At 39.7% G+C, this 71,195-nt stretch overlaps 5 protein-coding genes and 1 non-coding gene across 7 annotated transcripts; 5 read left to right on the top strand and 1 right to left on the bottom strand.

Annotated features, from left to right (window-relative positions):
• Window positions 1-4,356: 4,356 nt before the first annotated feature.
• LOC130744386 (uncharacterized) lies at window positions 4,357-5,388 on the top strand. The gene has a single exon (XM_057596580.1). The coding sequence runs from the start codon at window positions 4,357-4,359 to the stop codon at window positions 5,386-5,388; it is 1,032 nt and encodes a 343-aa protein (XP_057452563.1).
• A 20,725-nt stretch (window positions 5,389-26,113) lies between these two features.
• Window positions 26,114-29,808, top strand: LOC130744515 (thylakoid lumenal 17.4 kDa protein, chloroplastic). 2 transcript variants are annotated; one of them, XM_057596698.1, is made up of 4 exons: window positions 26,114-26,272; window positions 26,355-26,482; window positions 28,120-28,366; window positions 29,364-29,808. In XM_057596698.1, exons 1-4 carry the CDS (start codon window positions 26,158-26,160, stop codon window positions 29,585-29,587), a joined length of 714 nt encoding a protein of 237 aa, XP_057452681.1. In that variant the 5' UTR covers window positions 26,114-26,157; the 3' UTR covers window positions 29,588-29,808. The 2 variants fall into 2 exon arrangements, with proteins under 2 accessions (XP_057452681.1, XP_057452676.1); XM_057596693.1 differs by having other exon boundaries at window positions 26,349-26,482.
• A 405-nt stretch (window positions 29,809-30,213) lies between these two features.
• Window positions 30,214-30,284, top strand: TRNAG-CCC (transfer RNA glycine (anticodon CCC)). The gene has a single exon. It is a non-coding gene; the product is annotated as a tRNA-Gly (tRNA).
• A 3,779-nt stretch (window positions 30,285-34,063) lies between these two features.
• On the top strand, window positions 34,064-39,201 carry LOC130744507 (acyl-CoA-binding domain-containing protein 1-like). The gene is made up of 6 exons (XM_057596684.1): window positions 34,064-34,754; window positions 35,238-35,343; window positions 35,515-35,618; window positions 37,526-37,617; window positions 38,497-38,594; window positions 38,844-39,201. The coding sequence occupies exons 1-6, from the start codon at window positions 34,264-34,266 to the stop codon at window positions 39,018-39,020; spliced, it is 1,068 nt and encodes a 355-aa protein (XP_057452667.1). The 5' UTR covers window positions 34,064-34,263; the 3' UTR covers window positions 39,021-39,201.
• Window positions 39,202-41,618: 2,417 nt separating this feature from the next.
• Window positions 41,619-43,102, bottom strand: LOC130744499 (uncharacterized). Its single transcript, XM_057596681.1, has one exon. It carries the CDS (start codon window positions 43,088-43,090, stop codon window positions 41,786-41,788), a length of 1,305 nt encoding a protein of 434 aa, XP_057452664.1. The 5' UTR covers window positions 43,091-43,102; the 3' UTR covers window positions 41,619-41,785.
• Window positions 43,103-46,931: 3,829 nt separating this feature from the next.
• LOC130744485 (importin subunit beta-1-like) lies at window positions 46,932-51,396 on the top strand. Its single transcript, XM_057596667.1, has 3 exons — window positions 46,932-47,087; window positions 47,654-50,077; window positions 50,166-51,396. Exons 2-3 carry the CDS (start codon window positions 47,661-47,663, stop codon window positions 50,362-50,364), a joined length of 2,616 nt encoding a protein of 871 aa, XP_057452650.1. The 5' UTR covers window positions 46,932-47,087; window positions 47,654-47,660; the 3' UTR covers window positions 50,365-51,396.
• Window positions 51,397-71,195: the final 19,799 nt, after the last annotated feature.

The following is a 71,195-nucleotide window of genomic DNA, read 5'->3' as shown; positions in this document are numbered from 1 at the left end:
AAATGACATCTACAAAATCAAATCTTCTGAACTGCTATCTCAGAAGGTCAAGTGTCTCATGTCCGTTAATGATGAGTAATGGGTTTGGCACAGACGCCTAGGGCATGCAAGCCTCAGGAAGATCTCTCAACTAAGCAAGCTAAACCTCGTTAGAGGATTGCCTCGTCTGAAGTTCTCATCAGAGGCCCTGTGTGAAGCTTGTCAGAAGGGAAAATTCGCCAAGAAGCCTTTCAAAGCAAAGAATGTGGTATCTACAACAAGACCCCTTGGGCTACTTCACATTGATCTCTTTGGACCAGTGAAAATTGAATCCATTGGAGGAAATAAGTATGGGTTAGTCATTGTGGATGACTACAGCAGGTGGACATGGGTAAAGTTCTTAAGGCACAAGGATGAAACACACACTATGTTCACCAACTTCATTACCCAAATTCAGAAGGAGTTCCAAACTTCAGTGATTACTCTCAGAAGTGATCATGGTGGAGAATTTGAAAACAAAGCTTTTGAAGAATTGTTCAACTCTCAAGGGATCTCTCACAACTTCTCCTGTCCTCGCACTCCTCAACAAAATGGAGTTGTTGAAAGGAAGAACAGAACTCTTCAGGAGATGGCTCGCACCATGATGCAAGAATCAAGTATGGCCAAGCACTTCTGGGCAGAAGCAGTCAACACTGCATGCTATATCCATAACAGAATCTCCATCAGACCAATTCTGGAGAAGACTCCTTATGAGCTGTGCAAAGGAAGATAACCTGATATCTCTTACTTCCATCCCTTTGGGAGTACTTGCTACATGCTCAACACAAAGGAGCAATTGGGTAAATTCAATTCTAAAGCTTTAAAATGTTATTTTCTTGGTTATTCTGAAAGATCTAAAGGTTTTAGAATTTATAATATTGTCCCTCAAACTGTTGAGGAATCTATCCAAATTAGATTTGATGACAAGCTTGGCTCAGAAAAGTCAAAGCTGTTTGAAAGATTTGCAGATCTCAGCATTGATCATTCGGAAGCATATCAACCAAAGGACAGCTCAGAGGATGCTGCTCCAGAGGCAGAAGCATCAGAAGATGCTCCAACAACTTCTGATCAACTTCAGAAGAAGAAGAGAATAGCTGCCTCTCATCCAGAAGAACTGATTCTTGGCAACAAAGATTCTCCTGTCAGAACTAGGTCCATGCTCAAACCTTCAGAAGAGACTCTTCTGAGTCTGAAGGGACTTGTATCTCTCATTGAGCCCAAATCAGTTGATGAAGCTCTTGAAGATAAAGGCTGGATTCTGGAAATGCAAGAAGAGCTAGATCAGTTCACCAAGAATGATGTCTGGTCTTTAATGCCTAAACCCAAAGGTTTCCATGTCATAGGAACCAAGTGGGTATTCAGAAACAAGCTAAATGAAAAAGGAGAAGTCACGAGAAACAAGGAAAGACTGGTATCTCAAGGCTACAGTCAACAAGAGGGGATTGATTACACTGAGACCTTTGCTCCTGTGGCAAGGCTTGAACCTATAAGGCTACTGATCTCATTCTCAGTGAATCACAACATAATTCTTCATCAGATGGATGTCAAGAGTGCCTTCCTAAATGGCTACATTTCAGAGGAAGTGTATGTCAAGCAACCTCCTGGCTTTGAAAATGACAAGCATCCAAAGCATGTATACAAGCTCAAGAAGTCGCTCTATGGACTGAAACAAGCTCCTAGAGCTTGGTATGAAAGGCTTAGCTCCTTTCTTCTGAAGAATGAGTTTGTAAGGGGTAAAGGTGACAACACTCTTTTCTGCAGAACCTATAAGGATGATATTCTTATAGTTCAGATTTATGTTGATGACATTATATTTGGTTCTGCTAATCCCTCTCTTTGCAAGGAATTCTCTAAGATGATGCAGGCTGAATTTGAGATGAGCATGATGGGAGAGCTCAAGTACTTCCTGTGAATTCAAATTGATCAACGACCAGGAGTCACCTATATCCACCAGAAGAAGTACACCTTGGAACTTCTGAAGAAGTTCAACATGAGTGACTGCAACATCTCTAAGACTCCAATGCATCCAACATGCATTCTTGAGAAAGAGGAAGTTTCCTCTAAGGTTTGTCAGAAGCTCTATCGTGGAATGATAGGCTCTCTTCTTTATTTAACAGCTTCCAGACCTGATATATTTTTTAGTGTGCATCTCTGTGCTAGATTTCAATCAGGTCCTAGAGAGACTCACTTAACAGCTGTTAAGAGGATCCTCAAATATCTGAAGGGAACCACTAACCTTGGCTTGATGTATGGAAAAACATCAGAGTATACACTTTCAGGTTTTTGTGATGCTGACTTTGCTGGAGACAGAGTGGAAAGGAAAAGCACCTCCGGAAGTTGCCATTTCCTTGGAGCAAATCTTGTCACTTGGTCAAGCAAGAGACAGAACACAATTGCTCTATCAACTGCAGAAGCAGAATATGTCTCAGCTGCCACTTGCTGCACACAAACCATATGGATGAAGAATCATCTGGAGGACTATGGTTTGTTTCTGAAGAAGATTCCTATCTTCTGTGACAACACAGCTGCTATCTCCCTCAGCAAAAATCTCATTCTACACTCAAGAGCAAAGCACATAGAGGTAAAGTATCATTATATTCGAGATCATGTTCAGAAGGGCACTCTATCATTAGAGTATGTTGATACTGACCATCAATGGGCAGATATCTTCACTAAGCCCTTAGCAGAAGATCGGTTTTTATTTATTCTTGAAAATCTGAACATGGACTTTTGTCCAGAGTAAGGTATTTTCAGAACCTCTAACCATGGTGCTTCTGAAGTCATCAGATGTTACCTATTCAGAAGGTACTCGATCAGAAGCACTTAACCCACCGGTTAAACTTCTGTGGTAGACAACAATACACGTGTCACTTCTTTTGTGACATAGTTCCTTGTGTCGCGTGGTGTATCTACTATAATGATGATACATACTCTCCTCCACTGTGCTATTTTCTGACTAATTAGTTTACAAACCGTTGATCTTGCTTTTTGCCTTATGCTTCTTAAAATCTCAACGGTTACTATTAAACCCACTATACGCACGATCTCACACACGATCTAATCCACACACTTAATCAAACGGTTTTCAAAACTCTTGTGTGCATTGCATTTCATTCACTCTTCTCCCTCCAATATTTCCTTTCTCTCTGAACCCTAAACCTCGCATTCCTGAGAATCATGGGCAAATCAAGGAAATCGAAGGCAAATGTTGCTGCTTCTTCCAAACTGACTGTCGAAGAGCAAGAGAAGCAAAGATTTGAAGAAGCTCAGCAAATTCTGAACGCGGCCAATGCGATCACCTGCGTCAAGAAGATCGAAGAACTGGTTGTGTGCAATGAGGCAAGAGTGGACCTTGATAATCTGGCTAAACATGGGTTTGACATCAGGGATCAAGTCGATCTGCAAGGTTGGTATGGCTATTTCAATCGACTTTGTGGCCCTATTTATTACAAACTAGTTGTGGAATTCTGGAAGAATGTTGTATGCAACGACTACTACGTTGTTTCTCATGTGTTGGATAGAAAAATTATTATCTTCGAGGAATCCATTGCAAAATTGCTGGGAATGAAGTTCCAACAGGGCAAGAGAATCAAGAATGTGGATGCTAATGTTCCTGGCATGAGGAAATTAGTAAATAAGGTCATTTATGACAACTGGTCTTTGGAGAAGACAAAGTATACCATAAAGGAATTGAAGCCAACAATGAAGATCTGGCAGAAGATTTTCATCTACTGCATTCACCCCAGAACAGGAGGAACTGATTACCTCAATGCAACTCAAAAGGTAATCATGTACTATATCTCTAAGGGTGAGCCTGTATGTCTTCCATTTCTGTTCTTCAACTATTTGAAGGAATGTGTTGAGAAGTCAAGAACTACTGCAATTGAGACCAAGAGGTCTATCTCCTACATTCCTTATGGCAGGCTGCTCTCAGATATTTTCACTCAGAACAAACTGGTCAAGACTCTGTCTGACCTAGGACTTCATGAGGATCTGGCTATGTCCATTGGAGATGCTCTCAATGGGACTAAGTTGAAGAGAATGCAGATCATTGACAAAGTTCAAGTTGAACGTGAAGAAGAATCATCTGAAGAAGTTCGTCAGAAGAACCACCCTGTTGATAACTATCCTCTCTGGTCTAAGAAGGATAATCCAGCCAGCATTCTGGAATATGTGAGAATGCTCAGAAGTGAAGGAGATCCAATCACTCTCGAGGAATTTATCAAAAGACTCCCTGATAGTCCTCCTTAGGTACCAACAAGGAAATCCAAGAGAACAACTAGCAGCAAGCCTTCAGATCCCAAGGGCAAAGGGATTCTGATAGAGGAAACCAAGAAGATGAAAGCTGCATCAAAATCTGTGGTCTTCAAGGAACCAATTCCAGAACCCTCTCCTAAAAGAACTCCAGTGGAGTCACCTCAGAAATCTCAGTCTGATAGCTCTGAGAGCTCTATGGCTTCCTCCATTGGAACTCAAGAAGAAGAAGATGACACCAACAGAGGAGAAGTTGTTCACTCTAACTCTGAAGAAGGTTCACTCAGAAGGAATGTCAAGAGGAAAGCTGTCATGGAAGTAACTTCTGATGAGGAAACTGAAGATGATGATGTTCCTCTGACCAAGAGGCAAAGAGTTCAAGTAATTCAAATCGAGGAGCAAGTTGAGCAGGATGATAGTGAAATTATTGGGAATGTGCTCCAAGTTATAAGGGAATCTCCAGAAGCTGAAGAATCCACTGATTATGATGAAGAACCCATAGGCAAGAGGAAGAAACTGCCTCTGAAGGGTCCACTTCAGAAGAAGGAGCCAAAACCAAAGCAAGCATCTGAGAGTGCTTCAGAGGTACAAAGGGAAAGGAGATCAAAGATAGCTTCAGATCCTGCAAGGACTGCCAGACTCACCAGATCTACCATCCTCAGAAATTCAAGTAAGGAACTTACTGAAAGCCTTAATTTAGATTCTGCTTTAGTAGTTATTCCTAAACAACCTGTACCTATATCTACATCCCTGCCAACCTCAATCCAAACAGTTCCACCTCAAACAGAACCTCACACACAAACCATATCTCAAGCTGAAACACAAGCTCCCCACTTAAACATCCAAACTGCTACCACTTCCATTCCATCCATCCCAATTCAAACCTCTTCCACATCCACCACCACTGAGTCTGTACCTCTCTTTAATTCATTCATTAAGGGTATCGCTCAGAGTGAGGCCACATTGAGGGACTTGGTTCAACAATTCACACCTAAGCCTCCATCCACCTCAAGAACCCTTCTGATAGCTGAATATGGTGAGATTCCTGCTGAGAAAGACGATGGAGATGAGGATGTTCAGATTCTAGAACCTCCCTTCAATGTGCAACCTATCTAGCAGGTAGCCTCTTATTTTGAAGATCTGATTTTCTGAGTTTGAGCATATGGATGAATCAGATCATTCGGGACAAGAGAAGGCTCATGTGAATGAATCTGCACCTTCAGGGCAAATGAGAACCGAGAGTTCTAATGCATCAAGCTCTAACGCAACCAACACTTCTCAGCCAATCATGGATTTGGCACCCTCCTTCAGACCACAAAGTCTTATTCAACTCATTCAGGAGTTCTCTGATGAAGCAACCAGAAGACTGCAATGGCTATATCAGGTAACTGATAATCAATTTGATGCATCTTTGGTTGATGGTATGTGGTCTGCCTTCGGACGATGGTCAGAAAGTAGAGCTTCTGAGATTGAGAAGCAGCTTAGCAGAGAGAAGCGTCTAAGAGTTCATGATGCCTCTGAAAGAGCTTATGAGCAGAGGCAAAGGGTGTTACACAAGGTTTGTGAACCCATGAGAAGAGCAATGGCTGCAAGAACACATGTTGTCTCTGAACGTACTTCAGAAGATGCTGAGATGATTCCAGCAGAGGCTGCAGAGGACAGTACTTAAGAGATCATCATTCATGAGGTTGCAGAGGTTGATGAAGTTCAGATGGAAGTACCTACTCAAGTTGAGGCAGAAGTTCAAGCACCTACAGATGTTCCTATTCAAGCTCCAGAACCAGCTCCACATCCGGAAGTTGCTCTCCTGGCTGCCAGAATTGATAGGATACAAGATGATCAACAGAGGTTGTTTCAGATGATTGAGCATCAAGGCATCATTCAGAATGAACAAAGTCAGCAGATTCAGGAATCTTCAAGCAGAATGGAGAATAAGATGAAGTATCTGATCGAGCATCTACCACCCTCTTCAAAGTCTTGAACCCCTCTCATCTATCCTTCATGCATATTTATTCAGCTTATCTGTCTGTGAACTTATTCTATGTTTGACCATGTTTTATTTTCTTATGTGTTTCTGCTACAACTTATTTAATGCACCGTCCACATCTCTTAGTAACTCACATGCATTTATGTTCGATGAGTTTTATGCATGTTTTTTCTGTTACTTCTCTTCTTTATAATCTATTGCTTTCCTTCTTCTCCATCGCAATTCAATTCATTCCTTTCTCTCCTCTAATCAAAATGTCTTCTGTTGATTTGATTTCTGAACTTAAGGCTCTGGTATTTGACCGGACCTTTCCCTGGAGTGTCAATCTTTCACTCACTCAAATCTCCCAAGCTCTTGGGAAAATTGAGTATCTGCTGGACTGCTGGCTGACATCAAATCAGACCCACTATCTGCATACTCTTCAGGAAGTTCTGAAAGAACTCCTTCGCCTGGCCTCTCGCCGGAAGGATCTTGAAGTTCAATTTGAGAGCATTTGTCTGCTCATTGAGCATGAATAGAGGGAACGAGAAGATCAAGAAGAAGCAGGTGAAGTGCTTCAAGCTGCTGCCTCCACTCCTACCATCAATGAGAGTGAGATTCTGAAGGAAGAACTGGCTGCCCAGTTTGCTTCCATTGATCAGGACATTCGTCCTTTGCACCTTCAGCTTCTTTCAATGAAGGAATCTCGTGCCTTCTTATGTGTCTAGGAATTGTTCTCCTAGTATTTTCTTATCCTCTGTACTCATTTCCATTCATTAATAATAACATGCATTTTATCTAAGTTAATTCTTTGTTGTTATTGTTTCTGTTTTTCACTCTTTTTTGCTTATGACAAAAAGGGGGAGTACATAAAATGGTTTTTGATAAACTTTTAATTTTGTTTATATAATATAAAACCAGTTGAGGAGAATAAGTATCAAATACTTATAACACATAGATATTGCCAAGCGTCCTAAACAAGGAATACATTTTGTTCAATCTTCTGAATAAACATGCCTCTGACGCCTTATCCCAATACATCTGGACAATACTCTATGTTTCCATGTGATCTATGCAAGTTCTGAACCATCAATTTCTGATGAGTATACATTCCTCTATGCGTATCTTCTGATCACCTCACAAGACTCTGAATCTAGACTCTTCATCATCTCATCAAGTCATAGATTCAGGGGGAGTCAGGGGGAGACCCCAGCTCAGAATCAGGTGCTATCCTAGATTCAGAAGGAGCAACATAAACCGTTACACAAGGATAAGTTTAAACTCTGATCTCTTCTCTCTTGTGTATTCAGTTTATTGTTTAAGAATTGTTCATCAAAATACTTGTTTTGTCATCATCAAAAAGGGGGAGATTGTAAGATCAAGATTTGATCAGTGGTTGCATCTCTATATTTTGATGATTACAATTAAGGTATTTGAGGATGAACAATTATGGTACTCTAACGTTTGTCCTTTTGAGTTGTGACAAACAGGTTCTGATTCTGACCCAAGCCGATTCCATCAGAAGAAGAAGACCCAAGGGTAACCAAAAGAGAGTTCTAAAGCTTACCATGTTCGTTTAGAACAGTGGCAAATCCTTCAGAAGTTCTGAAGATAGAAGCTCTCAAGAGGTACTGAAGAACCGGAGTCAAAAATTCTGAAGACCAGATGTTCCAGAAGGAACGGTCCTGAAGTAGAAGACTCAAGTTCTGAAGACCTGCAAGAAGTTGGCTTTGAAGACCCAAGCTTTTCTAGCTCTGGAGTTCAGAAGTTCTGAGGAACATGTCCAGAAGCAGAAGTTGCAAGGTCAGAGGATCTAAGCTTCCGTCTGACTCTGATTAGAAGCTTCACCAACGTCCATTTGAAGCACTCCAGATCATAAGTCAGCTGGTGAAAGGACAGGTCGCTGTCATAGTACACATCGTACTGTCATAGCCTGTCCGCCACCTACCTCGTTCAGCCTAGCAGTCTGATATTACAAGATTGCCACTCCAACGGGCAAAACCCTAGCAACGGCTACATCAAATGCCTTGGAGTATATAAGGGCTGAAGATAGAAGAAAGAAATTAAGAAACTTTGCTGAAATTCTTGAATTCATTCTAACCGATCTCTTAGCAATATTTCTTCACTGTTCTTGAACATCTGAGTTTACCATTAGCTTTTCAAAAGCATTTCTTGTAAACCCAAAACCTTTTACAAACACTTTGTAAAGTTCCTTAAGAGACCAAGTTTGGTCGGATCTTGAGAGGACTGAATCAAGTTTGGTTCAGTGTTTAGCTAGTCTTGAGAGGATCGGTAGATCAGCTTCTTGAGAGTATACTAGTGAGAAAATCAGTGTACTGTTAGTCACTTTGCAGGTTGCAAGTGCAGTTGTAACATTCATTGATTTTAGTGGATTGCCTTCATCAGAAGAAGGAAGAAATCACCTTCACGGGTGGACTGGATTAACTTGAGCTTTTATCTCAAGTGAACCAGGATAAAATACTTGTGTGCTCTACTTCGTTCTTCTTAGCACCTAGTTCTTATCTTTAAGTTTTTCTAAACTTAAAAAGGGGAAACTTTTGTTTAAAAACTCTATTCAAACCCCCCCCCCCCCCTTTCTAGTGTTTTTCGCACCTTCAGTCCATGAGGGAGTTTGTGCAAGTCACATTGGAGGAAGGTCAGGGGCGAGCAAAGTCCTTAGAGCGGATTTCTATTGGCTTACGATAAGGAAGGACTGTGCAGAGTTTGTGAGGAAATGTGAGAAGTGCCAAGTATTTGCAGACCTACCCAGAGCTCCGCCAGAGCAACTGGCCACAATCAGTTCCCCATGGCCCTTCGCCATGTGCGGAGTCGACCTCGTCGGGCCCTTCCCCACCGCTAAGTCGCAAATGAAGTTCATCCTAGTGGCGGTGGACTACTTCACCAAATGGGTGGAAGCTGAGCCTCTGGCGAGCATTACGACGGCTAAAATTATAAGTTTTTACTGGAAAAGAATCGTCTGCCGGTTCGGAGTACCAAGGGCGATCGTCTTGGACAACGGGACACAGTTCGCAAGTAATCAAACCAAGGAGTTCTGCGAAGAGATGGGCATTCAGAGGAGATTTTCTTCGGTGGAACATCCGCAAACAAATGGACAAGCAGAGTCGGCGAACAAAGTCATCCTGCGAGGCTTGAAGCGCCGACTCTCGGAGGCCAAGGGGGCGTGGTTAGATGAACTCCCAATTTTTATTTGGTCTTACAATACAACACAACACTCAACTACAGGGGAAACTCCGTTCAGAATGACTTATGGGGCGGACGTCATGCTCCCTGTAGAGATAGACAACAGTTCGTGGCGAACGGCACCGAAGTTCGAGGGCGAAAATTCCTCAAACATAGCGATAGAGCTGGACTTGTTGTCGGAGACACACAATGAGGCCCGCCTCAGGGAAGCCGCGATGAAGCAGCGAGCTGCGGCCAAGTATGACACAAAGGTAAAACCAAGGGAGATGCAAGAAGGGGATTTGGTGCTCAAAAAGCGAACAGGGGTCACCGAAAACAAGTTAAGCCCAATCTGGGAGGGGCCCTACAGGATCTTGAAAGCTTTGGGAAAATGAGCATATCACCTGGAGAGCTTGGATGGAAAACGGGTGCCACGATCCTGGAACGCAGCAAGCCTGAAGTACTATTACAGTTGACGAGGCGAGAACGAGCTGAATCTGAGGCGAAGGAAGGTAGTGCGCCTCACGTAGGCTGCGGAGTTAAAAGCGAAATGGAGAAACATACTTTTGTACTTATCCCAAGAAGTTATTGGATAAAAGCGCCCAAAAATGGTAAAAACAAAGACACGTTCTTGTTATCCATCTCGGGAGTTTGTTGGCTATCACGCCTGATTGAAAATACAAAAATTGTATCCAGCAATTTCAATCACACTGGATTGCGGCGAGAGCTCGGTGGGAAAAATTCCCTGAAGGTGGCAACCCTAACACGACCTTGATGTCTGGGGATTGCTCCGGAAAAGCCGACGCAGCTCGCCGTCACTCGTCGGTGATGTGTGCGGATAAGCTTCTTATCCCAGTAATCTCCCCGAAATATGGGCGAGCATTTTTTCAACTAGGCTCGAAAGTCTCGGGTAAACCCATATGGCCATTAGGCACCGAGCAATTGTAAGTCCCCGCCTAATAGGGCTGGCGGGGCCACACCTGATCTTACGGGAAATATGTGTGTGAATGAAAGCCTCGGTTCAAAAACCGAGCGACGAGTCCTAGTTGAACCCAGCACACCATCAATGTCGTCAGACGTAATTTAGAAATAAAGAAATGATGAAGGACGCTGTAAGACCCAAGTTTTTAAGCTTATGCTAAGTGAATAAACTTCTTATTCACGATTAGGGTTGATGTATCGTGAAGGGAAACCTGAACTAGAGTTTACCAAATGAAATAAATTTATGAAGGAGAAAGTTCAGGAAAAGTCTGAGGATCGTATGGATGTCGATAAAAGTTATAGCACGAACGTTTTACGCTTAAACCTAGGTCAGAAACCCTAGTATATAGCTAATTTTCACTTTTAGGCACGACGGAAGTTAATTCCAAAAATCTTCAGAGAAATGTTAGAACTTCTCTTTTTCCATATATCACAATCGTTTCGAGGCGAAACTCTAGGATCTACGAACGTCCGATTCCAATCATCGGAAGTTTGCCGAAACCGAATCCCTGGTATCTCAAAACCCTAGAATCACCCGACTTCGGGGACTTTATCTATTCAGAGCTTCAAATGAATATTCTACACGCGTACACCCATTTCTCTTGATGATTTCAATCTTTCTTCCGAAGGAAGTTTTCTATTCCGACATTCGAGGCAAAAAGCAACTTATCGGGTAAAATAGTTTTACACCGACTTTGCACCGACTTTGCATTAGTTGCCAAAAATACAAGGAGACATCTTCTTAGCTTAGGAATTCCTTTGCCAAAACCTATCTAATAATTCACGGAGAATGACGCCGTAAAAATCAGATTCGCGAAACTTTCATTTTCCCGCGAATTTCCAACCTTTATATATAGCAAAGAAAGGAAGAAAAACTCAAATTCTCCTCCATTTCTCTCTTCAAACCCGCGAGCTTCAACAAGGAAGAAGGAAGAAGAGTTTTCTTCATTACTTGCTTGATCGTTGATCCGTTAGTCGCTGCTTCAAGGTTTCGAGGTATAGCCGCTAATCCTTACCTCCGATCGATTTTTCCATAGCTTTTCTGTAGAGTTTTCTGAGTGGATAGTTTATGGGTTTTTGCAAAACTATCCTGAATCTTTCATTTCTGATTCTAAACCTCTTCTATATGTGCCCAAGATCACTTCTGCCGGATTAGATTTTCCGTTATGTCGCCGGAATTCCGCCGGAATCAATTCTAGCCTAAAATACCCATTTATGTAGTTTTTGAGTAAAGTTCCAACCTTTAGGCTGTAAACTATCGCCTTAGCTTAGTGCTAGTAGGATTAGTTGTCATAAACGTCGTTGGTGACGTCCCTGCAAAATTTTATTTTTGGGATTTCAGTTTTGAAAATCCTAAGTTAAAAATCATGACCAAAATACCCCTGCGACAGTTTTTGATCCGATAATTTTTCCGAGTTCAGAATACCCTTAGTTACGGCTTATGAAAGCATAGGAACCATGTTTGATCGAAGAAAAATCGAGCCCCATAATTAGCCAAATTGGCCGAGCCCTATTAAGGGGGAGGAAGAAATTTCCTTTTTCCGAAAACTTGTCTTTCGCGCTAGATTATCGTACCTTAGAGTATAGATTACTTCGAGTAACCTTAGTAAGTATCGATAGCTTAGTTTTCGATAGATTCTTATAGTATTCTGTGATTTTGTTGTAAAGGTGCTTTTGAGGATTTCTCTGAGGAACAACACTTTGAGTGCGAGGAAGCGCTTGACGATCATACTGGAGAACCTTCAGGTGAGGGCTTCTCACTGAATCTCTAGTTAATGCTTAGGGTCGATGTTTCGACATTGTTTACTGTTTATGCACTGGATTGTGTGTGATTGAAAATGTTTTCTGAGGCTTCGGCTGACAATGTAGATGATTCATCTACTGAATGTTTTTGAAGATTGACTTACATGCTATGTGCTATGTGGGTAATCTAGGATGTGTGGTGCATGCTTTATATGCTAAGTGCTAAGTGTTAATGTTGAGATTTCTTGATATATGACATGTTGTTGATTGTGATGATTTAAATATGCTTTACACTGGAAATCTGAGATTCTGAATGGTGAGAATAGCGGGCAGGTCATGCCGATTTTATTTTGAGAGTTTTGAGAAAGTTTGATAGGACGAACGAGGTTCGGGCCTTGATTTTGTTTAGTGGATCGAGACATCCTCTGGAAGCGACTTGGGATTGGTAGATCCTGTAAATGTATACGACTTGCGATAAGACAAAATGGAATCTATTTTATAAAGAAAACTCATAAGACCTTAAATAACCTCTAAATCTTTAAGTAATGATAACAACCTCGAAGGAAGGCATTGGAAGTGAAATCTTAATTTTGGAAAACGAGGAGTGTCGTCGGATCCAAGTGTTGAGTATGTTGTCGTTGTGCTGTTGGAGCAGCGTTTGATGTTGTGCTGTTGGAGCAGCGTTTATTGTTGTGCTGTTGGAGCAGCGTGTGTTATTGTGCTGTTGGAGCAGCGTGTGTTGTGGTGCTGTTGGAGCAGCTATGTGTCGTTATGAAGTGTGTCTTTTGGTCGCAGAATCGACTTTACCTTAGGGTAAGCTTTTAGAGACTTTAACTTCCCTAGAACACGTGGCGACGTGTCGAGTGAGGTCGGAGACGTTGTTTGACTAATCATTTTGCATACATGCAACATTAATGAGGTATTAACACAGGACGTACTCTGGACCTCGTCGGTTTCCAAAATGGTCATAAGACCCGGAATGCCGTGAAAGAGCGTTTGTAGACGTCTCTTGTAGCAGACCGAAATGGCAGACCTACGGGTTTACTGCTGATCTGACTACCCCTGTGGGAGTAAGAGACATCACGGGCCGAAATGGCACCACCGTGGCTGGTGAAGGGCTGATCCGATGATGTCCATCCGTTCCGGATTGCATATTGGTTGACTGGGTTAACCTGCATACATATCACGCAACATGCATACTGACTTAGTTGATGAGTGTGGTTGCTATTTGATAAACTTACTTGGAACATGCTAATTGTTATTATTGTCGTTATGATTTTGTGGAACATGCAACCCTAGGAATGATATCTCTAGTTATAAGCCTAAGTGGCTATCTATTATTTGTACCTATTGGTGCTATTATTTACATAATTCGTTGGAGTTGACCCTCGCGTCTTCTGTGTGTGTTTTGGCGGACAAACGCCCATTGTCAGATGTCTTTGGCGGGCTAGTTCGTGATGGTTCACCCTTCGGGGGAAACTAGGTTGGGATGCTGGAACAGGAGCGCGTCGCGGTAGCGAGAGGAGGACGGATGGTGTGCATAGACTAGGTCGTTCTGGATTCAGATTCGGACGACGATCATGCTTGCATGTAGGTTTTAGTGCTGGTGTGAGCTCCTCGAGATGGGATTAGTGTAGGAGTAGAGTCTTAGCTCTGAACATCATTTGTTTTTCTTTGGGGACAGGGTAGTTTCCCACCTATAGCTTTTTGTGTGGTTCTTTACGAGAATCACAGAGAGTTGGTTGGACTTAGGAGGTCTTGTTTCAGGCCGATGGGCCAGCTTATTCTCAGTTTTGAGGGATAGTGTTGCGGACACTTACCTTTAGATTTGGTTTGTACACTTTGCCTTCGGGCGCTACACTTTTCTTTCCGTCACTAGAGGTTTACTCGTGACGAGGTTACTATTACAGCGGGGGCTGTTTATATATTGTATATTAGTTCTGATTTTGTTATTGTTGGGTTTTATTTAATTCAGTCTTGTCTTAGTTATTATCGAAAAAAAAAATATTTCACGTTTTTCCGCATTAAGTTTACTTTTGGTTACTAAAGTGACGCCACCGAAATCGGGGTGTTACAAACGCGAGAGAGGAAATCGAAAAGCGCTAAAACGTGCGAGAGAAACAATATAATAATGAAAACCGGAAACGGCTGGCTTAAACTAAGATACGACGAGTAAAACAAAATAGTACTAACATTACAATAATCCAATATAAAAATAAGCAGTAAACATTGTTTTATCTGTCTCTTTATTTTTTCTCCACAGCATCTCCAAGGTCAACATTGGCGACTCCCGGCGGATCTTCGACACCCTCCAGCCCGGCGGCCGTAATCTTCTTAAAAACTCCTAAGGGACCAAGGTCGATGTTCGGATGGAGATGTTTGACTTGAGCCTTGGCGATCAAAAATCTACGGATACGCTCATTGGCTGATGACCCTATTTTAGTAGTGTTTTTAGGGTCATTTCTTTGCTTATTTTGAGTCTTTTTGTGGAGTCTCATGTAGTGTTTCATGCATTCTCATGCATTTTTATCTTTCTTTGTGTTTTTGCTTTGTTTTAGTAATTTTGTAGTTTTATAGGGACTTTTCTTGCATTATAAGTAACTTTAGGACTTGCATGTGTTCCCTTTGATAGTTGAGGCCCCTCTTTGCTAATTAAGCTCTTTGAGCCTCTAGAATTTTCCTTGTCTTGTTGTTTCAAGTTTTCAGATCAAAAACTGAAGGAGAAGGAAGGTCAAGAGGCTTGGGATTAATGGAAGACGTGATGGAGCTTGAAGAGGAGTTAAGAAAGAAGTCAAAAAGCCTTTTCCAGCGAGTACGAGCGCCTAGGCGCTTGAAATGGGCGCCTAGGCGCCAGGCATAATTTGGAGGGGATCTGGGGAGAGCGCCTAGGCGCTTATAACCAGCGCCTAGGCGCCAATTGCCTTCCAGAGGCATGTTTTTGGGCTGGAATTGGCGCTCAGGCGCTCTGAATTGGCGCCTGAGCGCCCAGACTCGTTTGTTTTGCCTATAAATTGGTTTTTAGGCATTTCTCTTGGAACCTTTTGTCAAATTCACATATTGTAATAAGATAGAAGATAGGGTTTTAGTTCTGGAGCTTGAGGAGCTTTCTCTAAGTCTCATGATCCAGATTTTATCCTTATTTTCTTGTATGGATTTCATAGCCATGCTTGGCTAAACACCTTTTTGCTTTGGGTTCCTTGTAAGACTCTTGATGTTTTAATCTTATTTCCTTTTTCTTCACATGAATCTTCTGAGTAAACCCTTGAATTCCATATCTATGCTTTATGTTTCAAGTTAGATCATGAGCTAGCTTTATGCTTTTCTATAATATAATGGAAATTTGTTATAGATTAGGGACATGATATGGGATTACCTCTTCTATGCTTGCTACTAGGAATAGAGTAGGGGTTGGGGTTTGTTGGCCTGAATTGCATGCTTAGTGCCTTTAGCAAATGTTTAGGTTGTCAAGGAATTGAACCTATCTTTTGACTTTAGAGGATTGTCTATACAAGGCATTGATAGATGATTACATAGGCTATAACATCAAGGAGAGACTCAGAATTTTTGTGGGAAGAATAGGTTAATTTAAAACTGATTTAGTTAAGCAAGAACCCAAGGCAAGATCACCATTGTTATCACACACTTACATTTCTTAAGTTTGTCACTCAATCACTTGAACAATCAACCCTTAAAACTGAATTTTATTTGCTTTCCAACCGTGAACTCGAATCTTAAACTGAATTGCCACACCAATTCCCTGTGGTTCGATAATTTAAAACCGGGTGAATTCCGTACACTTGCGGATTAACCAACATTAGCCACCGCTTGAGCAGCATCGCCCCTTATCTTCTCCTTCAGGGCGAGGGCCTGGGCATCTTTCTCGGCCAGAAGTTTGCGTTTCGACTCCAAATCAGAGCGAGCGTCGGCAAGAGCTTTACCCCTGTCCGCCAAGTCCCGGCGCAGCTTGGCGATTTCCTCATTCTTGGCCGAAAGGTCTTCCTTCTGAGAAGCAAGGGTAGCCTCCCGGGTACCAAGAGTTTTGCGGAGCTCTTCAATTTGGCTTTCCAGTTGTTCCTCTTTCTTGTCCGCCGCAGCTTTCACAAGCTTCGCCTCCGCGAGCTTCTTCTGCATCTTCGCCATCTTTTCCGTTTCTGAGGTTAACTGTTTGGACAACTTGGAGCAATTTTCATTGATTTTAAGGTTGGTCGTGCGCAGCTTCTCCACCTCCTGCCGAGGTCCGGCAATCCCGGTAAGGGGACGGGCTTCCCAAGCCACTAGGGCGAACAGGCAGCCAGCTCGGAGGAGGTTGGACACAGCTTCTTGGGCAACGTCTTGCGGATTCTGGTTGGACGTTTCCCTCAGTTTCTCAAGGAAGGGGTGAGAAAGCAGAAAGAAAAGGGATCGGAGCTTGATTCGCCAGTAGGTTTCTGTGGATGATTCAGTGAGGGGTCTTTTTCCCCGCCAACAGCCTTGGGAGAAGTAGGAGTGGGTAAGTCAGAGGCAGAAGTTGGCGAGGGCTGGGCTGTCGGTGACACCGGAGGGCGAGATGGGCCCTCAACCTGGGCGATGCTCGCCTCGTCCTGGTGAATAGGTTTAGAAGGGTCGCCCGCACCAACCGGGGCGGGAATGCCAGAGGCAGCGCCCTCCTCGCCAGGGACGGTTGAAGAAACGAGAGGTGATTTCAGCTCGTCCAGTTTTTTCTTCTTGGAAGCACCATCGTCCGACGGTGAGCTTTGTCTTTTCTCCCCGGTATGAGCAGAGGCAGGGGTTTTAACGCCCCCGGAGAGGAAAGCCTTCAGGAGTTCGTCGGAAGAGAAATTCATTTTTTCCTGAAAAGAAAAAGAGAAAGCAGCCGTTAGAGATAAGAAACATATAAAAAGAAGGGTGCGACAAAGGAATAAGAAAAAGGACCTAGTCGGGGAAGCAATTTCGATCCTGAGGGGACATCAAGCAGTTCAATACAACTAAAAAGAGGAAGTCGAGATAAGACCTCAACGGCGAAGCTTTCTCTGGGGGGGAAAGAGATATTTTTGGGAGGCCAGATAAGGATCTGGGGGACAATGTCCAGTAAAAAGGGAAAAGGGCTTTCTCGTTCTTCTGTGTGAATGAGGAAGGGTAAGCGGGGTGGACGATGACCCTGAAGTACCGGCGAGCCAAGTAAGATTTCGGGCCCACTTGATAAGGGGCAAATCGTTCTCGTCCTAGCCGGGGGACCAGAGTGACCCAGCCGCGAGATCCTCGAGTTTGAGAATCTACTTCAAAGAAGAAGGAAAAAAAGGTAGCAGAGGGCACTACGTCAACACTATGGCAAAGAATCTCAAAAAACCGCAGATAGGCCCAGGAGCGGGGATGGAGTTGACAAGGAGAAACATTCATATCACACAAAATTTGAGTAAGAAAGGAAGAGAAAGGAAGTTTAATGTTGAGATCAAGAAACAGATATTCGTAAGCAAAGAAAAAATGGGAATATTTGGGGTCATTAAGCCCACGGTGCTGCCAGGGGCGGTCTTGTCCCCGACATCCGGTGGTTCGGAGAAGGCCCTCTAATGATGGAGAATGGCAGAGCCCACCAACCTTGCGAGCAAGGTCAGAGATAGATTTACTAGTTGATAGTTCTGATGGTTGATCAAGAACTCCTTGATTAGGGGCTTCTGAAATGGGGGAGGGCAGAGTGGCAAAGGTCGTCAAGCGATGGGCTTTGATCACCTCAACGGAAGACAAGGCCCCTATTGAAGACATCAAAGAAAGTAAAGAGAGAAAGGGGAGAAGGAAAGGATGAAGAATAACCAAGAAGGGAACCGTGAGAAGAAGAGCAAGAGCCGGAGTGGGAAATCGTGAGATCAGCAAAGGAGACTGGAGCGAGAGTCGGTGGCAAATATGGGAGCAGTTAATAGAAGATGATGAATGATGTGAGGGAAGAGAACTCAGATGTGGGGTGTAATAAAGATTAGAAAGTCGTGCCTCATCACGGTAAATCATCATGGTAAAGGTGGGCCCACACACAAAAGTGTGACGTAGGTTCCGGAGAGTGGGGGCAGCGCATTAAGTGGAAAGTCGTGACGGTTGAAGCTGGTTGGTTCAAATTTAAAATTGACAAGATAATTGACATAATTCGAAAAAGCATTCTAAAGGTGGCGATTGAGGTTCTGCGGATCAACTAATCCAAACATTATTCAAGGCGCGGCGTGCGGAAAGGATGCAACATGTGACAAAACGCCGCGATTTGGGACATTTGCATGGCTATGCCGAGTCAGGCGAACCGAAAGACGTCGCCACAAGCCTGCCTGTGGACTTGGGTCGCCCGGAAGAGGAAAGCGTGGCTGGAGATCCGAAGTGTTGATTACAAAGGCTTATTTATCAGGCCATGTTGGCCATTATTTTTCACTTCTAAGATTTTAAGTTTTTTAAGCTTTAGTCAGTATCCTTAGGGATCTCGCCTTATTTCTTACTTAAAGACACACTTAGCTTTCATGCTTTGAGCTCGGTGTCTTGTGGACTTGTGGACTGGGCGAGACCCCAGGGTCCCTCGCCCAGGGAACCTGACCTTAGGCGGGGAGCGTGTGGTGACTTTGGGCTACCTTACCCGAGGCCCAACTGGCCCATTTAAATAGGAAAGAGGCGCCAAACCCAACTATACCTCTATAAATAGGAGGGGAATACCAATTGTAAGGGACTCTTAGCTCATTTGAGTAATGACAGCTTTGAAATTCAGTTATACTCTCTCTCTCTCTAAGCGGTTAGAGCTTCTCTCTCTATAAGCATTCGCATCACCTTCCTCTCACTTTGGGTACTACCTTCCCTCTCTATGTTCTAGCACGGAACAATTTTCTTTCCCATTACTCCGCAGCTTCACTTGCAAGGACGATTCTCAGAGGTATTTTTATTTATTCTGAGTTGGGGAGTTATTTTGGTTTCCCGAGTTCTGAAGTTTACCCATGATGAACTAAGATCCTCTTCATGGAAACTCATGCCCTTTGATTAAACTTATAATTTAATCTTCATCCTACTCATCGTCGTCGCCATTAGCAACATTCATGTTCTTTCGCTTTACACGTCCTGGGCGACCACCACCAAGAGGACTTGTGAGTGAAAAGTTTGTAAGACCAAGATTTGGTCATGTAGTACAACACTATGTTTTGATGATTACATGTTAACTATTGTGTATGAACAATTATGGTACTCTAACATTGTTTTCTGAGTGTTTATATGGCAGGCTCTGACTCTGGTAAATACTCACACTTATCAGAAGCATTAAGCCCAAAGAGTAACCAACGCAACGCTTTCGCACTCACTATGTTCTGTTTGAACAGTAGTATATGCTTCAGAAGTTCTGAAGATGACAAGCTCTGATGTGGATTCAGATCACTTAAAGTTCTGAAGACCATAAGTTCTGAAGGTCCAGAAGCTCTGAAGGTCCAGAGGCTCTGAAGGTCCAGAAGTTCTAAAGGTCCAGAAGCTAAGAAGTGAAGATTCTGAAGTCCAAGAGTAAGCTGGCTCTGAAGACCAAGTACTTCCAACTCTAATGTCCAGAAGCAGAAGATACGAAGGTTAGAGGATCCAAGCTTCCCTCTGACTCTTATCAACAAGCTTCACAAGTTCCAACATGAAGAGTCACATGATCAGAAGTCAATTAGGATAAGCTTCACGTCGCTATCCAAGTACAAAAGCAATTGTACCATTCTGACGACCTTACCTAAGATGTTCAGCCATAGCCGAATCTGGAAGTTACATATTTGCCCTCCAACGGTAGCATTCCATGCAACGGATACAACCCTAATCCTTGGAGTATAAATATAGGCTGAAGTTGGAAGATGCCTCTAAGAAACTTTGTACAAGCTTAAGCAACCATTCAATATTCTCTTAGCAATCTTTCTTCACCTGTACTTATTGTGTTTACCTTAGCTTTCTGAGATGCATTCATTGTAAACCCAAAACCTTCAAACAGTTAGTTTGTTTTCCTTAAGGGGCCAAGTTTGGTCAGCTCCTTGAGAAGACTAAGAGTGTGAATCTTAGTGTTTACTAGTTCATTGTAGTGTTAGTCACTGAGCAGATTGCTAGTGCAGTTGTAACAAACTTTGAATAATGGATTTCCTTCATTCTAAGAAGGAAGAAATCACCTTCACGGGTGGACTGGACTAGCGTGAGCGATTATCAAGTGAACCAGGATAAAATCCTTGTGTGTTTCTCTTCATCTCTTATCTTTGCACCTTGTGTTGTTGGTTCGAGAGATTTGCCTAAATCTCAAGCGGGAAAAGCTTTTATTTGAAAACGCTATTCAAACCCCTCTTTCTATCGTTTTTCATACCTTCAAAGTCAATGTGTTTTTGTGAATCCATCCTCACCATGAATGATGGGATGTTCACAACCTGCCTCCCAACCCTGATGTGCCTTTGCCTGATGAGAACCCTAGCATGGTGAATAGACTTAGCCATACCAGACTTGAAAACCAGGGTTTGCAAGCGGTGCTCAAGGAAGTTCGCAACAGTAAGAGCGAGCACATAATCGAGCTTATTCTAGGTCTCATCAAGAAGCCCATAACGAAACATCCTCCTGAGAAGAGCCTCACCCTCGAAGATCCGGTGAGGATTCTTCTCGTCAAGCGTCAGCAGATTCCTGGCATTGTTGCAGATGCGACTGAGAGCGTACTGCACCCTCCAGAGATCCCTCTTGCAGCGGAGCCCGTACTCTCCGACGAGCTTTAGCTCCGCATCCAGACGCTCCTTCTCGTAGGGGCGGCGAGGCTTCTTGAAGGTTTTCCCATAGTTTCGCTCCTTTCAGCAGATTTTATGAGTTTTATTGTGATTTGCTAGATTTTTGTAGTTTTTATCTATCTTTAATTAATACCTTTTTAAATTTTAGATTTGATTATGATTTAGGTTGTTTATTTCTTAATTTATCTTATTTTTATTTAATGTTAATTCCAGGAAAAGGGAGCTGATTTGGTGCTGAGAGTCCACAGAACTACCATGGACACGCAGAGATTTGATGGTTGTTAGGTGAATTTGGCAGATTTTCTCATTAGCTGCGGACTGCAGTTGTTTCTATATTGTTTTTATTTATCTTCTAAGAGAAGTGTGTTTACATAAATTTTCAAACTCAAGTAAGGATGCAACAGAAGGGAAAACTAATCAGGAAAAAAATTCATGTATCATTCCATTAGTTAGCTTCTCTTTTGTTGACATGTGTCAAAAGATATTTAATATATAAAAAATTTATATCTTTTCTTATTTTAACTTATAAATTTAACTTAATATCCAATTAACTAAAAAAGATTCTAAGCATCACATATAATACATATTTGATATTTATATGTTTTTGTTGTATATTATAAAAAAACATCACATATGATACATATTTCGTACTCCCTCCGGTCCTATTTATAAGCATGAAAGAGAAGAAAAATCTTGGTCCTTTTTATAAGAACCAAATGAAAGTTTGAGCTATATTAAATAATTTTTTCCAATGATACCCTTATTAATTCTAACTTGTAAAATGTGTCTCATTAATTATTCACTCTCTTTTCCACTTTCCAACACTAATAATAAAGGGTAATTTTGGAAGTTCATTTTAATTTAAGACAAATTTAATGCATTTTATCTAGTTTAACTACATTTCTTAAACTATGTGAATTTTTTTTTTGTTGCTTATAAATAGGACCGGAGGGAGTATTTTATATGTTTTTGTTGTATATTATAAAAAGTTCAATATCTATTTGATTTCGAAAATAAAAACATGATTTTGAAATTTCTATATTAAATGAAACATGATTTGAAATACTGAAATTTCTATATCTTTTTCGAAATTTTTATTTTGTATTTTTTAAAATTATTTTATATTGTGATAAAAATTATAGGGAATATTAATTTTAAAATTTTAATTATTTTAATTTTAATTACTTAAAATATATACAAAATAAAAAATATATTTTCGAAAAAAATAAAAATTAAAAATATTGATGTTGTAAATTAAAAAATTCAATATATATATTTGATTTAGAAAATAGAATGATTTTGAAAAAATCAAAATAAAACTAATAATGATGGTTTAAATAAAAAATCAATATTTTTTTAATTTGTAATTATTTATTTGCTTATCATACCCATTTCGAAATCAATCTAATACAATATTTATACTTTCAAAAAAATAATACAATATTTATTCATTTTTGAAACTTTCTATATTAAATGAAATTTGAATTTCAAATTTAAAATTAATATTTACTTTTCCGCTTTTAAAACTTGACATATGATTCTATTGATCCTTTATTGGCTGGAAAAATAATTAATGTGTTTTAATTTCCTATTTCATTTTTATTTGGCTTAATTCCAGTTTGGGCCCTGGATGTTTCACAAATGTGCGGTCCACATCCCCTGTGTTTAAAATGTGCAGTCAAACTCCCTCATGTTTCTAAAATGGTTGATTGAAGTCCTTCCGTCCATCTCTGTCAGTTGACCAAACGGAAATACTGACGTGTCACTTATTTAATTCATGAAATATAGGCTACTAATTAGTGACGGAAATAATCCGTCACAAAACCCTTCAGTCAATACTCTTGTCTTCTTCCTCGCACATTTCAGAATCAACAAAGGTATTGGTTGAAGGGTTTTGTGACGGATTATTTCCGTCACCAATTAGTAGCATATATTTTATGAATTAAATAAGTGACACGTCAGTATTTCTGTTTGGTCAACTAACAGAGATTGATGGAAATGCTTTAATCAACCGTTTTAGAAACATGAGGGAGTTTGACCGCACATTTTAAACACAGCGGATGCATACCGCACATTTGTGTAACATCAGGGGCCCAAACTGGAATTAAGCCTTTTTATTTTGTATATATTTGTTAATTTTTTATATTGTTATAAAAATTATAGGGAATATTAAATTTAAATTTTTAATTATTTAAAATCATGTGGTGGTTAAAAATAAATTTTTTCAAAAAAATTTGTTTTATTTTACAATAATATTTTAGTAAAAAAATTGTTTTAATTAAAAAAAATGTTAGTAATTTCAGGAAAATCAATATTCTGTTTAATTATTGGGATTGAAAAAAAAATGTGTTAGAAAAGAAGGAAGAAAAAGTAATAAAAATTGAAAATAGATGTGATGTGATAAATAAATAAATAAAAGAACATATTGTTTTTTGTTTAAGAGGGAAATAGATTGATATGGAAGTGCCACGTGGAATTGGTACATTCTATTCCCTTGCATATGGTTTTTCGAGTTTATGTGTAGTTTTGTTCAAACCCTATTCTAAGAGCTCTTTCGTCCATAGACCGTGCTCTTTCGTCCATAGACCGTGCAGAGATATCTCATGCCTCACGATATGCTGAAGCTAGAGCAAGAAGGAAACTGATATTTTCAAATAAAAGGTCGTCTCGCACTATCGATAGAAGATTTATTGGGTTCATTAGTTGAAATTTCATAAACAATTGGAGCTAACTGAACCATGTTACTGATGTTGCTATGCTTTCATTCCTAATATTCTAGATGAGATTTGCTTCAATTGCATTTTGCGTTGGTCCAAGGTGGCTGCCGGAAAGCAACGTTCTCCACCTTCTTCTGTAAAATTAACTATTGATTATATCTATTATGCAGACATAAAAAATTTCTATCAAATATGGAGTTGATGGAAGTTGCTTTCAACGTCAATATGTAAATACAGATGTTAAAGATAGGTCTGGCAAAACTTTTTTATCAATAGTGTTGTCAGTTCAGAATTAGTATAAGCAAGATCAAGAAGCAATTTAAAAGCACATACATTCTGAAACTGGTTAAACTTGGTCAAGTTAGTCAAGCATTTACTAATTCATGATAAGGACCACCTCAATCTCTATTCTTTGATTCTTCCATTACTTTTTAAGTTTTAAGAGTTGCAAATAAACAAAATAAAAAAATCTGCAAGGAGTACTCTTACTTCTTATTTTCTATCTATGGAACTTACCTTTAGAACTTCAGTAGGTGTTCTATGTTTTTCCTCATACACTAATTTTGTAAAAACGATTTCGGGTTTTTCGTTGATTAATCTCCATTTATGTACTCAATGGTCAATTCTTTTACTTGCATCAACCATGTAACTATGGGATGGTCCAATAGTTGCACACTCCTTTACCAAAACGCTCCAATTCTTTAAGTGAAACACACAAATTTAAGGCCAACTTCATTTTCCCTTTATCTATTATTGTCATATAAGAGTAAACATCAAAGATGTATGAAACAAAGTAGTTCAAGTATAAAATATATACAATGGATATGATCAATTGATCATGGTAGTTCAGACTACTCTTCGGTTCCTTCAATAAGCAAAATTGGTGAGCTTCCTCTTCCATTTCATTTCGTAGTCTTTATGTCCACTTTGCTTAACATTTCTGACTCTTCTATTTCATCTGTTGTTTAATATATTTTTAATAAGGCTTAATTGCACTTTTGGTCCCCCAACTTTGGCCTTCCTGCGAAAATCATCCTCAAACTTTAAAATTAGCAAAAAACGTCCCTAACGTTTACACCGGGTTGCAAAATTGGTTTTCCGTCCAATTCCATCCAAAAACTAACGGAATATTCCCCAAAAAATTAATTAAAAAATTTAGTCTCTAAACATTCATCATCTTCATAATAAAAACCTAGAAATTCATCATCCTCATCCTATTTTTCCTTCATCTTCATCATCTTAATTAACACTCTTTTCTTTTTCACCTTTCCACCATAACCTCTGCACTTCAACTGCAAGCCACCACCGCCGTACCATGGATCACTCCTCTCACTTCCCCAAATCACATCATTACCACCACTCGTTCTCGCTCTCCGATTTGAACCTCTACACACCGTCACGTTTGCCTGCAGCCGCTTCTCCTCAGATCTGTCATTTCCCGATCTGAACCTCTCCTTGCTGGTTTTAGCGCCGCCGTCGCTCACCCTTTCCCGATCTGCCCATCACCACCACTCGTTCATCACCTATCTCAGATCTGAACCTTTGCACACCACTACGTTTTCGCTCAACCGCTCTGTTTGCCGCCATCACCATCATCCTCTGGTTTTATATCGTCTCTGACTCTGCTGGCGGAGGAGGAGGCAGTGGTTTTTGGGTAGTGGCTGTGGTGTTGGTGGTTGGGAGAGAGGGATAGGTGTTAGTTACCTTGTCTGAATGTTTTATCTCAAACCATAAAATTGGTCGTTGAGAGATTTGGATTTTGTACCTTCCATTTGATCACATTGTTCATCCACTGTAAATAATTAATTTTGTTTTTCTTCTGTTTGCTGGGTTTGTCACTGTGGAATGTGTGTACTTTAGGCATTTCTTTTCAGGTTTGGACATATTGAGTGGAAGAAATTGTTATTGGTGAGATGGATCAGACAAGAAGTGTAAGTAGTGGTGAGATGTTGGATTGTGTTGATGAAGGGGTGGGTGGGAAATTGAGCCATTTGAGTGAAGGAGTTGCAATTGATGTAGTAGCTGGTCCTAGCTTGGGTGACAGAGTTGCAATTGTTATTGGTGTGATCTGAGTTCCTCTTCTTCAACCTCTCCCTCCAACAATGAACCCAGAAAAAAAAAGATTTCCAGTAAAAGGATAGAAAAATGATGAATTTTAGGTTTTGTTCTATTTTCTTATTTTTTTATTAATTTTTATCCCAAAATTCGTTAAATAGTGGATGGAATTGGACGGAAAACCAATTTTGCAACCGGGTGTAAACGTTAGGGATGATTTTTGCTAATTTTAAAGTTTGGGGACAATTTTCGCAGAAAGGTCAAAGTTGAGGGACCAAAAGTGCAATTAAGCCTTTTAATAATCAAGGTATTAATTGACGTATCAAATACAATAGACATATTACCCGTGCAACGCTCGGGTAAAAAAGCACTAGTTAGTATCAATAAACTAGCACTAACAATACAATAAAAAATTCCAAAATAAACAAGCCGTGCTATAGTGCCACGTGTCATGCCAGGTAACATATTTATCCACGGATAAGCGACGGTGGAGTGGTCTGAACTGAAAGTTCCAAAACTCGAACAGAGAACCATGGCTGTCAACGTTTCAATTCCACTCCCACGCAACGGTTTGTCCATACACAATCACTCAACGAAGCGCTCGTGTCTCACCACTTCACCTTCAACGCTCAGAATTTCTTGCTCTGGTATGAACCTTTGTTATTCTCAGAATTTCTTGCTCTTGTTTAGTTACTATATAAAGATTAGTGCGTTTGTTTGTAGGAGTAGGTGAGTTAGATGGATCTGAGTGCAAGGGAAGGTTACTTAATTTCAATGGAATCAAGAGTGTGGCCTGTGGTATTCTTGCAGCTTGTGCTGTTACTTCTGCTGCATTTCCTGTTACTGCTGCTAACCAGGTTCAAATGAACTTATCACTCTATGCAATGCTGCATTTTCTGTATATGAACCTTATTTTTCCTGCATGTTTTGGAACTCAGTATGTTAGAAATTAATTTGATGAATCAATCATGTGTCTTCACCCCAACCGCTTAAGCTTTGGTGACAGTTGGTTCATCACCTGCATCTATGATCAAATTGTCTGAAATTCAATCCTTGTTGCCCCATTATTCTGATAAAATAAAAAATTTGAATTTCACTACAAGGTACGTGGGATTGTACATTGCCCACGCAAGGGCCAATTGGGCGGGTATCTAGTGATTAAGATTGCACCATTGTTCCTCAACAGATTTAGAGCCTGTTTGGATTCAGGCTTATTGGAACTTACTAAAGACTATCTACTAGAAAAAAACAGTAGATAAGCCCCAACGAGTGCTCTTTGGTTTTCATACAAACGAATTGTAAGGCCAATAGACTATTGCATACAAGGACATTTTAGAAATGTAATAAGCCGTGCATATGTCTTAACTCTTCAGTCTTCACCCATCAATGCAAGTTTTTTAGATGAAATAATAAAGTGAAAAAAAATAATATGGATTACTAGGCTTGCTTGTAGTACTGTGAGCTGAATATTAGACAAAAGCTGTCCCAATTGTTCTGCCTTAACTTCTTATTTTTTGTTAAGCTGCAATTTGCTCTCTGAAGCTTATATATATCTATAGTCCTTAGGTCTATACTCAATAAGGAAGTTTCAGAGATTAATTTTTATTGGCCAAGACCAAGAGATAAACAAACAACAGTTCAAGGAGACCGTTTGACTTGGCTTGTAAGTAAGAGTATAGAACTTGTTATATGTGCCTGATAGGTACTGACTACTGGCCTATATTTTAGTGCCTTGTTGAAGGAATAGCAATTTGGCAGTAGAAAGTAGAAACTGGTTTTACTCTAAACTAAGGCTGGGAGAGATCAAACGGTTTCTCGCTGAGTGTGTCTTTTGATTCCTTTCATTCTAACTTGATATATCTGTTGCTGCAGCTGATAGGGTGAATTTTTCTCTTAGTTACTAACTACCATAGGATGGATAGCTTATGATTTTTGCTTCTGAGTATATATATATATATGTGTGTGTGTGTGTGTGTGTGATTTATTGGTTAAAATTTAGTTGTAAGCATGAAGTATGTTCAAGTTACAACATTCAGGTTTTGACATGCTAGACCTGAGGTAACAGCCAGTGTGTTTTGGTAGCAGTTACCTCTGTATATGGGGTTTGATTATGAAGCCTATTACAATTTGGGTTCAAAAATTAGTCTGTCTTCATAAACATTCCTTTCCTCATTTTATTCAAAGGGTCATTTGGATAAATCCGAAGAGCCTAAGATTGTTGTCCTTCTGAACTTTGCTGATATGACTTGCCTTTGTCAATTTCAAGGCCTATTTTCCCTCAAGCCTGGTACTGTTTAGTCTAAATATATTACTATTTTCTTCTGATAAAATGTGTAAACTGTTCAGTTCTTGTGATATGTCATGCCAGTTATAGATGTTATGTTCTTATAAGATTAAATTTGTGATAGCCATGCAAATGTGGTTTACAATTTTCTTCAAAAGAAATCGTTGAGGAGAGAATATAATGCATACAACGCCTATGTTTTCTTTGCAGAGGCTTCCCCCATTATCAACTGACCCCAATCGCTGCGAGCGAGCATTTGTTGGCAACACAATCGGTCAGGCAAATGGTGTTTATGACAAACCATTAGATCTCCGGCTCTGTGATTTCACAAATGAAAAATCCAACCTGAAGGGCAAGACCCTGTCAGCAGCACTCATGTCAGATGCCAAGTTTGATGGTGCTGACATGACAGAAGTAGTAATGTCAAAGGCTTATGCGGTTGGCGGCAGCTTTAAAGGTAACCTTTTTTACTTGTTCAAAATCATCTCAACGCTAATTAGCTTGACGGTTTGTAAGCCTTCATATATGACCAGACAAGTTTCACTAAATCTTCTTATTCTGAACATTTTGGAAAACACCTATGAACTTGTATTTATAAAGAGTATGACTGCATTTGGAAGAACTTATTTGAGCTTATCTTATAGTATAAACACTTGGTCAAATATTTGGGTAAGCTTATGAAAAAAGCTTCTGTGACCTACCTATAATTTTTTCTAAGCTTATTTTCAGGAGCTTCTCATATTATTGAAAGTGTCTTTACCTATACTTATAAGCTATCTTGAGCTTATTTGAATAAATTTCTCAAATAAGTTTAAAAATAAACAGTTACATAAGTGCTTTTTCCATAAGCATTTGATTAAGTTGTTTACCTAAAAGACACCCTAATTTTCCGTTGACAGACATCTACTTAGCTTGTGATAGGAACTTGTATTTTTTACTCAAAATAGGGAAAATCTCCCTTGACTACATATACAACTAGGAGAACTTTGAGGGTTTGCAAAAGCAACCTTTCAATGTCCAACACTCTCCAAAGAGAAGATAGCTCTCTCTCTCTCTCTCTCTCCCTCCCTCAACCCCCCTCTAATTCTGTTTACAACTCTAGTTATCCCAGTCCCAAATAGCTAATTAATTACTCCCTTCCAAAATCCAAACAGTTACTAACATATGCTAACAGATATGTAACACTAACATAAATTAACAATTATTCACTCATAAGTCATAACTAAGGGGGTTAATTACCTATCAGCTCGATTGGTCTAAAGATATTATGTGGCCTGAAATTACCCATGATTAACCAGATTACATGCTTGATTAAGACATATTCTGCTAAAAATCATGAAGCCCGTAAAACCTGTGGAGTGACTTGTGCATCTTCATCTTCATGCAAGTTGTGATTCATACTATTTTGGTATTTGCCAAATAAACATGTCCATAAGTCAAGAATCTTTTTACAGGTGTAGACTTCTCAAATGCAGTCTTGGACCGTGTTAACTTTGAGAAAGCTGATCTTCAAGGAGCTGTATTTAAGAACACAGTGTTATCGGGCTCCACCTTCGATGATGCGAAGCTGGAAGGTGCAGTTTTCGAGGACACTATCATTGGTTACATTGATCTTCAGAAGCTATGCAGAAATAAGACAATCGCTGATGACTGGAGAGTTGAACTAGGATGTCGATGATAAGCAAAGTCTTCTTCATTTTCTTCAATATTTGTTTTTGTTAAGTTGCTATGCCATGACATACACATATTTTGGTGAGGGTAACTAGTAGATGTATGCTGCGTTTGAAAGTAAATTGAATTGTTTGCTTTCCTTTTGTAATGTTGCACTATTCGATTTGCTTTCAACTTACAAATTGAATGCATTGGTATAATAAAATACTTATACATATTTGTTGTTAATATATGGTCATTCTTTCTGGCCTGTTAACTTTACGTCAACCACAAGGGGTGGCATAAGTGGTGAATATGCATTTCTTTAAGGGATTTTGCCTATGCTCCTCACCCGGGTTCGACCCCCCTCTGAGGTAAAAAATAATATTTTTGTGGTCAGGGACATCACTACTGTATCCGTCATGTGGGGTCCCGAATGTTGGTGCCAAATAAATAAGTGTTTAATGGACTTATGTTTTAAATTTGAATTAAAACAAAAATATATTTCTTGATGTGGCAAAATTCAATTGGATAAATAAACTATTTTTTTTATCATTTAATAAGATCAAATTCAAATAAGAAAATTTACGATAAGTTTGAACCAATTAGTTGAGTATAGTTTATAAGCTAAAAGGTTCAAGACTTATCAACAAAGCGCATCTGGTGTAGTGGTATCATAGTACCCTCCCACGGTACTGACCAGGGTTCGATTCCCTGGATGCGCATTTTTTGATATTTTTTTTCCTTCTATTTTCTCCAAATATTTAGGCGTAAATGCTACATGCTGCAGCTTGTGCATAATCATGGATTTTTTTTTTGAAATTTGTGCATGATCATGGATTCATGGGATTACATATTTACATGTAATAATTTATTTGATTTAGATAATTGCAAATTATATATAGAATAAAATATATTTATTCTTTTATGAGTTCGATCAGCATGTTAGTCATTGTCATTAGAAAATGGAGATAATTTGTTGGCGGAAGACTATCGTGGAACTCACTTCTTGAGGTGCTAGTCTGTTTTGTTTTTCTTTAAGCAGCTATGTACAAAAAAAAGTAGATGGAGCTAATGAAGAACTTGAGGCTGAGTATGGAGTGTGTGTTAAACCATATCATGCGCATTTTTTGATTTTTTTTTCCTTCTATTTTTTCCAAATATTTAGGCGTAAATGCTACATGCTGCAGCTTGTGCATGATCATGGATTTTTTTTTGGCAATTTGTGCATGATCATGGATTCATGGGATTACATATTTACATGTAATAATTTATTTGATTTAGATAATTGCAAATTATATATAGAATAAAATATATTTATTCTTTTATGAGTTCGATCAGCATGTTAGTCATTGTCATTAGAAAATGGAGATAATTTGTTGGCAGAAGATTATCGTGGAACTCACTTCTTGAGGTGCTAGTCTGTTTTGTTTTTCTTTAAACAACTATGTAAAAAAAAGTAGATGGAGCTAATGAAGAACTTGAGGCTGAGTATGGAGTGTGTGTTAAACCATATCAAACAGATGTATTTTCATCACTTTGTGAATTCTAACACAATCACGTTTTTTTAAAGAAGGTTTTGAATTTGATAGTCTTGAAAACTAAAAAGTCAAATAACTAAAATCTATTTTTATCGAGTGAGAGAGTGAAGAGAGAAAAACATGTGATATCATGAATTTTTTTTGTTGTCTCACCAATCCAAAGAGAAAATTTGAGTGTGTTTTATCTCTCATTATCATATTTATTCATGAAATTTATATATGTATGGTAAAAATGTCATTTTGTACAAAATTAATTTCCCATTTTTCATTCTATATCCAACCAAACAAAAAGATAGAAGAGTCATTTCATTATTTATCTTCTCTTTCTCCACCTTTTCTACTATATCAAATGAGAATTGTTATTCAGACCTCTCCCACCCCTATTTAGACCGAAGGAAATTTTTGAAACTCGAAAGTACCCCTTTCAAACGCACCCTTGTAGTGCGTTTCCCTCGCACCTGCCCACTGAGCGACGTAGACGCTCCTTCAATATGCGTTGCAGGCGCATGTTGAAGGTGCGATTAATTAGGGTCAGAGTTGATGTCCCAGTGTCTGACTATACATAGGAGAGGCACATATGCGCCCTTAGTGAAGTGCGTTAGTCACGCAGTTACAAAGAGCGTGATATGAGTCGCTGTTTTCAAATGCGTTACCATCGCACCCTGAGTGTGCGTGGTTGACGCAGTTCCGTAGTGCGAGTTTTTGCAGAAACTTGACAGAGACAGGAACTCCAACAGAAACATAAACTACTTTAACACAACAGAAACATAAACTAAGATTATATTACATCTGTCATTGATACATTAATAAACTTCAAGTTAATTCTTACAATATAATATGTCATTGATACATTACAACTAATATGAAAATTGTTTACTGTTTCTGTAACAGGCCAGAAATGTTTTAATCGCACGTTGAAAGCGCGTCACACACGCATCTTATAAGTGCGACAGTGACGTGGTTAAACAATGCGTCTGGATAAATATAACAGATAAACGCACTATCAGTGTGCGTCTCTGTCGCATTCACAGGGTGCGAACCGGACGCACACATAGAGTACGGTGCTCACGCTTAATGAGAGTGCGATAGATCTAGATCGGGATTAGAGTGTAGTACCTTCACAGATGACGACGACAACGAGGTAGGAGAAGTCGGCTGACAACGACGACGGCGGTGGCGACGTTGGTGATGGTGTTGGGTGAGGACGACGACGGCGGTGGCGTGGGTGGTGGAGGCAGTGGTCGGCAACAATGTGGGAAGTAGAGAGTGGGTTTGGAAGAAGAAAGAGTATGTGGTGAGAGGGGGGTGAGGGGGGGGGGTGTTTCAACAAAGCATTAGGAAGAAGGTGAGGATGGAGGGAGGGGTATTTTTCAATTTTTTTTTTCATTAAGGGTATTTTAGACATGTCCCATATTTTTAGGGGTCTAAAATAGGGGTGAGGGGGGGTCTGAATAACAATTCCCATATCAAATACCTTATAAAATTTGTACTTTTTCTCATCAATTTTTCTCTATCCATCTTATCTCTTTCCACTTTCACCCTTCTCACTTTCCCTACTAAACCAAACCAAGGGACACTTCGAGCTTTGTGTGCAACATAAGACTTCATATCCTAATACTTTGCATGCTATTGGTGTAACATTGGAAAAATTAGTGGGGGCAAATGCCCCTTACTTGTATATGTGTATATGTCCTGGTGGAATCAAGGCTTGAACATGGCATATACCTCCGACGATATCAAATCACAACAAAACAATAAGGTTTGCAATATTAGAGGAATCTTCAACAACAATGCTAACGACGAAGTAAGACACAAGGAACTAAAGGAGACAAGGGCAGAGGCTAGTTGTAGTGTGAGTAAGACGATCATGTCTTGTGTTAAATACAACATGCCCTATGTCACAAAAATGTAAGGGCTAAAAAGTAAAGGTGGGTTCAGATCGAATCCATCAATTCTCAAAATTGTGAAAAACCAACACAAGTCAATTTAACATTAGCTTAGTGTCTGTGTCGGGTGGAAACAGTTGATGCTAACGTGCAGAGTCGACCAAGCGACCAACACTAAGTATTAACGTCGGTTAAGCCGACTATAGGGCGACATTACCCACGTGCCACAATGGCAGACACTACCCATGTTCTACAATAGCCGACGCTTCCACTCTTAGTGCCAATGGTATCTACCGACCCCAATGTTAATGAGCTATATTCAGCTAACAGAGGCTACACCTTTAAAAGTAACAACAGTAATGCATTTAAAAATTAGAAACTAATGATTAAAAATATAAAAAAGATTATTAACATTGATGATTGAAAACTTACCATGATTGACAAGAAGAGGGAAGTGTCCAAAAAGGTATTGCACTAACATCTCAAAAGATTTTTCTTCTAATAACTCTGCTAATAGATTTTTTTTAAAGAAAGTAATAAATTAAAATAAACGTAAAATGGTAAAATATAACTAACAAGTTTAATTTTTATGTACCGACAGTGTAAATAAGTTTTACACAATCAATTAATCACATCCTTTCATTTTGTTAGCTTATAATTAATTTTAAATTTAATAATATTTAAAATAAGAAATTGAAGGTTGTGATTAAATAACAGTGCATAAAAATTAATCTCATAACAAATTGTCAAATTATCAATTTAAGTTTAATTTTTTTTTTAATTTAAACCACCTTTTTCCAAGATAATCGTATAAACAAATTCCCCATTAATAAGTTGATCAATAAAATCAAAACATAGTCCACATCCACATGGTACCATGTGGTCCATCGCACTTAAAAAAGCAAATTGTTCCTCAACAACATCACACACCGTTGGTATCAATAAAATCTAATAAAATCTCCATGACTCATTCCACGTGTACCGTCAAAACGACGTTGTTGTAAAACCACATGTTCTCCTCGAAGCACCCGATAATTCCCCCAGGCGCCAACAACAGATAGATACCCTCTCACCCTTCTCGCTGCACGGTTTGGTTCCCCCTTCTGAAACTTCCTTCGTAATCTTCCTCAAATCTCGTCAATTTTCCACTCCTCCTTCTTCCTCTCTCTCTCTCTCTCTCTAGAACCAGATGAACATTTTCTAGGGTTTTAGCTTCCACCCTCACAACCGCTTCAAATTCCACGATTTCTCGATTCTCCTTCTAGGGTTTCGTTTCCATGGCTGAATGGCAATCGCTCTTGCAATCCATTATCGTCGGTCTCATTTTCTCTTACCTTCTCGCGAAGCTAATCTCCATCGTGGTTTCATTCAAGGAGGATAATCTCACCATCACACGGGCTGCGGCGGAGCCTGATGACGCCGCCGCCGCCAAGCAACACGACGACGCCGTTTCAGCTTCCGATGCCGCCGCGGCGCAACGCTCTGAGCTTGAGTCGGTGATGGCTGAGCAGGGTAGCGTGAGGAATGAGAGCCTTGATGGCGGTGACGATGATTACGAGGATGATTGGGAAGGGGTGGAGAGTACGGAATTGGATGAGGCGTTTAGTGCTGCTACGGCGTTTGTTGCTGCTGCCGCCGCTGATCGGCTCTCGCAGAAGGTTTCTAATGATGTGCAGCTGCAGCTTTATGGGTTGTATAAGATTGCCACGGAGGGTCCCTGTAGCACGCAGCAGCCTTCGCCTATCAAACTCACCGCTCGAGCTAAATGGTAATTTTTGCACTGTTCTATAGCCCTTAGCTTTTCCTAAATTTGTTCTATGCGATTCTCTAGACGGCAAATGAAAAAGGAAAGGAACTTTAACTGTACGCAATGTGTTGAAAGGGTAGGGTTAATAATATATATTGGAATCTTCTTTCTGTTATTCCCATGCATTGAGACAATAATAATGTATGGAATGTTTGACACTTTGACTGCTGATTATTTAGTATTTTGGTCTTTTGGTTGTATTTGTTGTTTGCACTAATAAAGCTTAAGACCGACTCTGTGGCCGTAAAATGGGCATAGGTTACATTGATATGTTTAATTTGAGAGCATAATGATGTGGGGAATAAATTATGCGCTATTTATGATAATTCTAGGCCGCCGATTTTCCTACCTGATCTAATAAGGACCTTTCTCTATACACGCGAAAAGTGTTATTTGGATATATGTTTGCTTTGATGCTAATGTTTTTGCGCCCCTTTTCTGTAGGCAAGCGTGGCAGAAATTGGGTGCTATGCCTCCTGAAGATGCAATGCAGAAGTACATTGATATTGTGACTGAACTATATCCTACTTGGCTTGATGGTTCTTCTTTGGTGAGCTAATGAGCTGTTTCTTGTGCTCTGAATGGATGAATCACTAGATGTTTCATTGAAAGGATGCAAATTTATATTTGAAATAGAAGTAGTATGTTTACTTGCATTCTTTGTGTGTGTGTATCTTTTGTCTTGTCTCTACCTACCTAACTCTTATGATGTCTGTAACAGAGGAGCAAAACTAGTGATGGTGATGGGCATAGTTCAGATGCTAAGGGACCAATGGGGCCAGTGTTCAGCTCTTTCGTTTATGAAGAGGAATGTGGCAGTGACTCGTAAGATTTGTGAAACTCTAAAGTCCAAACTGTATGAGTTTAGTATATATGTTTAGATGGTAATGCGTTACTAGTTTGTTGTAATAAATTATGTATATGGTATAGTGCTAAATGTAATTGCATTGATGTTCTAGAGTGAAGGGATGTCTTGAAATGGTAAATTCTAATGGTTTTTGATTCTTTACTCTTTTTTTGGTCTTACACGGTTTATCAAACTATTTGGAGTGAGGCTTATTCTCACATAGGATATAAAGGCTCAGCTCCCCTTCTTCAATTGTATTTATGTTGTAAGGATCCTTTCTGAAGGCTCTGATATGATCCTGGGCTTTTTACACTTATTATCTTGCGTCTTTTTATATTATACCATTGGCACATATAATTTTTGCACCTCTTATGTAAAAACAAGGTATGGCTGCGACAATAGACCAAGTGGTCGGACCCTTCCCCGGCCCCACTCACAGTGGGAGCACCAGGCTGCCCTTTTTAATAGATAGTCTGCAACTTGGTAGGGTTACGTTTGCCACTTTTCCTGAGTCAGCTTTGCTCATAGGTTGTTGCTTCTTTATATTTTCTTGACTAAAAGTGTAAATTTCAGTTGTTTACAACAGCTAAAATTAGTTGTTTCTTTTCCTACGTTTATCTTGTTATGTGCTAGGTCTAGGATATACTCAAAGTGATGGGAGGCCTTGTCAATTTAAATTGTAACAAATTGAGCAGAGCAAGGAGAAAACCTTCCAGGGATTAAAATAACCTTCTACAACTTTCTAATTTTTATATATTCTTTGGAGTTGTAAAGTATTTTCATTGGATACGTACCCCATGTGTGCCCCTCAGCAAAGTCCCCTTTATCTTAGGATACATTAAAATTTGAATTTATATGGTTTTGATTCTGTTTCTTATAACTAGTCAATGCAATTACCGTATGGAGTTTTCTTGCTTGAAAATTTAATGATCTATTTGTCATAATTAATTATACCTAATCTTGGAATGGTATGTTCTTTTGTTTTGCAACAATTATTCCTCACAAAATGGAAGTAGCATAGGGTGAAACTTTGGAATGTTTGAAATCTTTCTGAAAATATATTTTGTTTTTGAGTATGGAAGGAACATGTATTGGACTTACTAAACTGTTATTGTAGTTTCTAAGCATTGCATGATAGGGGATAGGGTAACATAGAAACTTTGGCTTGGTTCTCTATCCTTTGCTTAATAAGGCTAATATAAATCCTTCTCATTATTCTGTTTTACTTGTCATGTCTTATGTCCCCCTTCTTTGGCGTCACCGTTTTGTCTTACACTGATCACCAATTACTAAACTGTTATTGTAGTTTCTAAGCATTGCATGATAGGGGATAGGATAACATAGAAACTTTGGCTTGGTTCTCTATCCTTTGCTTAATAAGGCTAATATAAATCCTTCTCATTATTCTGTTTTACTTGTCATGTCTTATGTCTTATGTCTCCCTTCTTTGGCGTCACCGTTTTGTCTTACACTGATCACCAATTGTCACCTATGCTGTGTGATCCCCCCCCCACCCCCCAAAGCTATTATAACATTTAGTAGGATTTCATAGGCCGATCACAAGGTTGTTTTTATGTTGTAAATTAACAATGTTCTGGATTTTACTGACTTCAATATATCAATTAATGAGAATATCTTATGAATAAAATTTCAATATAGATAATCAGTGTTTTGTTTTCTCCATTAAGCTATTGACGCTTAGGAGGATTTTATAGGCTGATCACAAGGTTGTTTTTTGAATATATCACGTACTGATGATATTTTATGAAAAACTTTTGAACAATTAATATCAGAAGTCAGGTAGTGTCTTCATCATAAGGGACTACAATTTCTGGAGTGGAAAAAACATGGATAGACATTGATGCTTCATTATCTTCCTTCACAGTAAAATGGATGCCATTCATGGATTTGCTAGGGAAGGAGATATGGCTAATCTGCTCAAGTGCATCGAAGATGGTGTTTCAGTGAATGTGAAAGGTGAGTTAGTTATTTTTAGCTATATGCATTTCTAAGTGCATACATTATTCTCAAGCGTGCTGTGCATGGTCAATATATATATTATATATTTTAATGGATCAAGCTCCTCATCAACAACTTATGTTGACAGAACAATAACTGATTTAACAAGTCAACATCTTTCTGAATTTTAGCAGCATTGCTTTACAAGCCTAATACTAGCATATGCATGCTTCACTGCTTTAGAGTTGGCAGATGCTTTGTTTTTGTTAACAAGCTGAAATAACATGCTTGAAGGCCTATTTGAAGATAGAAAGTTGACTTGAACTTGCTTTAGGAATTTCATTTCAGATATTAAAACTTAGCTGAAGTGAAGAAATTTATCTTTTCACATGTTGGAACTTTCATTTTAGCTTTTTGTTTTCACTTGATCTCTCTGGCACCTTTGTTCTTAGGAAGGTATATACCAGTCACTCTGTTGTTTTTTAAAGAAACAGTAGATTTTATGCATAGTAAGGAAGATAACTATAATCAGAGCACAATCTTCCGTAATGTGTTTCCTTCACAAACTATTGATTTTGTAAGCGGGCTATTTGCCAGTTAAATTTTGGATATGAAAATAAAAGTTGAGTTATCAATGCGGCATGAAAGAAAAATCTTTTAGAACTCCGTATTAATCCGCTACTCTGAGAGGATTCAATAAGAATAGTCATCACATGATATCGTAATTGTAGAGGATTTTTTTTTTATTACTAAACAACTCACAGTACGATCCTCAGTATTCTTAGTGATTGAAATTGCTGTCTCATGTCATAGTGGGTTCTCAAATTAATGTTTGTATTTAACTAGTATATTATTTTCCTTTTCTTAATCAACATGTATATTTTGAAATGCATGCAGACAGTGAGGGCCGGACACCATTGCACTGGGCTGTGGATCGGGGCCACCTTGATGTCACCGAGCTGCTTCTTGGCAGGAACGCTGATGTAAATGCCAAGGTATTCATCAATGAATGTTTTAATGCAATCATGGGGGGCTATCTGATTTTGTATGCTTTATTGGCTTCGTCATAACTCTTCAGAATGAAAACAGGACGGAACCTTAATTGGAATTTAAAAATTTCTTGCTGCAATGTTCCAAAACGTTGAAGTTTATCTTAGGCTTTTTGAGATGCTTTTGTAGATCTTTTAGTTGTCAATCATAATGTCAAAATTGCTTCTGTTAATGTTGTGTTTTGTTTTTTGAAGGATAATGATGGACAAGCTCCACTGCACTATGCTGTTACATGTGAGAGAGAAGCCATAGCTGAGTATTTAGTGAAGCATAAAGCAGATACAGATTTAAAGGATAATGATGGGAGTTCCCCGCGTGACATCTGTACGTCAAACTGGCCGTGCATGCAGCAGGTGGGGGAAGTATATTGATTGTTAGCTTTCTTTGTTGCTGCTTTTGGCTAATATAACCCTACCCAAATGCCTTCAGGATATGTACTTGTGGATATAACTCAATTTTTTGCCCTTAGTCTTGTTAATACACCCTTTTCAGTGTAGTTTACGCCTATGCACTGCTTAGGTTATGGTTAATCAAGTATATTTCGTTCTATTATTTGCTTGACTCTTGATTTTGGCCCTCATTTCTTTATATGGAGAAAGATATAAATGAAACTTGGAGGAACAAGGAAAGGGAGCAATGACATCCTCCCCGCATCCTTTATTTTGTTCTATTGTTGGTGTTATAGAATTCACAAGAGTTTTTTAGGTCCTTAAATGGTTTCTCATGCTGTCAAAAGTATGTGGAATCTGGTTTTTTCATTTGTTTCTTTTTTTAGCTGATCGGTAGATACATAATACAGATATTTGAATAGGGAAGAAAAAGTTGGTATTGCTCATCTCCTGCGATTTTGACTAGACAACCAGCTAAAATAGTAAATGATGAAATATTGAATGCTTTTTTTCTTCAATCTAAGATACCAAATGCTAAATGTGCAGAGGCTTATTAAGCATAACTAAATATATAACTAATTTAGCCCATTCGATGTTTTTCCAGCCATGCTTATATTGTATTTTTGCAAATTTATGTAGTGGTGCCAAAATAGTACTAGAAAAAATAAATTCATTCAATGATGTAAAACCAACCATTACTCTGTTAACCACTACGCATGTTCTATCTGAAGTGTAAATGTAATTATATTTTGTGAATTCCACTTCCACATCTAATAATTATTTTTTCGTAGTAAAAAGTTATTTTAAATTTTTATTTTTTATGAACTCAAGATGGATTAAAATTTCCAAAGTTCTGGGTTTAAATCCTACTACTAGTATCTAGATACCAAAATTATAGTAACTGCAAACTTTTTTTTACAGCATATAATAACTACAAACTTAATATTGGTGAATGGGACACATCCAAATAGCAAAAGTTATTTTGCTGAACGGGGAATATAAAATTTAAGGGGAACAATATCTTATGCGAGAAAAACGTAGGTGAGGTGCCTTTATTTATGTAATTATGTTTGATGGGAAACAATATCTTATGTGAGAAAAACGTATGTGAGGTGCTTTATTTATGTTCGATAAGATTATTAGGTGGAAATGCTGAGTATATGATGCATTAGAGAAGGGGTAAGTTTTTTTACTGAACAAAACTATTTTTAAATGAGACATTTTTTTTTCAGATTAATATTTAGAAAATAATCAGTGTTTTACTATGTAAACAATCGATTTTAAAACTTACTCTTAAAAATGTTTTGCAGATAATTATTTTAACAGCACAATCTAACATGCCTTGACAGTTTTTGGTACATCGGAAAATTAAAGCAAAACAAAGAAAAGCTACAAGGCTAACAAATTCCTAGCCAAGATGGGAGTGAGGGTCCTCCAGCAGAGTGAACACACACTGACTATCCGATCCCAAGTGTGCAAGACAATCCACAACTATATTAGCATCCTGAGAAATATGTTTTGCAGATTTTAAAACTTACTCTTAAAAATGTTTTGCAGATAATTATTTTAACAGCACAATCTAACATGCCTTGACAGTTTTTGGTACATCTGAAAATTAAAGCAAAACAAAGAAAAGCTACAAAGCTAACAAATCCCTAGCCAAGATGGGAGTGAGGGTCCTCCAGCAGAGTGAACACACACTGACTATCCGATCCCAAGTGTGCAAGACAATCCACAACTATATTAGCATCCTGAGAAATATGAAGAAGTTGGATTCTCCAATCACTCATCAGAAGCTGCTGAACTTCCTGGAAGTCATAGACTAACTCATGAAACAGAACTAAACATATTTTATCGTTATCACCTCAATTACTTTTTTTGGTACATAGGAAAAAATCACCTCAGTTAATTAAATTAAATAATAAAATTACTTATCTAATATTTAAAATTATTTGGTTAACGGTTAATGCGTATAAATTATTGTTTTTTAAACTCAATATTTCGAAAACAATAATTCTCCAAAAGGACCATAATTTCTCCTTCCCAATAACCAAAAAAGGACCATAATTTTCTTCCATCATCATAATTCAAATGGACCAACTTGTTTTTTTTTTTTTTTATAAATCAATCATGAATGACAGCACAAACAAATACCCACAATAATTTATTAAATTCAATCGCGGGCCCCGTCGTCCGGGCAAAGCCACCGTCTTTACGCTGTACACAGCCCAGCAAAGCACGCTCTAAGAGCAACTCCAACCCCAAAATTCTTATTTGGTTTCTTAACACACTATTCAGCACTATTCAGCACTATTTCTGTGGGCCCTGTCTGCCACATCAGACTTAAGAAACTCCTAAGAAACTGAAGCAGATTTTGCTCCAACCCATGGTTTCTTAAATTACTATTTGAAGGGTCCCACCCGTGTCCCACCATACAACATAAATTAATAATATTTATTTTCACCCAATTTAGATTTAAAATTTAATACTAAATCAATACTTCAACTTAAAAATAATTTAATTAAAATTAATACGAATTTAATTTAAATTTAATTTTACTTAATATTTAAAACAATTAAATTTAAATATCGGCATGTTAACTTGAAACAAAAATAAAAAAGTACATTGTGTTATTTCTAGCAAAAACAATTTTATTGAATGATAGAAATAAAGACGAAAGAAAATACATGACAATGAAAAATAAGCAACAATACATTTGAAATGAAATACATAATAACACTTGAAGGTTAATTTTCATTATTCTCGTTTTCGGGAAGCTGCCAAATATGCTCCACCAAGTCTGCTTGAAGCTGGTGATGAATTGACCTATCAATTTGATGTGCTCTTCTTTCTAAGATATTTCTAAAAGCGGGAATAGGACCACTTACTACTTCAGCATCCAATATGTCATTATTGACCTGATCATAAACAAAATTACCTCGGTACGTGTTGCGCTCATCTTCAACAATCATGTTGTGCAATATGATGCAAGCATACATTATTGACTTCATCTCATTCGGATGCCAAAAGCGTGATGGACCACGAACTATTGCAAACCGAGATTGGAGAACGCCGAATGCACGTTCAACGTCCTTTCTTGCTCCTTCTTGTCTTTTCGCAAATTTTTGCCTTTTTTCTCCTTGCGGCATTGGGATGGTCTTCACAAATGTAGCCCACGGGGGATAGATACCGTCTGCTAGATAGTATCCCATGTTATACATTGTTCCATTCACGCTAAAGTTCACCATGGGAGCATTTCCACTCAAAACCTCATTGAAAACCGGAGATTGATTTAGCACATTAATGTCATTGTTAGAACCTGCAATGCCAAAAAATGCATGCCAAATCCACAAGTCTTGTGATGCCACTGCTTCAAGCATGATTGTGGGCTTTCCATGATCACCTCGGGTGAATTGACCTTTCCACGCAACTGGACAATTCTTCCATTCCCAATGCATACAATCAATAGAACCCAACATACCTGGAAATCCACGAGACTCGCCCCATTGAAGTAAGCGGGTAATGTCTTCCTGGTTCGGGCGCCTCAAGTATGTTTCACCAAATACTGCACACACACCTTCCACAAAATTCTTTAAGCACTCAATTGCAGTACTTTCACCAATTCGAACGTACTCGTCAACACTGTCAGCAGGTGATCCGTACGCCAACATACGAATAGCGGCGGTGCACTTTTGTAATGGTGACAGGCCTTGTCTTCCAACTGCATCGACAGACATTAAAAAGTACGGGTCATGAGACCCAAGGGCCCCTACAATTCTGAGGAACACATGCTTTCGCATTCGAAACCTTCGTCGGAAAAGCTCTTCCGTGTACACAGGATTTTCGGAGAAGTAGTCATTCCACAACCGCTCGTTCCCAGCTTCACGATCTCTCTCTATCACCTTTCTTGTTCGCTTGGGCCTAACGGTGTTGGCACGTCGTTGATAAAACTCCATCTCCTCCTGCATCATATCTTCTATAGTCGTGTCATTGATAAGTTCGTCAATGACAACGTCGTAAATGTCCAAGTCGGCCATATTGTTTGGATCCATTCTATGACACAATGAGAAACTATCAGTGTAATTGGATAGGAGGAAGAAAATATGAGAGGACAAAACAACTCTTGAATGTTGAGATGAATGAAATATGACATGTATAAATAAGAGAAACAACAACGGCTATATTCTCCAACGGCTATATTCCACAACGGCTATATTCCCCAACGGCTATATTCCCCAACGACTATATTCCCCAACGGCTATATTCTCCAACGGCTATATTCCACAACGGCTATATTCCCCAACGGCTATATTCCACAACGGCTATATTCCCCAACGGCTATATTCCCCAACGGCTATATAGAACACATAAGTAGAAACGCAGTACACATTAAGAAAAATTCGAATACTGAAATTACAACATTAATGCAGAATACATAAGTAGAAATGCTAAAATTACAACACTGATGCAATACACATAAGTAGAAATGCTAAAATTACAACACTAATGCATAATCAATAAGTAGAAATGCTAAAATCACAACATTGGCACACGCTAAGAAAGACAACAACAAGAATTAAGACATTCCTAGTTCTTTCATGGCGAATTCAACTAGGCGCTGATGCGTTGCTAACTGCACCTCGTTCATTTCAGATGTGTCCTCCATAAGGATATCTTTGTATTCCTTCAATAACCGCGCCTTTTGAAGTTTGTTTTTTTCCTTTCTCACCTCCAGTTCTTCAGTCTTGAGCTTCTCAAAACTCGCAAGGAATCCCAGTTTAGCTTTCCCGATGGCTATCATCTCGGAGTTAGGAACATAATCGAGATCACTTGAAGCTGTGTCTCCTACTTTGGCCTTCCTTTTCTGGTTCTTTTTTCCCAACGGGCGGGTTGCTGGTTGTGTGGCCTCATATTCGTCGCCCTCGATTGATGCACTCCGGTCAGACGATGTTGCATACACCCCATCTACTGACTTCTTCTGCCTCGTTGAACTGGTTGTCATAAATGTTCCCTTCCACTTTGGTTCATCCTTCACCAACCGCCATTCATTCTCATGTTTGAAATCTTTACCCGTATCTACATGATATAATTGATGCGCCGTAGCCATGATGTCCTTATCTGAGTGTCCACTTTTCCAATGATTGACGGCTTTAGTGTGGCAACCAACAAATTTTTGAAGATTAGCATTCAATTTATTAAAATGAGATTTCAGGGATAACCATGTCCTCGAAGGAGAGGCATCGTCGCGGTACTCCTCATATTGGGCTCGAATCTTATTCCAGAACAAATCTGACTTTTGCTCATTTCCCACGACCCGATCGGTAGAAACGTTGAGCCATGACTGAAGAAGAAGTATATTATCTTTACCACTCCATTTGGTGCGTTTATTTCCGGATTCTTCAAGATCAATATCATCTAGACCCCGTTGAGTAGAAAATTCAGGCTCCTCGGGCATAGCCTCACATTGTGTACTTGAGACTTTTGAACTACTGCTGCTACCAGTAGGAGGTGCTTGGTATTGTGGTGGATACATGCAATATTGTGGATTGTTTGGATAAGACATTTGTGATGGATATGATCCCATTTGACCCTGAGGTTGGTTTTGATGGTAGAACGATTGTGGAAACATTTGATACGAAGGATTTTGAACATTACCACCGGTGTGAGGAGGTTGGTTTTGAGGGTGACACATCTGCGGATGTTGGCTTTGTGGTTGATACATTTGCGGATGTGGGTTTTGTTGTTGGAACATCGGCATAGGTTGGCTTTGCGGGCGAATCACCTGCGAATGTTGGTTTTGTTGTTGGAACACCATCATAGGTTGGCTTTGCAGGTGAATCATCTGCGGAGGTTGGTTTTGTGGCGGAAACATAGGCGAAGGTTGCAAACCTTCACTTGTAGGAGGTGTTTCATTGTCGAGCAGTGGATAATATTGCTCATAAGGATTAGACATTGTGAGAAATTTGAGAATTTTTGGACAAGAGAGAAATTGTGGGAGTAAATGTTGGTGTTTCAAATGGTCTACTGCACTATATATAAGGTAAAGAATCTGAGAATTGAAAAAACGGTCGGAGAATTGAAAAAACGGTCAGAAAACGGGCAGAAAAACCGGTCAAACCGGTCAATTTAAAAAAATTCAAAAAAAAAAAAGCCCAAACGGGCAGAAAACCGGCACCAGCCGGTGGGATGACCGGCTCAGCCGGTCACCCACTATATAATCTACTTTTCCTCCCTCACTCTCCATTCTAACCCTAGCCGCTCCTCTCTTCTTCCTCTCTTCTCTCACGCAGCTTCTTCTTCAACCTCTCTTCTCCTTCGTCCTCTTCTTCTCCAACCTCACCAACCGATCACCAAACATCACCAACCGATCACCTGCGTCCTCTTCTCCTTCGTCCTCTTCTTCTCCTTCGTCCTCTTCTCCTTCGTCCTCTTCTTCTCCTTCGTCCTCTTCTCCTTCGTCCTCTTCTTCTTCCTCACCAAACCCTCCTCACCGCCACCTCACGGCCTCCTCACCCTCACCACCGCCACCTCACGGCCTCCTCACCCTCACCACCCTCCTCACCGCCACCTAACACCCACAACCTCAAACAAAACCCACCTCTCTGCCACCAAACACCCACAACCACAACCAAAACCACCTCACCGCCACTGACCCGCCACCAAACAACCTTCACCGCCACCAAAACCGCCTCCTCACCGCAACCAAAACACACCCCAGCCGCCACCAAAGCTTCAATCTCGACCCAAATCGCCCCTCAAGCACTGGATCGGAGACATGCAAGCCTTCCTCAAGGGCCACCCTCTGCCACCGCCACCAGATCAGAGAAAAACAACCGGATCAAGCAAAAATTTATTGTAATTTTTTTCTGTAATTTTTTTCCTTACACCCTTCAGCTTCTGTAATTTTTTTTTTCCATTTTTCTTTGTAAAAATTTATTTTTCTGAAGCTTTGTAATTATTGTTTGAATAAAATTGTAGTAGTTCATACAATCTGTTAACCCTGTTTCTTCCCTCTGTAATCTGTTGGAACTGAATGTGAGAGAAAGTATAGTATTTTATTTAAGAAACTGATAAAGCAGAGTTGCTTCTGCAAGCAACTCTGCCCACTTTTTCTTAGCTAAGAAACCGGATGGAACCCTGCTCCAATGGGTAAGAAACTGGCCCTTGGTTTCTTAGCACCTCCAACCTGGTTAAGAAACCAGCGTTGGAGTTGCTCTAAAGTCTATCCAATTAAATAACACTTTAATTAATCTTATCTTAGTTCTCTATGCGATTATTGTCTTTTATATTTTTATTAACGCGTGCTTTTAGAAAAAAAAATAATTGTTGAAACTCAATAAAATCTAAAGTAATTGAAATTGACTGATTGATTAAAAAATAAATTACTTTCAAAAAATATTAAAAAATAAATTACTTAGTTTTTAAGAAATGTATTTGAAAATTGTTTTTTAAAAGAAAAGAATTTTTTTTTGCCTTTGTCCATATTTATATTACTGGGTAGACTTCTAATTTGTTAAATAAATAAACTAATTAATACTCATAATCTTAATCAAATAAAGAAATAAATCAATAAGTGGTTGATTCAAAGTAGAACATGTTTAATTTTAAGGAGTACATGCTTAATTCATTTTAAGTAGTGTTTCCGGTTTAATTCTACTATGACCTAAATATTCTCAGGTCGAATAAAGTTATCCCCATTCATCTCAAGGAAAAAAAAAACAAATCAAATTCAATATAAGAAATAATTTAAATTACCTTTGCTTTTCTAAGACTAAATTATTACAAAATACTCTTTTCATAATTTTTTTAATACTCTTTTTAATAATTTTAATTTTAACTATTGTTGATTTAATTGGAATATTATCCTGCGGTTGTGATCGTAGTAACCGCAATTGAGAATACTTCTTGGTCTTTGTTCACTGCTCTCTCTCTCTCTTTCTTTCTTTCTCCCTCTCGCTCTCGCTCTCGCTCTCTTTGCCGCTGACTCACTCACTCTCCTTCGTTCCCTCTCTGTTTCGTTCCTTCAGATCTCTTCTCCGATTCCGCCAGGTAACTACGTTAATCCGATCTCACCATTTTCATTCGTTTCCGATTTCACCTTATTTTTTGTTTGGGCGTTTTTCGATTTTGTTTTAGGGTTCTTCACTGCGATTGTTCTATTGTGTTTTTGAATTATTGTAATCGATTTGAATTGGTTTTTGTATTCACTTCGATTCGATTCGATTCGATCTCTCGTCGATTTGAATCCGAAGCAAACCACATTCCAATTGCAGATTTGCTTGGTTTAACGCGTATGTGATATAGGTTTTCATTTCAACTGATCATAGCATGTGTTTAATTTCAGAAATTCAATTTATATATACAGGTTTTTTCTTTGTAGCAGAATCATATGATATGATTTTATATTTTGTAATATTTTCCTGTTAGGTAATATTGCTACAGAATGAGTTCAAAATTTGCTGGCAATTTTGTTGATTTCTGGATTTGAGATTGAGATAATTTGACGAATACTTGCTTCTTCAATTGATTTATTGACTTGCCGTGCCGATTTTTGTTGAAATTTACTTTTTAGTGGAAATTTAAGTAAGAGCTGATTTTATGTTTTGTTTTATTAGGTATAGCATGGCGATGGAAGTTACTCAGGTGCTTTTGAATGCACAATCGATAGATGGGAATGTACGGAAGCATGCTGAAGAAAGTCTGCGACAGTTTCAGGATCAAAACCTTCCTGTTTTCTTGGTCTCCCTCTCTGGGGAGTTAGCGAGTGAGGATAAACCAGTGGATAGCCGGAAGCTGGCGGGCTTGATACTTAAGAATGCGTTGGATGCCAAGGATGAGAACAGAAAGCGGGAGTTGGTTCAAAGATGGTTGTCGTTGGATCATGCTGCGAAGACCCAGGTTAAGTCGTGCTTGTTGCAGACTCTCTCTTCTCTTGTGGTTGATGCCCGGTCTACAGCAACTCAAGTTATTGCTAAGATTGCCGGGATTGAGCTTCCTCAGAAACAGTGGCCTGAGTTGATAGGGTCACTTTTATCAAATATTCATCAGGTTCCTGCCCATGTCAAGCAAGCAACTTTGGAGACTCTGGGGTATTTGTGTGAGGAAGTCTCTCCTCAGGTTGTTGATCAAGATCAAGTAAATAAAATACTTACTGCTGTAGTTCAAGGTATGAATGCGTCTGAAAGTGATAATGATGTTAGGCTTGCTTCCACTAGGGCATTATACAATGCTCTTGGATTTGCTCAGGCTAATTTTAGCAATGATATGGAGCGTGATTATATCATGAGAGTTGTTTGCGAGACAACTATGTCTCCCGAACTGAGAATACGACTGGCAGGTTTTGAATGTTTGGTCTCGATTGCTGCGATGTATTATGAGAAATTGGCTCCTTACATCCAGGGTATATATGACATCACAGCAAAGGCTGTTAGGAGTGACGAGGAGCCTGTTGCTCTTCAGGCCATTGAATTTTGGAGTACCATTTGCGATGAGGAGACTGATATCTTGGAAGAATATGTGGGTGATTCCACAGGGGACTCTGATATGCCTTGTTTTTATTTTATTAAGCAAGCTCTTCCTGCACTTATCCCTCTGCTTTTGGAAACATTACTCAAACAAGAAGAGGATCAGGATCTGGATGAAGGGGCGTGGAATATTGCTATGGCAGGGGGTACATGCCTTGGTTTAGTTGCTCGTACTGTTGGAGATGATATTGTGCCACTGGTAATGCCCTTTATTGAGGAAAATATTACAAAACCAGATTGGAGACCGAGGGAGGCGGCTACTTATGCTTTTGGCTCTATCTTGGAGGGGCCTTCCCCAGACAAATTAGCAGCTCAAGTTAATCGTGCTTTACCATTTATGCTTACTGCCTTAGTGAACGATCCAAACAACCATGTAAAAGACACTACTGCTTGGACTTTGGGACGAATGTTTGAATTTCTTCACAGTTCAATTATTGGTACACCAATTATTAATGAGGGAAATTGCCAACAGATCATTACAGTTCTCCTTCAGAGCATGAAGGACGTCCCCAATGTTGCTGAGAAAGCCTGTGGTGCTCTGTATTTTCTCGCCCAAGGCTATGAGGATGAGGGACTCGCATCTCCTCTAACTCCTTTTTTCCAAGAAATTGTTCATTCCCTTCTTACTGTTACCCACAGGGAGGATGCTACGGAATCACGATTAAGAACTGCAGCATATGAAACATTGAATGAAGTGGTAAGGTGTTCCACTGATGAAACAGCTCCTTTGGTGTTAGAACTAGTGTCAGTCATCATGATAGAGCTACACAAATGTCTTGAATCACAAAATCTTTCATCTGATGAAAGAGAGAAGCAGAGTGAACTTATAGGCCTTCTTTGTGGATGCTTGCAAGTGATTATACAGAAGTTAGGGTCTTCAGAAGCTACAAAATATGCTTTCTTGCAGTATGCTGATCAGATAATGGGATTGTTCCTCAGGGTCTTTGCTTGCAGAAATGCCACTGCACATGAAGAGGCAATGCTAGCAATTGGAGCTCTTGCCTACACGATAGGCCCTGATTTTTCTAAATACCTGCCTGAATTTTATAAGTTTATGGAGATGGACCTTCAGAATTTTGAAGAATACCAAGTATGTGCTGTTACTGTTGGTGTGGTAGGGGACATATGCAGGGCATTGGAGGATAAAATACTTCCTTATTGTGATGGGATTATGACTCAACTTCTCAAGAATTTGTCAAGTGATAATTTGCACCGATCTGTAAAGCCTCCATTATTCTCATGCATTGGTGATATAGCTCTTGCAATAGGAGATAACTTCAATAAGTATTTAATGTATGCGATGAACACGCTACAGCTTGCTGCAGAAATGTATGCCCACACGTCAGGTTTTGATGACGAGATGACTGAGTACATTAATTCCTTGAGAAATGGGATATTGGAGGCATATTCTGGGATTTTTCAAGGGTTTAAGAACTCATCGAAAACTCAGCTCTTGATTCCATATGCTCCTCATATCCTCCAGTTCTTGGATAGCATATACATGGAAAAAGACATGTGAGAAAGAATTTTTTTTCTTCTTTTCATTGTTTCTTTGTAATATGTCCCATTATTTTTACTGACTTCATTTACTTTTTCAATGCAGGGATGACGTGGTTATGAAAACAGCAATTGGAGTGCTTGGAGATCTTGCTGATACTCTTGGAAGCAACGCTGGTTCTATAATACAACAGTCTTTGTCAAGCAGAGAATTTTTAAATGAATGTTTGACCTCAGAAGATCATTTGATTAAAGAATCTGCTGAGTGGGCCAAGTTGGCTATCAATCGTGCTATATCTGTTTGAGGTTCATCTGATTTAGCATATCCTTTATCATAAACTACATGCATGCATTTGGGTGAGTTGAGGGCAGCGGGTCTTGGGATTGCATGTGTCAAATCGTCTGCATAGTCACTGGTCAGACAACGGAAGGTATCTATTAGAAGGTCTTCAAGTTGTCACTAACTCTTGCATCATCACCAATGCATCACTGACTTTTGCATGAGCACCACTGAGTCCAGCACGGTCAAGAGGAGGAAGAAGGTATTGGCGGGTTTGCAAATGTGGGTCCTGTAGGTCTTCATGAAGCATATAGTTGGTTGAATGGCCGAATGGAGGTAACTGATTCATGATTCATGATTCAGAAGCTAACCTTCTCTTAGTTGGACTTGGATATTGAGCTTGAAGTTGGTATCATCCAAGAACGGACCCTTTCTAGGCTGAAAATGGATTTTTTTTTCCTGAACTGGTCATGGGTGATTGGAAAGGATGAACCTCACAGGGTTGAACTGGTTTTCATCAGCACCACCTAAGTGCTTTGTTTCTAGAAAATCCTCTTCATTTTTCTGACTTTTAACCCTGCATCATCTTGAATTATTTTGTTCATCGTCCCGTTGTGTATAAATGGTCCCTAGGCTGTTTATCATCCATATTAATTTCTCTCTCCTTTATTACATTTCTAGGGTGAGGGTCGTTTGTAGTTGGTGACCCAGAAGGGGAGAGATTATTTCCTACTTGCATTATGCATTTCTGTTTTGATGTCAGTTTCTTAGGTCAAAAATCATCATGCATTCATGAAATAAGCATCCCTTTCTAAATTTCTTTGTTTTGAAATGTTCATATATTGGCTATTCATATGGATTGGAACCAAAACTGGTCTTATATTTGTGATGTCAAAAGAACCAACAGATTGCGTTGGATTGCTGCGTTTGTTATTTTGGGAATTTTGATGCACTGGGCATTCAAGTGTTATTTCCTGTATTATTATGGTTTGGTGATATGAACTTTTTTGTTCCCTGAGACAATATGAAATTGTATATAATGTTTGGCTACTTTCAATTGGCAGATTTTAAATTCCATATTTTGAGATAATCATATTTTGAGATAATCAATATTATTTGTTTTTTCTTTTTAGATTATTGAAAATTATTTTAAGTTCATTCTATCTATGCTGAATGAAGCAACTTTTAAGCCTAAGTTTAGACGAGTTTTGAAAAATAACGCAAGAAATGGGATAAAGTCAGACAATGGTATTAAATTGAGATGATTCGGTTTGTTTTTTTTCTTTTGTCAATTTGAATTAAACTCATCATATTAGGTAGCTTGAATTGAACCATCCATGTAAGATTAAAATATAAGCTTATGTAGGGCGGTGCGTATGGAGAAACATTTGTTGTGAGAGGTCTATTTATCAACTTTGCATCAGTTTCATCTTCTTCATGTGCATCATCATCCTCTCCTTCTCCATCATCATCTTCATTGTTCTTCATCTTCATCAGCATCTCCATCTTTCTTCATCATCTTCATTAAATCTTGAAATCCCACCGATCTAGTAAGCATCTAAATTCAAATCATATTCTCCAACCCAAAATCTCCAAACCCATTAACTCCATAGCCACCTCTGTCAATTGGCGTATGAAGAAGCTTTAAACCATTCCATTAATATTGAATGGTTAATTGAAATTAACGTTTCATGATTAATTCATAAAGTCAAACCTACCTAGTGACAAAAGGCTTCATGACAATGACAATCAAGGCTTAATAGACACAATAATATAGTTGGGTCTATAGAAAACAACAAGAGTCTTTTCCAACTAGGTGAGGTTGATTACATGGATTCAGAAAACTCACTCATGTAAAAAATTGCTCAGCCAAGCTTCTATATGTAAATTGAAAGAAATGGCAGTAGCAGAAGTGAGCATTTCTTCCACATTAAGCCTCTAAATCCATATAACCGTGTTATATGAAACTGAACAAAAAAAAAAGAGGGAAAGGATTCAGGATGCAGTGCTAGCTCTTTTGTTTCACGAAAATTAATAATATGACATTAACGAAGGAGGATTCGTTCACTCGTTCCTACATTTCTATAAAGCATCTGAACTAAAGTATAAAGGTGGAGCTATCTAACCAAACCGTTGTCAAGCTATGAAACTTGACAAATGACAACGAATCTACTTGTACAAATAAAGAAAGACAATACTATACAAAAGTCACATTACAGCAAAATGAGTTCTTAATGAACAATAAAGATGTAGAAAGCATAAACGAACTATGTATTGCAAAAGGAAAATAAAATATATACACTGCCACAAGCTGATTGAGGATTATTAATCTGTTCTGCTGTCAATCCCAACTTCAATACGTTTTCCTCTTCTTCCGCCCTCCCACAAGTGCAATTTTTGCATGCTTTTCTAGTACTTCCAATTTCACAATCACCTACTGCATAAACAAGTTAGCTAAAAGCCTAATATTGCAAGAATACTGATTGAGAACAGAAATATAAAAGTCCTCTTTACAAGGTGGCAGCTGGGGTTTCTTTAGATCTTCTTCGGTCAAAAGACTATCTTCATCTATCAGATCAGAATCAGCATCAATTTGCACTTTAGGTGAACTCTTCACCTCCTTCTTTAATGCTAAAGATGGACCAATTTCCCCTGAAGGTTTTTTAGCTTTGACCTAAGTAATATAGAACATATTAGGTTACACTTGTAAGAAAATGAATGAATAAAGAGGCCAATTTTGGTCAAGAACAATGGTTCAGCCACAAGACCCACTGTAGGTTCAAATTGAACAACATGAATACAAAATGATGATCTCAATTATAGAGCGCTTCTAGAGCAACCGTCTCTCCTACTGTCCTCACTTTCTACCAAAGGTTCCCTCCGTGTCCCCTATTCCTTGTATCTCATATTAAGTTTCACACATGCATGGCAACATGAAAATAACCAAGTTGTCTGATTCTTTGGTATCAAATTATATGCACATTTCGTACAATTCCAAATTTGTTTTACACTATAAACAGCAAGAAAATAAAATTTTCTAGTATCAAAGAAATTCAACTAGCACAATCCAATGGCTGAAGAGCAACCCAAATTTTTTTATTATAATTTGTAGAATTTAAGAGGGAACTACAACAACATCTTGATGCATAGTAGAGATAAAAAAGAAAGAAAGTTAAAGAGCTGCTACGGAGGCAACCTACAGAATGAGCAGAAGGAGGTGAGAAGAGCTTGTACAACAACATATTCCTTGAGGCACTGTCATATCACAATCACACTTCACTTATTAAACAATCTCATTAACATATAAATAAATGGACCCAGTCACAGTTAGTTAAGAGGAGGTAGGTACCCACACATGCTGCTCTCCAAATTCAGCTCTGAAGTTCTGAACAGTAGTCTCTACTCTTTCTACAAAGAGTTGTCAAGAATATCAGGGGAGAAAATCAGGCTTTCAAAGAAAATGTAACTATTCAAAAAGTTGTTTGAATTTTTTTCCTGCATCAGCAGATCATAGCTAAGAAGAGCATAGATAACCTAAAAGAGTTCTATTTCAATTCTTATTAGTCGAATTGAAAAGCATTAAGGAAAAATAAGTTTGACAAGTATCACTAATGAATTAATTGTGTAGATTTGACATAGATAGCGATGATATACAATCTGAAAGATATCAAATAAATTAAATAAAAATCATGAAATAAAAATTGCACAGTTGAAACATATTTAAACACCAAGAGTTGATCCGCACATGATCTTGAGCAAATTAAGACATTGTCACCAGCTTTTAGAAACTCTTTTGCCAAAGCATACCCTATTCCTGAATCATATGGAAAATATACCAATTAGAACAAGCTAGAAGACCAAACCAAGAAGAAGCAATCAGGAGAAGACAGAGACAACTTGTGATTCATATCCTCTTTCAGTGACGGGGACAAGAGTGTTCCTGGCATTGACTCAATGCCACACCAAGGTATAGCAATTGCTGCATTTTGGGATGCAAAACTCTTAGAAGACCAAACCTTCTTTGTTTTGGAAGTGTTCCTGTCATGGCCAGTGTAGTGTAGTTCCAGATACTAAAATTTGAACCCTCAGTAACTGAGACAATATGTTTCTCATCAAAGGTGAAGGAAGCTTGCATCTGACCAGCAGCACTTCTTAGGCCTGAAGGCACAGAATAGGAAAGGGGTATAAATATAGTTTTTTTACCTAAATGGACATAATTGTACAAAAAAATGAAAACCCTAGATGAACTGAATTATCACATCACAGTGAAGTAATAGCACTTTGAGTATTATCTGGTTCTCAAAGGCACTTTGAAATATGCCCAAATTATATTGCTAAATTTTGAAATAATAGCACTGAGTATTATATGGTTCTCAAAGGCTTCAAATTGTAATATATTTCAAAACATCTACAAATCCAAATATATGCAGTATCACACGATAACATAACAACCCATAACTTAACTTAAGGTAACAACCCATAACTTAACTTCACTTCTACCTAAAGATAAGGTACTGCAAACAACATTGACTTAATCAGCTAACAAAATTTAGTATGCATGCCATTGACAATGATGTTGTGGTCATGATACAACCATTGAAAACTCCAAAACCATGATGTTGAAGCCACAATTGCAGTTACAAAGAAAAGACTTACTAGCTAGGAATAAGTGCAGGAAATTAGCTCATTTATTGAACATCAAGCATGCTTAAACCCAACTTGTTCCATCATGAACATTGAGATGAGATATAGTACCTAAGGTGTAAGGAACGTGATGTGAGATTCCTAGAGAGAATGAGAGCATAATGACTTTGGAGAGAAAATAACTGAATTTCAATCTTGTTATTTCATAAATGAGCCAAGAGTCCTTTACAATTAGTACCCCTCCCCTATTTATAGTTGGGGGAGTTGGGCTTAGCGCCTCTAAATCATCCTAATGGGCCGGTTGGACATCCGGGATGAAGGCCCAAGTCCCTGGTTCGCTCCTCGCCTTAGGCCAGCGCTTCTGGGCGAGGGACCCTAGGGTCTCACTCAGTCCACAAGTCCACCAGACACTGAGCTCGAAGCATGAGAGCTAAGTGTGTCTTTAAACAAAAGAGACAATGCGATGGACGTAAGAAACTAACTAATGCTAAACATAGGGTATGGAAATAAAGAGCAATTGTCAACATGACTTGGTAATTTAAAGCTTAAAAATTTAAAATTTTGAACGCCTCGTCACGCTCCCTTGGCGGCTTGAGTCCACAAGCAAGCTTGTGGCGATGATGCTTGATTCGCTCGCCCCGTCGCGGCCACGCACGTGTTCTGAATCTTGAGATCTTGATGCGCTCAGGGCCTACGACACGTGGCAACCTAGGTCTGCAAAACCTCAACTGCTCCCCCGAAACGTCCCCTCGAATCCTCAAAAAGCCTGTCAGTTTTGGATACTGGGCCAATTATCTTTAACCGTTTGCAATTTCCACTTACTGAGTCATTTCCACTTCCTGAAATCCCGCAACTGCAATCATTTTCCCCGTTGTTATGGGGCACGATCTTCCACCTTTCCTCCACATTTTCCAACAACTTCCCTCAACGTCCCTTCACACGTTTCCCTTAATCATTACCTTTTGCTTATAAAGACGTTGTTCCTCTTACCCCTTAATCTTTTCACGACGCGCGAATCTCCCTCTTCAAACCACTGTCTTCACTTTCATAGCTTCCCACGCGCCGCCCTTCCTTCCGGCGAACCTCCACAACATTAAAGTAATCCTTACTCCTTATACCCTTTTTTCGTAATGACACCGAAGCGCCGTACCAGAAACTCCAAACGCGACGTCACCGTCGCCACCCCCTTACGGTGCGTTCCTCCTGTTGATCTGCCCCCCAGGGGGAGCTCCGCTTGAAGAAAAGGACATCGTTGCCTTTCGAACGAGGACCTGGGAATCCTTGCCGGCCCCCGCCGTTAGGGCTCTGCCCGCCGGGACGATGCCCAACCAACTATCTAGCTTGGATCAGTGATCATCCATTTGTGAAATTTCTTCGGAATCCGGTGGGTTTTTCCATGAGAAACCTCTTGACAATCTTATGTACTACGGCGTGTGCACAACCGCCGAGCGTCCTTGGCTCCATCCTCAAGACAACCACGTGGGTGTTCCCCACTTCTTCTATGCGTATGGATACATGTTCACTAGTTTGGGAATTAGGTTTCCCTTTTCTCCCTTCATCTGCTCCGTGCTTCATAGCATCAATGTCGCTCCCAACCAACTTCACCCCAACAGTTGGGCTTTCCTGCGATGCTTTGAAATCCTCTGCGACGCGATTCAGCAAGAGCCTGAACCCTCCCATTTATTCTATTTCTATCGCGTGTCCGCCCACCTGTCGTCGCCACGTAACTGGGTTTCCCTGGAAGCTAGATCCGGACGTCAGCGCTTCAACCCTTTTTGGTCCAACATTACCGTCGATTTTGCTCGGAAGTTCTTCAGGGTCGTGGTGTCCCATGAGTATCCCGAGATTTTTACCCATAGGGACGGCACCGCCCGATTTCCCCTCTACTGGACCCAAGAGGTGCTCCAAGTAATTGACCCACCTGAGGATTCCTTAACCCCTGAGGACAAAGCTGTCATCAGCTTCCTGGCTAGACTTCCGGTTTTATACTGCACTCGTGTAATTAGTAAAACCTTTCTCCTTATTTACTCCGTCCTCCCCGCTTTCTGCTAGCTTACCCTCGCCGCTCTTTGCTTAAGGAAAAATACGCCAAGCCAGTGAGGGCCTTCTGAAAGCCTTTGAGAAGAAAGGGAACGTCTCGTTCCCTCCCGAATTAACTTGAAGAGCGACAAAACGTCCTTGCCAAAAGTAAGTGGGAAAAGGCCTCTTAGCGAGGAGGCCCCTCGCCCTTCCCCAAAGAGACCGCACTCCGCGACTGCTGCATCGTCCTCTGGCGGGGAAAGAACTCCTATTATCTCTGCAGCATTTTATGAGTCTGAGGAGACTCCCAAGTCGAACCAGCCCGGTGGACCTTCAAAGGTGGCTCCAGTTTCTTCACCTCACGCCCGGGGCGGTTCCGTCGACAAGCCTTACCCCGGTGCGAAAGTTATCCTACCACCTCCTGGTCAAAACTTAATGCCATCTGCTAGTGCACCATCGCTTAGTCATAGTCCCGCCCCGCCTTCGGGCTCTGCAAATCGAGAGCTTCCATATTCTCTATCCCTGACGTCAACGCAAATTGCAAGAATGGATGAAGTGGTCAAGCAGCAAGGCTTGGACAGGGTTTCAGAAAACGCATTGGCGACGGCGTTCCACGTTTTTCATCATTATAAGCAGTCCGCCCAGGATGCCGAGGTGTTGCGATCAGAGGTGGCGCACCTCCGCGCCCTCAACGCTGAATTTGTTGAGGAGCGTAAGACGCTCCTTGCTCAGCTAAATGCCAAATAAACCTCGTTTTCCAAAGAGTTGGTCGAGCAAACTAGCCGTGCTGAGGTTAGCCTGGAATTTCGAGACAGGAGAATTTCTGATTTGGAGAAGGCCCTTGCGAAGCTTCAGCAGGAGGTTCAGGAGGAACCCGAAGCAAAAGTGGATCTGGTGGCCTCTAAGGATCAAGCCCTTTCTTCAATGGAGAGTGAACTCGAACACCTTCATGCTGAACTGGCGAAGAAGAATGAAGCTTTATCCACGATGAAGACTCAAGCTCAGCTCGACGCGAAGGCCTTAAAGGAAGAAATGAGGTCAGACGCTGCCGCCACTGCTGTTTTTTAGCGTGGCCGCGGCTTTTTCCTCGCCAAAGCCCAAGTCGAGCATCTCTATCCCCGGATCGATCTTCGCCAGATGGGGGCATTCAAGAGGGTTACCCCTACAAGGTTGGTTGGGATCGACGATCCCCTAGGCTTCGTCGCCGAGCGTTTCCTGAACGAAGAAGATGTAGAGCAAACCGAAAAGTGTTAGCGGTTCTTAGGTCAATTCTGTATCTCTTTTTTTTATTTTTTTTTTTGAAATGAGAATTTCGAGTTCCTTTTGTGTTTTGCCTTGCTATTTTATTCAATCGAGCTTAGGCCCTCCCCTCTATACTGAGAAGGCCCTGAGACTATGAAACACGCGAGTCATTCTTCCTAGAGAGTCCTAATCCTCGCTTAAACGCTTCCTCCCCCGAATTCTAACAAAAAGTTATCGTTGACAACCAGCCAGGAATACTTATGACTTTTTGCGAGTCGCATCATTTTTCAAGGAGAACTCCTCGAGAAACTGCCTTGGTAATAACTCCTGGAGACTGATCTTAGAGTATAAATGACAGTTAATTTGTAACAGTCTTCACATCTCATCTGTTTCTAAATTCGAGCATCACAATGGCATCCTTTGAAAACTGTATCCGCGAGTTGAGGAAGAAAGCTTTCGATGAAGACCTCTACATCAACGTTAGGCATCCAGAGGACCCTAGAGTCTATCAACTGACCAATCAGTTGCTAGGCATGGGCGTAAGCCCCGAGGTGGACAACAAACTCAGAGGATTCCTCGCGTTTGCGGAGGAGCTTCAGGATCTGTTCCAGCGGGAGCTGGATAATTACGCCGACATTCGAGTGGTGGAGGCTTCGTTGGAGGCCACAGTGGAGGGTCCTGAGAAGCAGGAGGTCCGCCGAAGCTTGGCCCGACTGGAATGCAAGCAGCACTGCCTGGAGATTGAGAAAAAAGAGTATCATCGTCAATGTAGGTTTATAAGGAGAAAGCCTCCGTTTTAAGATGTAACGCGAATGATATGAATAAAAAAAGTTCTTGTAGTTTGTTTTTTATGAATGCCTCTAGATGTGTGCTATCATGAATGCATGAGCAAATGAATAATGAACGGAAAAAACGAAAGCGAGCGAGTAAATAAACGGGCAAAACGAGTAGATAAACGGGCGAGGCGAGCGAGTTTCCTGGGCTCGATCGCCATAAAGGGGCGAGCCGGTACGGGTGGTGCCATCATGAGCCTCGCCTTTCGTCTTTTCGCCATCTAGCACGTGTTTTCAGTGCTTGATTCCGAGTTTTTGCGTTAGTAGCTTTTGAGAGTGTACCATGTGTAACTAGGACTTTCGCTTGGTATTGGACCGAGGCTTTTGTTCACGTGCATATTTCCCGTTGAAGGTATGAAAAACGGTAGAAAGGGGGGGGTTTGAATAGCGTTTTCAGAATAAAACTTCCACCTTAAGATTTTAACAAATCTTTCGAGACACAAGTAAAGTGCTTAAGATAAGAGATGAGAAAAGCACACAAGGATTTTATCCTGGTTCACTTGATGAATCACTCAAGCTAGTTCAGTCCACCCGTGAAGGTGATTTCTTCCTTCTTAGAATGAAGGCAATCCACTAATCAGAGAATTGTTACAACTGCACTTGAAACCTACAAGTGACTAACAATACACTGACTTAGCTCACACTAAGATTCACTCTCTTAGTCTTCTTTAGGATCCGATCAACCTTGATCTCCTAAAGGTAACCTAAACAACTGTTTAAGAAATATTGTTTACAAAGAAATTGCTTCTGAAAAGCTTGTAGTAAACACAATGAATTCAATGAAGAAAGAATGCTTAGAAGATTTGAATATAGCTTGCGCGTATGAGTTTCTTCCAACCGCATCTTTCAGTCTTCAGCCTCTATATATACTCAAAGGATTAGGGTTTGAACATTGCATGGGAATGCTACCGTTGGAGGGCAGATCTGGGATTTCCAGCTTCTGCTGTGGCTGAGTATGTTAGGTTAGGTCGTCAGGATAGTACATATGCTTTTGTACTTTGGATAGTGACTTGACCTTTAACCTTGTAGACTTCTGATCAGAGGAATGCTTCGTGTTGGAACTTGTGAAGCTTGTTGATCAGAGTCAGAGGGAAGCATGGATCCTCTGACCGTTGTACCTTCTGATTCTGAACTCAGAGGAGAAGTACTTGGTCTTCAGAGCCAGTTTGCTTTTGGACTTTAGAGTCTTCACTTTTCAGCTTCTGGATCTTCAGAGTCTTCTAAACCATCAGAGCTTCTGAACCTTCAGAGTGTCTGGGTTATCAGAACGTCTGGATCTTCAGAACTTCAAGTGAGTTGAGTCCACATCAGAGCTTGATTGACTTCAGATCTTATGAAGCCTTTCTACTGTTCAGATTGAACATAGATATTGCAAAAGCGTTGCTAGGGTCACTCTTTAAACAAAGTGCTTCTGATTTGTGTGAGATTATGTTAAGGTCAGAGCCTGTTAAGAGCACACTCATAAAACACGTTAGAGTACCATAATTGTTCATACTAAAACGTTAACTTGTAATCATCAAAACATAGAGTTGTACTACTAGATCAAAACTTGATCCTACAATCTCCCCCTTTTTGATGATGACAAAACCAAGTATTTTGATGAACAATTCTTAAGCAATAAATTGAATTCGCTCAGAGTTTAGAGAAATAGAATTAGACTTATCCTAATGTGAATGGCTTATTTTGCTCATTCTGAATCCAAGTCACAGCTTGATTCTGAGCTTAGCTCCCCCTGAATCTAAGACTTAATAATAACGTTAGTGATATCTAGATTCTGAGCTAAATAATATAAGAGTTTAGAGTGAAAACGCATGACATAGATGAAATAAAATAATCAGAGTGCATAAATATTCAGAGTCACGAATAGGGTATCAGAGTTAACCAATATCACTTCAGAAGAAGTGAAATGTATTCCTTGTATTTGCCCAGTGACACATCTATGGTCATAAAAGTGGAACTCTTAAATTCTCCAAAGAAACAACAATCACACTAATCAGCGTATACATCAAAAACTGGGTTATACTCCCCCTTTTTGTCATAAGCAAAAAGCTTGGGGTGTGAAAAACTTAGCTTGAAGTACATGGTACTCCCCCTTAAAGAAGGGCTAAGTTCAAAAAGATGGAGAAATAATTAATGATGAAAAAGAGATTAGCGAAATTAAAGAAAGGAATTAATGCATATGTAGAACGTTTACCACCGGCCACAAGAGTAAAGAGAAGCTTCAGTTACCAAAGATTTATCCTCGAGAAACTGCAAGAGCAATAACTTCCGGAGAGAGAAGGATGCTTATATAAAGCGATTAGGAACGCAGTAAGCTTCACAACAAGATTACTTTCGAATCACAAATGGCATCATACATCGTTGCGTTGGAAGAGCTCAGAAAGAAGGCCTTTGATGAAGATTTGTTCATCAATGTTAGGCACCCTGAGGGTTCGAGAACCATACATGAGCTGACTACAACGCTTCTGGAAAAGGATCTTAGTCCAGAATTGGAGAAAGATCTGAAGGAGTTCCTCTGCTTCGTGGAGGAGATTCAGGAGCTGTGCAAGCTGGAGCTGAATCTGCTGGAAGAAAAAGAAGCAGTGGAGAAGGATCTGGAGACGATGGAAGAGGGTCTAGAGAGGGATGAGCTGAGCAACAGGATCGGCAACATAGAGTACATGCTCGATCGTCTGGAGAAGGAAAGAGTAGAGCAGCGCCAAGAGTGTAGGAGAATGAGGAATGATCCTCCATTCTAGAGTAGTGCAGAAATATGATGATGTAATTTGTAATGCTTGGTTATATAAATAAAAGAAAAAATCTCAGAAATATGTTGTGTTAAATGCAAGAAGAACCATGAAATAAATAATCACATAAGGCAATAAATAGACATAGGATATAGAAGCAGATAACTAAAAGTAAAGAAAACAAATAACATAAAGTTTATCAAACAAAGAAGAAAACGAGAGAGATCCTAAAAACTAAGGTTTTGCAGTGCGGCGAAGGAGCTCTTGAATAGCTTCATTCATGCTGAACAAGAGAGTCGCATGAGTGTTAAGACGTTGTTCCAAAATAGCAAGTCTGGAAGAACTTGGCTGAGTAGAGGTGGATGGAACATCCTGAGCAGAGTGAGGAGCTTGAGTGGACTGTGAAGCAGCACTTGTGAAAGGCACTGGTGCAAGAACTTGACCTCTGAGAGCATCAGCTTCAGCCTGTAGCCTTTCAGCTTCTTTCAGAGCTTCTAACTTTGCATTCTCAATTTGTTCAGCTTCTTGACGTGCAGCTTCTTCTGCTTGTTCTTTCTTCTTTCTTGCTTCCTCAATAGCTTCAAGTAACTTAACCCTTAGTTGTGGTTCATGCATAGCCACCCTTCTGTTGAAACGTTGTCTGGTAGCTTCAATCCTCTGATCCCTTTCAGATGTGAGATGACTCATCATAATAGGAACTTGAGCAATCATCCAATCATACAGATGATCCCATTCTTCAGCAACAGAGTCAGGGTTCTCATGAAGGTCAGTGTGACCTTGCACATTACGAACCATTAATGATGCTTCATAATTAAATACACTGATGCACTCAAGAAGGGAGTTGGGTTTGAGATATGTATAGGGAATAATGGAGAGATTGGTTTCCGGAGAAGTGGGGTGATTACTGTTATTTGCTTCAGAAGCACCTTGAGGAAAACCAACATCTAGAGTTTGGACGTTTGATGTGTTGATCTCAAGGTTAGGTTGAGAGGTCTCAACCTCAGGGTTTGGAGATCTAACCGAGGAATGGTTAGAGACGGAGTTTTCTGGTTGGACATGTTCTGGTTGTAAGGGAATTGCTGGTTGTACAGGAAGAGATGAAGGAGATGCTGCATTCAAAGGTACTACTGGAATGGGATGATCTGGATCAACTAAACGTTCTGGCCTAGATCCAGGATATTTCCTTGGACTTGGAATGGTCTGATAGTACTCAGGGATAGCGGACTCCTTCTGTTTCGCAATTTGATCAAATTGGCGAATGGATTGAGAGTTATTTGAGGGTGAGGAATCGACAACATTTATGGGAAAGGATACAGAGGGACAAGGAGTTGTAGTGTATGTATCATTTGTTCTGCGAACAGGATGATCAGATGCTCTGAGGACAGAGTGATCAGAGGTTCTGGGTTCATGGTGGGATTGGTCATAAATAATGGGTTTAGAGGTTTGTGGGTTATATTGAATGGTTATAGGTGAGGTAGGTTCAGAGGGTCTAGAAGTCTGAAGCATATTCCAAAGAGGTGCTTCTTCATGAGAGGGTTGAAAGAATGAAGATCTAGGTGAGGTAGTTGGAGAGGTGTTTTGTTCAGCTAGTTGCGACTCTTGAATGGGAGAGAGTGGGGTAGCAGTGCAGTTAAGAAGGGCAGAAATGGGTAGTGCATCAAATGAGCTTAAATCATCATCAATAAATGAAACAGCAATCTTACTTGATGATTTCACTGCAGACCGAGTAACCCTGGCAAAAGCTTCAATTCTGGTTACTTCAACAGCTGGTTCCACACGAGTTAGCTTCTCCACAATTCTCACTTGCTTCTTCATCTTCTTTGGTGGAGGAGCATCATCATGATCACCATCAGATGGAGCATCTGGCTTGGAGGGTTCCTCATGCTTCCTCTTAGGCTTTTCATTCTTCTTCCTCTGATCAACACCATCAGAGGGATCAGTCTCTTCAGAGGATTCCTCTATAATTATTCTTCTCTTCTTCTTCTTCTTGGGAGGAGAATCAAATTCTGGAGCTGGTGGCAGGGTTATGAAGAACTCGTCCACATCTATTTCATAACCTTGTTCCCTCAAGTCAGCTAGATAGTGCAAGATAGCAACTAGATCATCAACTTGGGACCATAAAGGGTAATTGATCAGAGGGACTCTTCTTTGTCTGACTTCATCAGAGGTGTCTTCATGATCAGGTGCAACCTTTGTCTTAATCAATCCCATCTTCTTCATGGATGTGGAGGTGAAGACATCACCAACTACAGTCGTCAGATCCTCTGTGCAGCCTGCCTTAGTCAGATCTTCTATCAATTTGCTTTCTAGAAAGAGGTCTGAGAGCAATCTTCCAAAAGGAATGTATCTGATTGCAGACTTTGGAGAAGCAGTTGTTCTGGATTTCTTGATGCACTCTTTGAGATAAGAGAACAGGAAGAAGGGAAGGCAGATCTTCTTGCGGTCCTAAATGAAGAAGAGCATCACTTTCTGACAGAAATTGATTGATGCAATGCAGCAGAATCTTGTGCCAAATCCTCAGCTTAGGATGAAGTTCTACTACTTTGCAATCACTCTTGCCTGGCTTCCAGTTTGTGTAGAGAGCTTGGTTAACAGCTTCTTTGGTCTTGGGTTTCACCTTTGATTCCGACAGTTGGAATCTGTAGCCTGTGCCAGTATTTTCACCTAGAAGATCAACAATTGATTTCTCTGTGACGATGATTCTTCTGCCAGCAATGTAGGAGACCACTTGGTTGTCATCACAGTCGACATGTTTCCAGAATTCCTTTACCAACTTGATGTAGACTGGACCACGAAGCCTGTTGAAGTATTCTTCCCAGCCTTGAGCTTTTACTTCAGGACGAAGATCAAACCCGTTGGCAGCAATGTTGTCAAGATCAAATCTCCATTCAGCAAGAACCTGGAGTTCATCAGGAGAGTAGACACATGTAACAGCACAACCCCTTTGTGCAAGAAGAATCATCTGCCCTGTAGCTTGAGTTTCTGGTTAATTTCTCTGAGTTGTTGAGCCCGATTGACCGGTAATCTGACCTTCTACCATGACAGGAAATCTCCTTCCGTCAACAGTTTCACCTCTGTTAGATTTCACCATCTCTGAAGCGGTTGAAGGTTTGGGTAGAAAGAGAGAGGATGAATGAAGAGAGAGAGAGAGAGAGATCGTGGGGATTAAGGGTTTTGCAAACTGAAGAGAGAGAGAGAGTAAAGCAGTAAGTGATGGAGAACGTGTGTGTATAGTGGGTTTTTGAAAATAACCGTTGTTGATTAAAAAGCAAAGTAAAATCAACGGTTAAAAATTAAAGACATCATAGCAACAGTTAATACACATATCACACGATGGAGAGAAGCACATCAACACTCATTACGACAGACTGTCAGCACTGGCACAAGGAACGATGTATCATAGCTACTGACACACGTTTACTGTCTCAGCTTCAGAGTAAGCACCAATGGGTACTTATCCTCTGATGGAGTTACCTTCTGAACTAGACATCTTCTGATAAAGAAGCATCATAGTCAGAGGTTCTGATCCATCTTCATGCTGGACAAAAGTCCATATTCAGATTTTTCAGAATGAAATTGAATCTATTCTCTGCTAAGGGCTTTGTAAAGATATATGCCCATTGATAGTCAGTATCAACAAACTTCAGAAGAAGTACGCCCTTCTGAACATAATCTCTAATAAAATGATACTTTACCTCAATGTGTTTTGCCCTTGAGTGTAAGATAGGATTCTTACTCAGTGAGATTGCAGCAGTATTATCACAATAGATTGGGATGTTGCTCTCAAGGATTTGATAATCCCCCAGCTGATGTTTCATCTAGAGCATCTGAGTGCTGCAAATTGCTGCTGAGATATATTCTGCCTCTGCAGTGGATAGTGCAATGGTTGATTGCCTCTTGCTTGCCCATGAGACTAGATTACTTCCCAGAAATTGACAATTTCCAGAAGTGCTTTTTCTCTCTATTCTATCTCCAGCATAATCAGCATCACAGTAACCTGAAAACTTATACTCTGATGTTTTCTTATACATCAAGCCAAGGTTAGTGGTACCTTTAAGATATCTCAGGATCCTCTTAACAGCAGTTAAGTGGGTTTCCCTCGGATCTGATTGGAAACGAGCGCATAGATGAACACTAAACAGAATGTCTGGCCTAGATACAGTTAAGTATAGAAGTGATCCTATCATACCACGATAGAGCTTCTGACAAACTTTACCACTTGCATCTTCTTTCTCTAGAATGCATGTAGGATGCATTGGAGTCTTAGCAATTGTAGATTCTATCATGTTGAACTTCTTCAGAAGTTCTTTAGTGTACTTGCTCTGATGGATGTAAGTTCCTTCTGGTGTTTGATCAACTTGTATACCCAGAAAGTATTTGAGTTCTCCCATCATACTCATTTCAAATTCAGCCTGCATCATCTCAGAAAACTCTTTGCATAGAGATGGATTAGCAGATCCAAATATAATATCATCAACATAAATTTGCACAATTAATATATCATCTTTGTAAGTTTTGCAAAAGAGAGTTGTATCTACTTTACCCCTTACAAACTCATTTTCCAGAAGGAATGAGCTGAGTCTCTCATACCATGCTCTGGGAGCTTGCTTCAGACCATAGAGAGATTTCTTCAATTTGAAAACATGGTCAGGGTTCTTCTCATCTTCAAAACCTGGGGGTTGATAAACATAGACTTCCTCTGAGATGTAACCATTTAGGAAGGCACTCTTAACATCCATCTGATGAAGAATTATGTCGTGATTCACTGAGAATGAGATCAGCAGTCTGATAGCTTCCAGTCTTGCTATCGGAGCAAACGCTTCAGTATTGTCTATTCCTTCCTGCTGACTGTAGCCTTGAGCAACTAGCCTTGCCTTGTTTCTCACTACATCTCCTTTCTCATTCAGCTTGTTTCTGAAAACCCATTTGGTTCCAATCACATGAACGCTTTGAGGTTTCTTCACTAGGTTCCAAACATCATTCTTGGAAAATTGATTCAGTTCTTCTTCCATAGCCAGAATCCAGTCCTTGTCTTGAAGAGCTTCATCAATTGACTTAGGTTCAATTAAGGACACTAATCCTTTCAGACTGAGCAAGGTCTCTTCAGAGGGTCTGAAGGCTGATCTGGTTCTGACTGGTTCATCTTTGTTACCCAGAATCAATTCCTTAGGATGAGATGCAGTGATTATGCTCTTCTTCTGAGGTTGTGAATCAGAGGGACCAGCTTCTTCTGGTTCATCTTCCTCTGGCTCAGCTTCCTCTGGAGCTTTGCCTTTGTCAGGAACATTTATGCTTAAATCTGCAAACTTCACAACTAGCTTTGACTGATCAGAGTCAAGCTTATCATCAAATCTAACATGAATAGATTCTTCAATAGTTTTAGCATCAGTATTATAAAATCTGAACCCTTTAGATCGATCAGAGTAACCAAGTAATAGACATTTAGAAGACTTAGCATCAAACTTATGCAATCTATCCTTAGTGTTTAGAACATAGCAGACACAACCAAAAGGATGAAAATAAGAAATGTTGGGTTTTATTTTCTTCCACAATTCATAAGGAGTTTTATTCAGAATTGGTCTCACAGAGATTCTGTTATGAATGTAACATGTTGTGTTTACTGCCTCTGGCCAAAAGTGCTTAGCCATGCCAGTTTCTTGGAGCATGGTTCTAGCCATCTCCTGAAGAGTTCTGTTCTTCCTCTCAACAACCCCATTTTGTTGAGAAGTTCTGGGACAAGAGAAATCATGTGCAATTCCATAGGAATCAAACAGACTCTCAAACTTGTCATTCTCAAACTCTCCACCATGGTCACTTCTGACACGCACAATCCTACAAGCCTTCTCGTTTTGCACTTGGGCTATGAAGGTAGAGAACACAGAATGAGACTCATCCTTGCGGGATAGAAATTTTACCCATCTCCAGCGGCTATAGTCGTCAACAATGACCATCCCATATCTCTTGCCACCTATAGACTCAGTTTTCACTGGTCCAAACAGGTCGATATGCAGAAGTTCCAACGGCCTTGAGGTAGAGACAACATTCTTTGCCTTGAAAGATACTTTTGTGAATTTGCCTTTCTGACATGCTTCACAAAAAGCATCTGAAGAGAACTTCAGAGTGGGTAAGCCCCTGACAAGGTTGAGCTTACTCAGCTGAGAAATCTTTCTCATACTGGCATGCCCTAACCGTCTATGCCATACCCATTGCTCCTCATTAACAGAAAGAAGGCACTTCACATTATGAGATTCCAACTCAGATAATATGATCTTATAAATGTTGTTCTTCCTCTTGCTGTTAAACAGAACAGAGCCATCGATTTGACTTACAGCCCAGCAAGACTTTTGATTGAAAATAACATCATAACCCTTGTCAGCTAATTGACTTATAGACAATAAGTTATGAGTTAAGTCATCTACCAATAGAACATTGTCAATGCATGGACTACTATCAACACAAATAGTACCAGTACCAACAATTTTACCCTTCTCGTTGCCACCAAAGCCAACTTCGCCTCCAGGCTTAAGTTTTAGCTCTTGGAACATACGCCTTTCTCCCGTCATGTGACGCGAGCATCCACTGTCCAGATACCATGATTGGTGTTTCAGTGGAGCTATCAAGGATATCTGCAACATAGATAATCTTATCCTTAGGTACCCACTTTCTGGGTCCTCTCTTGTTAGTTACCTCAGAGGTTCTGATCACCTTGGGTTTCTCAACATGATAATGTAAAGGAATTTTAGCATGATATTTAGACATGGAGAAGGTTCCCTTTTTGAGAGGGGGGTTAGCAACTTTAGCAGGTAATGGTTCAGGAAATATAGTACCAGAGGGTACAAAACATTCATACAAGGATTTAGCCTTAGGCATAGGAGGCTCATTTCTATTGGGTCTAGAATAGCCAATGCCATGCATTCCATTTCTCGCTTACGTCATAGATCATTGAAGCCATTAAGCTTCTATCTACACTTTTAGCTAGGAATCTTTGAAAGGATTTTTCATATTTAGATTCATTCTTACTATCAGAAGCATCACAGGCAACTACTTCTTCTAACTTAGCAATCTGGTTCTTAAGCACATAGTTAGAATTCACTAAAGCATGATTATTATTTTTCAATTCAGAAATAATTTTCTCATGTTCAGAAGTAGTTTTAGAAGCAGCAGAGAAATCCTTTTTCAACTTTTTATGCTTAGTTAATAAAGACTTATACTTATCCATAATATCAGACAAAGCATGTTTTAGTTCAGAGGTTTAGAAATTAGCGAATACCTCATTTTCATCGTCTGAGTTAGGATCTTCTTCTGATGCTGAGTCAGAGTCAGTTGCATCTTTTGACTCTGCTTCTTTGTCTTTCACAATAGCCATGAGTCCTTGAACTTCACCATCAGAGTCAACATCCTCTGACTCTGATTCGTCAAAAGTCACCATCAGACTTTTCTTTGTTTTGAAGTGCTTCTTTGGCTTCTTGTCATTTTTCAGCTTTAAACAGTCACTCTTGTAGTGTCCTGATTCTTTGCACTCGAAGCCTAGTTACTCACTTATTGATTCCTCACATAAGCCATTCTCTCATACTAAAAGCTAAGCCCAATTCCTTGTGTACTTAGTCATTTATTTGAGGTTTTAGATCATGCAAATTCAGGCCATCAAACCCCAACCCTTCCTCTATTCCTAGTAGCAAGCATAGAAGGGGTAATCCCAAATCGGTTCCCTAATCGATAACAAACTTCCGTTCGGATTATAGAAAAGCAAAAAGCAAGCATGCATACAAGCTTAGATTGATATTCATAAAATGGGATTCAAGGAAAGAAGAAGAACATGTGGGAAAGAACTTAAGATTATAACTTAAAGATGAAAAGTCTTACAAAGAAATCCAAAGCAAAAGAAGAGAGATTAGCCAAGCATGCTTGGCTAAGAACATGAACTACAAGCTTGGAAGCCTTCTCTCACTCTCCTAGATGAACCTCAACCTCTGAATTTTACAAAAGTATGAAAAGATACAAGAGAAAATGACTAGAATCCTATTTATAGGCAAAAATCACGAGTCTGGACTGTTTCGGGCGCTCAGGCGCCAATTCAGAGCGCCTGAGCACCAATTCCTTGCTGAAGAAATGCCTCTGGAAGGTAATTGGCGCTTAGGCGCCAATTCAGAGCGCCTGAGCGCCAATTCAGAGCGCCTAGGCGCCAATTCCAATTTCTGGAACAGGGCAATTGGCGCCTAGGCGCCAATGGAGCATGCCTAGGCGCTCAGACTCAGTGGAAAGTCTCTTGATCTTCATTTTAACTCCTCTTTACTCCTCTTTAAGCCTCCATTCAATTCTCCAAGCCTCTAGACCTTCCCTCTTCAGCTGATTCAACCTGAAACCTTGATGAACATACTTGGAAAATATCTTGAAACTTAAAGGTCAGTTTTGCACAAAGGCTCCAAAACAAGTGGAAATTGCCTAAGACTCCTAAACTCTAATAAAATGCAACTAAAGCCTTATAAAACTACAAAATTACTAAACTAATGCAAATGCACAAATAAAAGTAAAAATGCATGAAACACTACATGAGACAAACGAAAAAGACTCAAAACTTACAACGAAAAGACCCTAAAAACACTACTAAATCCGGGTCATCAGAGAGCCACCAGGATTCGAACCGTGCACATGGAGACGAGTGGATAGTTACACATCCACTAAACCAGTAGCAACACATGATACAAATTTGAACATTAATAACTATAATCATTAATATAATGTATATTTCCAAGCTCATATATTTTGGAAATATCTCACAAAATATGTATTAACAAAGAAGCTGAGGGGTTAGGGCTCAGTTTCATTGAATAGAAAAATCGAGCCCTCTTGTTGAAATGGGCCTGGCGATATGGAAAAGAAGCTCAAAGTTTATGGCGAATTCTTATTGCTGAGAAGTACAACCATGATGTTTTATCCTTGTTCTGGTACAAAGAGGTTGTAAATTCATCTTCCTGGTCTAGGTTTGTCCAAGACATTATGCGAGTACTATTGGATGATCATTTATTGTCTTCTGGGTTCAGAGAAAATTTAATGGATGCTGTTGGAAATGGTAAAAGAGTAAGTTTCTGGGATGATCCTTGGGCTGCGGGTGAATCTCTCCATAATTTATTTCCCAGGTTGTTTTTGCCATGACTAATAATCCAGAAGCAAAGCTTGCAGATGTGGGAACTTTCTATGCTGGTAAATGGATATGGACTTTCTCTTTTCGTAGGCATTTATTTTGCTGGGAAGAAGAAATCTTTGCTGAATTTCAAGCTATGATAAACGGGATCATTCCTGCTCCTGATAAAGAGGATGCACTAGTTTGGTGCCTCAATCAAAATGGGGTTTTCTCAGTTAAGGATATCTGCAATTGGGTTGAAGGCCAAACT

Source organism: Lotus japonicus, chromosome 1, assembly GCF_012489685.1.
Source record: "Lotus japonicus ecotype B-129 chromosome 1, LjGifu_v1.2".
NCBI lineage: Eukaryota > Viridiplantae > Streptophyta > Magnoliopsida > Fabales > Fabaceae > Lotus > Lotus japonicus.
The sequence above is the reverse complement of the archived record's forward strand: the minus strand, read 5'-3'. Positions and strand labels throughout refer to the sequence as shown.

What these genes read in the sequence shown, in the direction of transcription:
- LOC130744499 (XM_057596681.1), bottom strand. Translation starts at nt 43,090, where the DNA reads ATGGATCCAAACAATATGGCCGACTTGGACATTTACGACGTTGTCATT.
- LOC130744515 (XM_057596693.1), top strand. Translation starts at nt 26,158, where the DNA reads ATGGCTGTCAACGTTTCAATTCCACTCCCACGCAACGGTTTGTCCATA. An exon ending in GCTCAGAATTTCTTGCTCTG is followed by an intron (nt 26,273 to 26,348) that starts GTATGAACCTTT and finishes GTTTGTTTGTAG; the next exon opens with GAGTAGGTGAGTTAGATGGA. An exon ending in GGTTGGCGGCAGCTTTAAAG is followed by an intron (nt 28,367 to 29,363) that starts GTAACCTTTTTT and finishes ATCTTTTTACAG; the next exon opens with GTGTAGACTTCTCAAATGCA.
- LOC130744485 (XM_057596667.1), top strand. Translation starts at nt 47,661, where the DNA reads ATGGCGATGGAAGTTACTCAGGTGCTTTTGAATGCACAATCGATAGAT. An exon ending in ATATACATGGAAAAAGACAT is followed by an intron (nt 50,078 to 50,165) that starts GTGAGAAAGAAT and finishes TTTTCAATGCAG; the next exon opens with GGATGACGTGGTTATGAAAA.
- LOC130744386 (XM_057596580.1), top strand. Translation starts at nt 4,357, where the DNA reads ATGAAAGCTGCATCAAAATCTGTGGTCTTCAAGGAACCAATTCCAGAA.
- LOC130744507 (XM_057596684.1), top strand. Translation starts at nt 34,264, where the DNA reads ATGGCTGAATGGCAATCGCTCTTGCAATCCATTATCGTCGGTCTCATT. An exon ending in GAGGAATGTGGCAGTGACTC is followed by an intron (nt 35,619 to 37,525) that starts GTAAGATTTGTG and finishes CTTCCTTCACAG; the next exon opens with TAAAATGGATGCCATTCATG. An exon ending in ACGCTGATGTAAATGCCAAG is followed by an intron (nt 38,595 to 38,843) that starts GTATTCATCAAT and finishes TGTTTTTTGAAG; the next exon opens with GATAATGATGGACAAGCTCC.